This window comes from Caloenas nicobarica, chromosome Z (assembly GCF_036013445.1).
Source record: "Caloenas nicobarica isolate bCalNic1 chromosome Z, bCalNic1.hap1, whole genome shotgun sequence".
Lineage (NCBI taxonomy): Eukaryota > Metazoa > Chordata > Aves > Columbiformes > Columbidae > Caloenas > Caloenas nicobarica.
The window spans coordinates 67,514,886-67,585,745 of record NC_088284.1 but is presented as its reverse complement, the minus strand read 5'-3'; the positions used below and the strand labels follow the sequence as shown (position 1 = coordinate 67,585,745).

The 70,860-nt window shown below is 48.1% G+C and overlaps 2 protein-coding genes across 3 annotated transcripts; both read left to right on the top strand.

Moving 5' to 3' along the window:
- The first annotated feature begins 33,393 nt into the window (after positions 1 to 33,393).
- LOC136002463 (interferon kappa-like) lies at positions 33,394 to 34,019 on the top strand. Its single transcript, XM_065657524.1, has one exon. It carries the CDS (start codon positions 33,465 to 33,467, stop codon positions 34,017 to 34,019), a length of 555 nt encoding a protein of 184 aa, XP_065513596.1. The 5' UTR covers positions 33,394 to 33,464.
- An 11,553-nt stretch (positions 34,020 to 45,572) lies between these two features.
- On the top strand, positions 45,573 to 66,347 carry HACD4 (3-hydroxyacyl-CoA dehydratase 4). 2 transcript variants are annotated; one of them, XM_065656627.1, is made up of 7 exons: positions 45,573 to 45,661; positions 49,852 to 49,955; positions 50,850 to 50,977; positions 58,079 to 58,191; positions 62,330 to 62,436; positions 63,129 to 63,260; positions 63,977 to 66,347. In XM_065656627.1, the coding sequence occupies exons 2-7, from the start codon at positions 49,859 to 49,861 to the stop codon at positions 64,057 to 64,059; spliced, it is 660 nt and encodes a 219-aa protein (XP_065512699.1). In that variant the 5' UTR covers positions 45,573 to 45,661; positions 49,852 to 49,858; the 3' UTR covers positions 64,060 to 66,347. The 2 variants fall into 2 exon arrangements, with proteins under 2 accessions (XP_065512699.1, XP_065512698.1); XM_065656626.1 differs by lacking the exon at positions 63,977 to 66,347 and having other exon boundaries at positions 63,129 to 63,465.
- Positions 66,348 to 70,860: the final 4,513 nt, after the last annotated feature.

Genomic DNA, 70,860 nt, shown 5'->3' with positions numbered 1-70,860 from the left:
GATGGACTGAGTGCTTCTTAGCCTTATACTGAGACTCTACGGCATGGGGAAATAAGTCATATCATACTTTCTCCCTGCTCTTTCCAGCCTTACAGGGGAAAGATCTCAGAATTCCCCTGGCATTGTCAGGAATAATTAGAAATCATACTGCCTGTCTCTCACAACGGGGCAGGGATGATACCAGGTTCCTAGGAAACATGAGTAGGTATGTAGAGACATGTGAAGCTGGTCCTCATGAAAGCAATTCTATCTCTTTAAATGTTCCCCGAGCAGACCTTTGGCGGTGCTTTGGGAAGAGAACGCTTCATTCTACTTTACCCCCGCACTGGGAAGGTACCTGTGACATTGTTCAATTGGCAATTCCTTTTCCTCTGGCATTTGGAAACCACAAGTCATCAGGGCAACAGACAAAGGAGTTCAGGGTTTTTCTTCGATGACAGAGTTTATCTTGATTCAACTAGGGCTCCCAGAGGGGTCCCCAATGAGCACAAAGCAAGAAATCAAGTAGCAGCAGGTTTTGAATCCTTTTTATTCTGGTGGGTAACTCTAAACGAGAATGTAGATTGGATAACTTCCATCTATTATAACCAACAATGATTTATAAATTATACTAGAGAAGCAGTTAAGGGAATTGCTGAACAATTAGATGCTACTCGTAGAATGACGTGGCAAAATAGGATGGTCCTAGATATGATGTTAGCAGAGAAGGTGGTGTATGTGTAGTGTTAGGGGACAGGTGTTGTCCCTTTACCCAAACAACACTATAACAAGAGCTTTGCAAGGACTCATGACTTTAACAGAAGAATTGGCTGAGACTTCAGGAATAGATAGTCTACTCACAGGATGGTTAGAATCTTGGTTTGGAAAATGGAAAGAAATGATAGTATCTATTTTTACTTCTTTAATCATAGTAGCAGGAATGCTAACTGCAATAGGATGCTGCATCTTCCCGTGTGTCCGAGGACTTGTTCAACGCCTTCTTGAGTCAGCTCTAGCAAAGCAAATGCCTTTAGGGCCACTGCCGTACTCTGATAAAATGATGCTGCTAAAAGAACAAGAAGAAAGAAGCAATACTGGCTAAATAACTCCTGAAGAAAAATGTGAACTCATATCATCCAGGCTTGAAGCCACCTACTAGACTGTATCATAAGATAATGCAAAACCAGCAAAAGTAAAAAGAAAGAGAAGAGGAAAATTGTAAGGAACGTCTAACGAAGGAATGTTGTTTTTACAAAACTGGGGACCTGACACCTGACCCCAGCTGGGGGAAGGGACTGAGAGACATCAGACTATGAATCCTTAATGTAAAACAAAGTCTCTTCGAACTAATCCCGGAACACAAACTGATTCCTGTATTTAAAAAGTTAAGTTAGGGCGAAGGGTAACCAAAGAGCCAGGAACCCATGTTTTAAATAAATCAATAAAGGGAGGAAGTTGTTAGGATTAGATGAATGAGACAAGTAAACTGAGGCAGGCATCGGGTAGTCTGTAAACCCTGCAGTACCCAACCAGTGGGGAATAGGGTAGGGAATCTGAGGCCGGGATTTGAGGGAGATATAAGCAGGGGCTTTTTGCCCTATTTTGTGTGCCTACCTTTAGGTAGAACACTCGATCTTGCAAAATCACCATTGAAATATGCTTTGCTGAGAGGTCCTGCCTGGGCCTATTATATTTGCAAGGTAAATTGTTTCCTACGTGCTAGGCGTGCAGAGGACCTGTAGTCCTTTTTCTGTCTTACGGTCCAGCCTTCGGTTCTTCTTACCCCCTCCAGGTCTACCTGTAGGAACCGGCAGCTTTTCAATCCCTTTTCCTCACCCACCTTCTGCCAGGGGCCTCTCTGGAGCCCCCAGCCGTCTGTCTCCTGAACAGTCTTGGGAACTGCTGTGGATGGGCCGTGCCAGGAGAAGAGCGGGGTCTCTCCCCATCTCCAACTCCCTTGTGGCCCCGTCTGTGATGTCACAGCCATGACTTCGTAGCATGAGGGCCGCTGCGTGGTCGGGGCCTTGGGCAGCCCCCTGGCACTCGGGGCCACGCCTGCCTGGCAGGGCGCAGCTCCTGTCCTGGTGGCTGTGTGCCTGTGGCAGCAGCGCTTCTGCAGGGAGCGGTTTGGAGCTTTTGCCTGAGCGCCTGTGCCCTGGGCAGGCAGAACGCCTGGGGCTGAAGGAGGGGCTGTTGCTTTCTCCCCAACATGAGGAGGAGAAAGTCTCCCTCGAACTCACGGGGGGCGTTGAGAGCCCCGCCAGGGAGGGGAGCTGGCAGTGACATGGGGGATAGGTATGTGACTGGGGGGGTTGTTCCTTGCAGGGGCCTCAGCCGGGAGGTAGCACAGGCAGAGACTTAGGCAGGGCTGGCGGGGGATGCAGGGCGAAGCTGACAAGGGCCATATGCAGAGCGGCAGCCGTGGGGCTTGGGAAACTGGCTGAAAGCCCTTCTGACGCTCCGGGGCCCAGCCCTGCGGTGCTGCTGCTGGCGCCGGCTCAGGGTCCTGGCCATGGGGACCTGGGAGATCCTGCTGCTCCCCTGCACAAGCTGTCTCTGGGTGCTGGCACTGTGCAGGTGTGTCTGGGCAACCTCCAGCAGAGCTGTGGGAGAGCTCAGCCTTCTCCTCGCCTGGTCTCTGCTGGGGAGAGCAGCCCCGAGGGCATTTTGGGAGGGCTCTGGCCCTCTGTCATGTGCTGTAGGGGCCTCAGGAAGAAGAGGGGGCTTTGGAGGAGGGCAGCCTGTGCCCCCGTGCTGAATGCCACGGGGCTGCTCTGGTGCCCACTCAAGGGCACGGTGGTGCAGCAGGGCCTGGTGGGCAGAGCAGGATGGGGTGGAGGTGGCTGCGCCGCCTTTCTGCTGCTTCCCTTTCCCGCAACGACGAGGCCACGTCCTGGGAGCCTGGCAGGGGCTGACCTGCTGGAAAGCGGCATTGCGGGGGAGGACCTGGGAGTTCTGGTTGGCAGCAGGTTGACCATGAGTCAGCAATGTGCCTTTGTGGCCAAGAAGGCAAATGGTACAAAGGGCGCATTGGGAAGTGTGACCAGCAGGTCGGGGGAGGTTCTCCTCCCCCCCGCTCTGCCCTGGTGGGGCCACATCTGGAGTACTGCATCCAGTTCTGGGCTCCCCTGTTTAAGAAGGACAAGGAATTACTGGAGGGAGTTCAGCAGTGGGCTACAAAGACTATTAGGGAGAGTCTTTCTTAGGAGGAAAGAGTGAGAGAGCTGGGTCTGTTCAGCCTGGAGAAGAGAAGGCTGAGAGAGGACCTTATCAATGCTTATAAATATCTCAGGGGTGGGTGTCAAGACAACGGCAACAGACTCTTTTCAGTGGTGCTCAACGACAGGATGAGGGGCAAGAGGCACAGACTGAAGGATAGGAGGTTCCACCTAAACATGGGGAGAAACGTCTGTACTTTGAGGGTGACAGAGCACTGTCCAGAGAGGTTATGGAGTCTCCTTCTCTGGAGACATTCAGAACCCTCTGGGACACATTCCTGTGTGATCTGCTCTGGGTGAACCTGCTTTAGCAGGTGGGTTGGACTAGAGGTTCTCCAGAGGTCCCTTCCAACCACAACCATCTGTGATTCCATGATTCACAAGGCCTGTCTTCGGTCCAGACCCTTTGTGCTGGCAACTCCCACCGGCCTCGGATCGCATGGCATGCAGGCAGCACAACAGGGCTCTCCATCTTTCCTCCCCCAGGTTCACCCGTTCTCGAGTGGCCCAGGGCGTGAGCCAGCAAGAACCTGCATGCTGCAGGGCCAGCTCTCAAGAAAGTGAGAGTAAGTTCAACACTGCTGCGTTCTGCATAGTCCCCTGGGATGCAATCACAGAGCTCCCTCTGCACCAGAGGTGGAGGAGATGGTGCTGGCATGAGCCCACTGGAGAGGGGACTGCTGGCTGCCCTGTTCTGGGCATGACTCTGCCCAACAAGTATTTGCCAGGATCTTGAATCAAAAAGTGATGAGGGTGAGCTCTCACAGGCCGCTAGCATCTGACCACGGGCTGGACGGCTTTCTCAGGAAAGATGCCCGAGCATCTCCCATTCCCTCCTGCCTCCCCTGGCTATGCTAGGGCTTGGTGCTGAATGTGCCAGCGAGGGCTGAGAAGAAGAGGCTGCCTGTCACCCCACATTTGGGGCTGGGCCGAACAGCCCTGCAGAGCCAGCGCCATCCTCCTCTGAGGAAGGCCAGGGGCCATCTCAGCTGCATGTCTGTGACAGAGCTGATGGCTGCTTCCATGTCCTTGCGGGATCCTCTGGCTACCATGGGCTACACCCATCTGGTGGGAGCGTGGAAGTCAAAGCCTCATGCCACGTCCTTCCCTGGATAAGCCATCAGTGCCGTGCCTGCGAGGGGATCTTGCCCAGCGCTCAGTCCTTTGCTCCCAGGGGTGCACCCAGCTGCCCCCTCCCCAGGGGAAAACCTTGGCCCTGCCCTTGCCACTGCCCCGGGTAGGGAGCATGTGGGACCAGCGCCCAGCTCCCCGAGGGTCTGACCTGTGTCCCACCAAGGTGTCCTCCAGAAGGGTCCTCAGGCTTTTCTCTGGTTTCTTCGCCAGGCTTGGTCTTGATTGTTTCTGGCAGTCTGGCGCTGGCCCTGGTGTCCCTTCAGCGATACCTCAGCACCTGCATCTCCACTGTGTGAGTACGGCACGTGTCCAGTGTGGACATGGAAGGAGGTGTCACTGAGTGAGGGGGAGGCTGGTGGTTCTCTGCACCAGGTGAGCGTGGCTCCTGCTGGCAGCAGGTCAGGTGCTGCCAGGGCTGGGCAGCTGCTTGGAAAGCAACGAGAGCAAAATCCTTCGGCAGCCCTACTTGGCACGCATGTCAGCGTCTGAAACCTCTGCTGCCAGGGAGGCTGCAGCAGGAGGGTGCAGCGAAGCGCTCAGGGTGAGGGCTGAACCTCTGCAAAAGGCTTTGCCGCGGCCTTGACCAGCCTCTGGCTTGGGGAAGAATGGGCAGATCTGTGCGGGTAGTGGGAGAGGAGCAACGAATGTCTGCTGCACTGTGCGGTGCTGTGGAAACACCCCAAAACATGAGGTTTCATGTCAAGTGCAACCAGGTCTGCCACCTTAATGAAAGGGAAGGTGAGCGCACAGCAAGGACGGGAACAAAGCACCTTTCCCTTGCGAGGTCAGCTTACGTCCCCAGGTCGTTTTACCTCTATGTCTGAAGGTGATCTCAGAGTGCTTTTTTTTTGGCAAGTTCAGCCTGCAGTGTTGAAGGGTGCAGATAGAAACTGCTCCTTTTGAAAGCAAGCTGATCTCCAGAATTGGTGCTTCGCAGCTTGCGAGTGAGAATGTCCCCAGGCAGAGTCTGACCCAGTCCCTGAGCACCAGTATCACCAGGACTCCCTCTTTTTCAGGAAAGAGATGGTCCAGACCAGGAGCGGGCTCTTGATGACCTTCTTCTTCGTCTGTGTAGCTGCTACTGGTGAATATTCACTCGCTGCTGGCGGCAGCACAGATGCATGGGCTGCAAGCCTCAGCGTGAGGGAGAGGCGCTGGAACGCCTGTGGGGACCTTCCAACTTGCTGCTTCTGCAGCTCCAGGAGCCCCGCACACACAGACCCCAGTCGGCCCAAGGCCACTGCAGACACCCCCAGTGCTAGGATGCGCAGCCATCGGGACCCTTTCAGGCAGAGGTGCCTGCTGTTGGGCAGCTTTCCATTGTGGACAGGCTGTGCAGAAGCTGCCTCGGCCCAAGGGCATCACTTGCTTAGCCGGCAAGCATGCAAGAGGAGGCTGTATGGACTTCCAGCCTGGCTGGCATGAGCAGGGTGTGTGTGTGAGAGAGGCAGACCGGCAGAGGCAGCGGGAGGGAACAGCCTGCGCTGCTGTGAGGGGGAGGTTGAAGAAGGTCCTGCTCCTTCACAGAAACCAGTGCCAGGTTGCAAGCCCATGCCGGGACATGGAGCTCAGCTGAAGGGAGGCTCCTCGGTGGTGCTGTGCAAGGGGAGGGACGGAGATGTGTCTGTCTCGCAGGCCATGGAGCCAGGTGTTGGTGCTCACTACAGCAGTGAGAAAACCTCTCGGCAAACCTCTTGCCATCCTGGTGTGGGAGGAGGTGGCGTGACTGGGGGGGTCATTAGAAACACTAGTAAAAACACTCTTGGTGATGTGAATTACAGCTGGTGCCTTCTGCGGGACCTCGCTGCCCATGTGGATGCTGTGGGCAAAGGATGTGCCACAGGTCAGTGACTGTTCCTGTGGGACAAGAAAGTCCCGCAGAGGAGCACTGCTGGTGTTGGTTGGGTAAAGGGCCAAATCCTCCATCTCCAGGCCACAACCCAAAGAGGCAGCAGCAGCTTCTGCGGTGCCTCCCTAGAGCTTCCTTGGGCTCTGGAAAGCCCCAGCAGCTCTGGGATTCAAGCAGAGAGCCTCTCCTTTTCAGGTGCTGCTGGAGAAGCCTGTGGGCGAGCTGAAGTCCCTGCGGTAAGAGCCCTCTCCTGGCCCACTGCTCATCTGGTGGGGTGGCAGGACCTGGCCTCGTGCTGTTTGTGCTCCATGTGTAGCACCGAGGGCTCAGACCTTTCCCTCTCTCTTCGCCTAGTGCATAAGCTGGAGGGGAAGGGGAGCACCTGCAAAGCAGGGCAAGAAAAGGGGCCTGGAGCCCCTGTGTCTCTGCTCTGTGCCTCCGAGCCTGGAGGCTCTGGCAGGGGCTGGGCAGCTCCCTGACAAGATCTGCTCTGCCGGCATTTGCAGGAGCTCACTCGCTCTGCTGAGGGAACAAGCTCAGGAGGTGCAACAGCTGAAGAAGGATCTGATGCGCCTGACTGCTGAGATGAGCCCCTTGAAGACGGTGATGCCACGCTTTGTGAAAGAGGGCAGGGATGAGCAGGGCCCCGCATAGGGTGCTTTGTGGGGATGCTGGCGGGGGTTTCCTGCTCTGCCCACCCAGCCAGCCTTCAGAAAGTGTTGCTGCTTGAACCGCTCTGCTCTAAAGTCCCCTCCTCTGGCCAAGTTTAACTGGGCCACGTCTGGCAGTGGAGGACTGCTGATGTCCTTCTCCTGAGGTGCTGAGGCCTCTGGTGGTTCCGGCTTAAGCCCAGAGAGCAATGAGACACAAGTGTCCTCCTAGGAGCATCCAGCCCTGGCAGGTCTGAGCCCATGTCCAGGCTGAGTTGGGCAGCGTGGAGGTGGAGATGAGGCTGTGGGGCCCAAACCCATATCCCCACAATGGCTGTGGACACAAATGCTCTTCCCGAGCCCTCGCTCTGCTCGACAGGGGCTTTGAGCCTGGTAGCTGCTTGTGCAAGGCTTGTCTTGCGCTTTCTGACACGGGATCCTTCCTTTGCTCTGTGTCAGGACTCCGTGGCCACACTTAATGGCCCGCTGATGTGTTCGTCTCCCATGTTCATTTCTGTCTTTCCCAGGAAATTGAGGACTTGAGAATGGCCATGTCTGCCATGCCCGTGGAAGAGAGCGTCCAAATGTCTGCCTGGGCCCTGAAAAGCACAGGTGTGGATGTGGGCAGACAGGTCTTGTTGCACTGGGCTCCTGCTTAGCCCTCCCCAAAGGAGGCTGTGGTGCAGACAGTGCTCTCCAAGGCAGGGGCAGATGAGATGGAAGCACAGGGCCCAAGAACACGCCTGCGGCAGAGCAGCTCGCTTGGGCAGGCTTGTGTCCTGCCCTTGGGCCCCTCACAGGTGCCCCCCCGTGCCCCTGCCAGCACTTCTGTGCTCTCCGTCTCCGCTGAGCTTTCCTGGGCACTGAGAAGCCAGTAGTCAAGTCATCGTTTGCTGTCCGTGTATCGGATGGCCTCAGCTTGGGCCCCCTGCTCTTCCCATAGGGGCTTGCAGGCTCCCAGCTCCCGCAGACCTTCTCCTTGTGTGGCCATGAGGGAGACGCTCTCACCAGGCACTTCCTTGCCTGCATCTGCTCCGAGAGCGTGGGGCTGGCAGGCAGCCTCAGAAATACCCCCCAGCCACCAGCCTGGGGCCCCTGACAGTCAGCTGCTCTCTTCTCCCTTCAGGGGTCACCATCGACCTGCAGAGATCACACAGGAGCTATGCGTGGCCCTGCAGGCTGTTTTGGTTCCTTTGTGATCTGCGGCCTCTGGAGACTTTTGTGCAGGTATGGGAGCAGAAATCATTGGTGCCTGTTTTGTTCCTCCTGCTAAGGCTGAGGGCAAGCCCCGGGGTGTCCACCCTCAGGCTGGTGGTGTTGCTGAAGCCCGTGGCACTGGTCAGGTGCCAGATACCGGAGATCTCACAGGGGGCTTGGCCTGCTAGAAACCAGCAGCTTCCCCCAGGAAAGGGATGAATGGAGCTGAGCTGAGCTGCTGCATCCTGACCACCGTACCTGGTCACCGCCAGGTGAAGGAACTTCTCAGATCTGGGTGATTTGAATGAGGCATTGAGTGAACCCTCAGTAAGTCTGCAGATGACACCAAATTGGGTGGGAGTGTTGATTCGCTGGAGGGTAGGAAGGCCATACAGAGGGATCTGGACTGGCTGGAATGTTGAGCTGAGACCAGATTATAAGGTTCAACAAGGCCAAGTGCTGGGTCTTGCACTTGGGTCACAACAACCCCAGGCAGTGCTACAGGCTCAGGGAAGAGTGGCTGGAAACTGCCTGGAGGAAAAGGATCTGGGGGTGCCGATTGACAGCAGCTGAACACGAGCCAGCAGTGTGCCCAGGTGGCCAAACAGGCCAACAGCATCCTGGCTTGTACCAGGAACACTGTGGTCAGCAGGACTAGAGAAGTGACTTGGTGCTGGCGAGGCCCCACCTTGAATGCTGTGTTCAGTTTTGGGCCTCTCACTACAAGAAAGACATTGAGGTGCTGGAGAGAGTTCAGAGAAGGGCAATGAAGCTGGTGAGGGGCCTGGAGCACAAGTCTGATGAGGAGCGGCTGAGGGAGCTGGGGCTGTTTGGCCTGGAGAAAAGGAGGCTGGGGGGAGACCTTGTCACTGTCTGCAGCTACCTGAAAGGAGCTTGTAGCGTGGAGGGGGTTGGTCTCTTATCTCAAGTAGCAAGTGAGAGGACAAGAGCAAACGTCCTCAAGTTGCACCAGGGGAGGTCTAGATTGGATATTAGGAAAAATTTCTTCACTGAAAGCGTTATCAAGCATTGGACCGTGCTGCCCAGGAAGTGGTTGAGTGCCTGTCCGTGGAGGTGTTTGAAAGACGTGTAGATGTGGCACTTAGGGACATGGTTTAGCGGTGGACTTGGCAGTGTTATGTTAAAGATTGAACTCGCTGATCCGAGGGGTCTTTTCCAACCTCAGTGATTCTATCATTCTCCTTAGTGACCTCAGTTGGCTCCCCAGTTCTGAACGTCCCTTTTTAGATGTGGCGAGGTGGGGGTAGGGGAAGATGCGGAGCTGCTGCGCAAACAGAGGTTTGTTCATAGGCCTGACTCAGGTGTGATGTATCAGGTGCTTCACAAAGGCTCTTTTCCTCCCCTGGGGAATTCGGCGAGTCCTCTTTCACCAGCTGGGAAGACGGCCGGATGCTTCTGTCCGTTTCCCAACACACCACTGATTTGGAGCACAAATATCGCTCACAGGCTCTGTGCCACCAGCGCTCTGGCTGCACTGGTAGCAGCGCGGGCCATGTCGTGCCCTCACCACTGTACAGAAATGGGCTTTGCTAGCGGTTAATGTTCAAAGAGGAGACAGAGGACTAAGCCAAAAAAACCAAACTATTCAAAGAAAAGGGGAGTCTGTAGGAGTCCCTATGGAGACTCTCAAAACTGTGGGAAGACACAGTCCTCTGTTTACCTAATCCCTGGCCGCAGGTGATCCGTCCTCCTTTCTTTCCCCACTGGCCGAGGTACCTGGGGGCTACAAACTTTCCAAACTGCCTTTCATATTACCCCAGCAACATTCCCTGTTAACTGATTGGTTAAACCTGTCTGTTGCGCTCGATTTTGTAAAGACATGGGATTGCTGTTCCCTTCACCAACTGCTGCCATTGCCCTCTGCTTTCAGCTGGACATTTCCCCAGGCTACTGCTGGCCTTTCCAAGCGTCGCAGAGCCACGTGGTCATTACGTTGCCCGCACAAGTCCAACCAACCGCGATCACTGTGCAGCACCCCTTGAAGAAGTCCTCTGCACTCGGGGACATCAGCAGTGCCCCTCGAGATTTCAGCGTCTCTGTAAGTCTCTGCAAGTCTCTGCTGGGCACCTGGGGCTGAGACCTGGTGCTGGAGAGAAGCCGGAAGGGGGACTTGCAGGTCTCTCTGAATCTCTGCAGAGATTTGTGGTCTCTCCCGAGCACTGCTGTGCTCTGAGGGGACATTTCAGGGGATGTGCAGGGTGGTGTCATCCCATCTGAAGACTTGCTCAGTGGGTTTTGGCCCGACGCCTCGGCCCTACCACATCCTGTGCCAGACTGCGCTGGAGCCGCGGGAGAGGAGGCGGCTCACGGGCCCAGATCGGGCATGTGTGTTGCCTCATGGCCGAGCTGAGCCTGACCTGCTCCCCTGTACTTCATCTCCAAGGGACTGGATGAGGAAGGAAAAGAGGAGACTCTGCTGGGGACATTCAGCTATGACATCAAGAAAGCGCCGGCCCAGACCTTCCCTCTGCAGGTGTGGGATGTGTGTTAGGGCACGAGGCCAGGGCAGAAATGCAGGTTGGCCAGCAAGTCAGTGGCACAAGGAGTGTGGACGGTCCTTACCGGGGCAGGGGCTCAACCCTGGCCGAGAGAGATGTGGCGGGCTTTGGAGGGCTGAGCAGCACTCAGCAAGGGCAGCCAAAGTAGAGTGAGGCTCAGGTCAGCCCCACGGCTGTGCAGGTCCCCAGAGCTCCTGCCTATGCCTACTGCTCCTGGCAGAGCCAGCCAGGGCCGTGCCACCCCACCTGTGCTGCATGCTGCCCTGAAACCCAAGTGTCAGGTGGCAACAGCCAACAGGCAGCACCACGGGGATGGCCTCCGTGCCGGGCAGGGCAACCAGTGTCCCCGGGCCTGGGCTGTGCTGGGGAGGGGGTGGAGGAGCTGCTGGGTGCTGCCAGAGCCCATGTGCGGGAGCGCTCCCCGGCCACTCTGCCAGCACAGAGCCCCCAGCAAAGGAAAGGGGTGGTGGGACAGGCACCGAGCCCCAGCCGGGCAGGCAGTGGCAGCCAGGACACCCAGCACCTTGCCCCAGCAGCAGGACTTTCCCCAGCCTCCATTTCCTCCCACACCCAGCAAACCTCAGGTTTCCAGAGCGGCCCGGCCCGCTCTCTGGGGCTGGGTGTTTGCTCTGCAGAGGCACAGGGCTCCTGGTCGGGAGAAAGGCAGGACAGAGATGCTGTCCCGTCGGCCAGGGCGGGAGCTGCAAGGGCTGGGCTGGCAGAGGACGACGTGTGGGGCGCTGACGCTCTGGCACTGACCTGGCTGTTTGACGTGTTGCCTTTGCAGAATGAGCTTCCCAGAGCCTTTCGGCTTATCAGGCTTCTCGTACAGAGCAACTGGGGGAAGTCACGCTACACCTGCATTTATCGAGTGCAGGTTCATGGGAAGGTAAAGGAAATGAACACCATCAGCCGGGCATGAGGAGACCTTCTATCGTGAAAATAAAAAAGCCCGGAGCAGAGGAACCTGGCTGTGAGTCTGGAGCAGAGCGACGTGGTTTCACAGGCCCCCTCAAAGGCCACATGGGGTCTAGACATGTCGGGGACCCTGGGCAGCCTAAGAGATGCTGGAGACCTGCGGGGGGCTGGCAGTGTCCAACATGTGGCCCAGGAGAAATTTCTTGCACCAGCTCCATGTGCCCAGGTGTGGCAGCCCCATGTAGGACCCTCCCATGAGGAGCAGCCGGAGCCTGAGGGGCTCCTGGCTCAGTTCTGCCCACCCGAATGGCCGTGGTGCCTTCCCAGGCATAGCCCTCCGTTCCGCCAGGGACGCGGCACCCCTGCCCCTCTGGCCCAGCCGTGGGGGCCCCGTGGAAGGGCACAGGCTTGTAGAGGCCCGTGCAATGTGCGATGGGCTGTGAGCGGCCATCATGGGAGCGCACATGCCTGGGAAGGGGGCACTGGTGGCTCGTGGCAGCTGGAAGCAGCCAGGGAAGCCAGGATGGGAGGGCTCTGGAGGTGTCGGGATTCCTCATACAGGGTTCCTCTCCTAGTTTTATATGGAGAAATTGCTTCCAAATAATCCTTCCCTTTATTATCATGATTGAGAGGGGCTGTTTGGCTAAAGCAGGTTCACCCAGAGCAGATGGCACAGGGATGTGTCCAGGCGGGTCTTGAATGTCTCCAAAAAAGGAGACTCCACAACCCCTCTGGGCACCCTGTTCCGGTGCTCTGGCTCCCCCAAAGTAAATAAGTTTTTCCTCATATTCAGATGGAACCTTCTATGCTTTAATCTGTGCCCGTTGCCCTGTGCCCTCCTGGGGACCTGCACATTGTTGACTTATGGTCAACCTGTTATTGACCAGAACTCCCAATTCCTTCTCTGCAGTGCTGCTTTCCAGCAGGTCCTCCCCTGACCTGTACTGGTGCCTGGGGTTGTTTCTCCACAGGTGCAGGACCCTACACTTGCCCTTCTTAAGCTTCTGTTAATGGAGAATGTCCCATCTTTCCTGATTCCTTTCTGTTTCTCCTCCCTACTTTCTTTCTTTGTTATCTAGAATCCCACCTTTTTTGTTATTTCATCCCCTACCAATATCCCTTTTAACCACATCCATCCACATTCTTGTTTAATTATTCCCTTTTCAGTGTTTGTTAAATATAGACAGGAATACTGACATATTGATATATCATCACCTGCTAAAGGAGATCACTTCTATCCTTTAGCTAACTGGTATTCTGGCCATGTGAAATAACCATATTGTACCATAAGTTCATTAGTTATCATCCTCCCTAACAGACTATCTGGAGGTACTGGTGGACCACCCCCTCCCATATTCATCTTTTTCCCTTTACGCTTAACACCTCCCACAATTATGATTATGACTACTGTAATAAATTTCGACTCAAATTAACCTAAATAAATAAGGTTTTATTGCCAAATAGAAGCAGGCTGCAATAAGCAAAGACAGCGCTGGGCGGCCCCCTTAATAGTGGTAGTGGCGTGCAACACGTGGCGGGTTCTTTCAGTTTTTATATCCTCCGGCCGTCCCTCCTGCGCATGTGTCTTCTGTTGCTAGGTGGTCGTCGTTGTGACTTTGCAATAACCTTGACACGCCTCTCCCGCCAAACGACCCACCACCCTTATTTTTAAAACAACTTTCCAAACTGCTCATCAAGTACAACAAATAACAAAACATTTCAACAATGGCACTTTAATGAACAAATTCCTTAATGAACAAATTCCTAATGAACTAAACTCCCTTGCGTTGCAGTTTTAACTTTAGTATCACTGGGGGCTGGGTGGGGCAGGGCTGAGCCTCTGGGTGGTGCCCAAGTTTTTCTTTAGGGAGGCAGAGCCTCCCAGTGCTGCTCCCCTGTTCGCGCTCTGCTGTGTCACTTCAGCCAACGCCACACGCTCATGCTTTCCCGCCGCCGCCTCTACTTTTTCCCGCCACCGCCTCTACCTTTTCCCGCCACGACCGCTTGTGACGCGCGGCTCTTTGTGCGCATGCGCGGGGTGCCGGGGCTGCTGCCCCGCTCCCTGGCCGGTCACAGGTCACTTGTCGCCGCCCAGCGACCCAGACAAAGAGGCGGCAGCGAGAGTTGAGCAGCCCCAGCAGCACAAGAGAGGCGGGGCCCGCACCCCACCCGCTGCCGAGAGGTCCCCCCAAAGCGGCGGGGGTGGTCAGAGTCCACACGCGCTGCTGCGCAGGCGGCACCATAAATCTCACATACACGTGTAAGGAACGTTTCAACGAAGGAATGTTGTTTTTACAAAACTGGGGACCTGGTGTCTGACCCCAGTGTGGGGGAAGGACTGAGAGACATCAGACTATGAATCCTTAATGGAAAACAAAGTCTCTCTGAACTAATCCCGGAACGCAAACTGGTTAATGTATTTGATGTGGGGAAACTTGTTTAAATTGCAAAAGGGCATCTAATTAGTAAAGCAGAAGGTTGTGGTGTCGAGTTCTTAGTATATACAGAAGCTGCCCCATCAGTTTTAAATTTTACCCTAAAAAGATCTTAGATGGAAGATACAGTTGCAATAAAAGGGGTACCAGGAGGAAGGAGAGAGAATTCTGAACAAACTCTTATTCGTGACAACAGGAATTAAAAGTGTGTGGAGAAGGTTGGTGTTAGTGGAAGATTCCCCAGCTTACTTACTAGAGAGAGATCTTTCACAGGCTCTGGGTGTGGAAACACAGTTATTGCCTGCGGGATCAGGCAAAGAGATTGTATTCCCTGGAAGTTTGTGTTGGTTTTGGCTGGGGTGGAGTTAATTTTCTTTACAGTAGCTAGTATGGGACTATGTTGTGGGTTTATACTAAAGCCAGTGTTGATAATACAGAGGTGTTCTGTTGAGCAATGCTTGCACGGAGTGGAGGCGCATTCTGCCTCCTGCACCGTCACACCAGCAGGTGGGCTGGGGGGGAGCGGCAACCAGTGTCACGCTTACCAAAGCTCTTAGACCCAGGGTGTCCAGGTTGGCCAGAGTGTGTGCAAGCTGCAGCAGCAACTAACTGCTCTTCTGGTGGAAGAAAGCAGGGAGTTAACCTTTGGAGGAACTTGAGTCGTGAGCACCCCCCATGAAGCAAAAACAATCCTGACCCAAAAGGCTGGGAGGTGTCTGACTCAAGAATCTTGAAGTATGAAGCTATGTTAATTGAAAAAGATTATTTGATCTTAACAGAATCGTATCTAAGCCCTGCTCCTTTCCTATGGAGAGGTGACAATGAAGATCAAGATTTAGAGCGTATTTGTTTAGACTTGACAGAATACCAAACTAGAGTAAGACTTGATTTGAGAGACATACCCCTACGTGTAGGGCTGCACCCCTTCATAGATGGGTCTTCAAGGGTAATTTAGGGGAAAGACACAACGGGTGTGCCATCATTGAAGGTGCGAGTGGTGAAATAAGGGAAACAAGAAGGTTACCTAATAACTGGTCAGCTCGAACATGTGAGCTGTGTGCTCTCCAATCAGGCACTGTTCATGTTAGGAGGAAAAGAAGGTACATTTATACTGATTCTAGATATGCATTTGGAGTAGTGCACACCTTTGGGAAAAATTGGGGAGAACGGGGTCTAATTAATAGCAAAAGGAAATAATTGTTTCATGAAGAACTAGTTGGACAAGTGTTACGTAACCTGATGTCACCAATAGAGGTGGCTGTAGTACATGTTCATGGACATCAGAGGGGGAACTCCTTTCGTGCCTGGGCCCTGCAAGAAATTCCAGTTTTCAATGGAAAAGGAAAATATGTCCTCCAAGAATTAGGAGCCAGGGAGCAGAATGGGAAATGGATACTCCCAGATAGTAGAGAAATGTTAAATAAGCAAACCATGAGGGAGGTATTAGCAATTTTACATCAGGGGAGTCATTGGGGAACACAAGCAATGTGTGACATTACGAAAATATGGGTGTACTGGAATTTATACTATAGCCAAGCAAATTTGTGAAATATGTGTGGTTTTTAAAAAAGTAAATTAAAAGGGACTTAGAAAGCAGCCTGCAGGAGGGCAGAGTCCAAGTTTACGACCCTTTCAAAATATTCAAATTGACTTCATAGAATGACCTGCAGCTGGTGGAATTAAATATTTCTAGTGTTGGTAGATCACCTTACCGGGTGGGTGGAAGCTTTCCTTCTGAGCACTGCCACGGCGGCAGTGGTAGCAAAAGTGATTCTAGAACAAATTATTCCTAGATAGGCAATAATGGAAAATATAGACTCAGATCAAGGGGGACATTTTACCTCCAGGGTACTGCAAAGACTAATGGACAGTTTGGAGATATCTTGGGATTTTCATTCCCCCTGGCATCCCCGTTCATCTGGAAGAGTAGAAAGGATGAACCAGACCTTAAAGAGGCAATTGTCAAAATTAGTATTAGAAACTAGGTTATCCTGAACTAGATGTCTACCTATAGCCTTGTTGAGAGTCAGACCTGCTTCTCACAAGGATATAGGAATTTTACTTTGTGAAATGCTCTTTGGGCTACCATACCTGGGCAGAAATAACGGATGGACCCCCCCAGTTTGGAACTAAGGATATGTTTCTCAAGCACTGTATACTCAGGTTGTCTTCTGTCTTCTCTCAGGCACCAAGGGCGTCTAGCTCAAACTCTGCCATTAGTTTGTAGCTCACAAGTTTCAGCCAGGGAACTGGGTCCTGGTCAAATCCTGGAAGGAAACTGAGCTTCAGCCACATTGGGAAGGAGCATTTCAAATTCTGCTGACCACCGAGATAGTGGTACAACCACCTGAGAAAGGGTTGACTCATTACACATGGATCGAGGGGCCAATTGAACCTGCAAAGGACAATGACGAGTGGCAAGTACAGACAACTGACAGCCCCTTCGACTAAAGATACAGAGATAAAAATGAAATAGTGTGTCTGGGGATTATTAATCCGGTATTATGTAGAATTTACAAATGGGTTACTCATCATTAACATGACTGAAACTGAAGGTTCCCTATCAATTCGAGTAGAAGCTTGCCAGATCCTTAATTGTGGTGATGTACAGAGCCAAAGAGAATTGAGTTATGAAAACAAATACATGTGTCATGGGGAACTGAGCTGCCCTAAGGATGATTTAAATAAGTGCGTAGTTTTTGTTGCCATCTCTCGTTGCCCCTCCTGGTACAGTGTTTTCTGGAGCACAGAGTTTAGGGGAAGGACAGTGAGCAATGAACAGTTACAGAGTTGAAAAGAAAAATTACGCTATCTAAAGGACAGTCTCTCCCAGGATGTGAGTCCCTGCAGTGCAACCCTTTGCTAATTACAATACAGGGAGCAGATGATTCAGTAAGTGGGGTTTATGAATCATGAACAGACATTAGTGGAAAAGATGCCCTAGGAAGGTTCAAAATACAAGTGTTAAAGAACAATAGTAATGAAGAATTAACAAAATTACCTACTCAAAAACCTCGAAATGGGGCCTTGGGTCCTGCCAAATGACCCTAAAGTGGTCACTGTTGTAGAAATATCAGATTTAAGAGAAACCTTTGAAGTAGAAACAGGATATGGAGATACAAATGCCTGGGTAGAATGGGTCAAGTATACGGTGCAAAGCCTAAACAAGAGCAATTGCTGTGTGTGTGCACCAGAAGAGCCTGTGGCCCAGGTGGTACCCTTCCCTCTGGGATGGAGTGGAGATCGGCAGGGGATGGACTGAGTGCTTCTTAGCCTTATACTGAGACTCTACGGCATGGGGAAATAAGTCATATCATACTTTCTCCCTGCTCTTTCCAGCCTTACAGGGGAAAGATCTCAGAATTCCCCTGGCATTGTCAGGAATAATTAGAAATCATACTGCCTGTCTCTCACAACGGGGCAGGGATGATACCAGGTTCCTAGGAAACATGAGTAGGTATGTAGAGACATGTGAAGCTGGTCCTCATGAAAGCAATTCTATCTCTTTAAATGTTCCCAGAGCAGACCTTTGGCGGTGCTTTGGGAAGAGAATGCTTCATTCCACTTTACCCCCGCACTGGGAAGGTACCTGTGACATTGTTCAATTGGCAATTCCTTTTCCTCTGGCATTTGGAAACCACAAGTCATCAGGGCAACAGACAAAGGAGTTCAGGGTTTTTCTTTGATGACAGAGTTTATCTTGATTCAACTAGGGCTCCCAGAGGGGTCCCCAATGAGCACAAAGCAAGAAATCAAGTAGCAGCAGGTTTTGAATCCTTTTTATTCTGGTGGGTAACTCTAAACGAGAATGTAGATTGGATAAATTACATCTATTATAACCAACAATGATTTATAAATTATACTAGAGAAGCAGTTAAGGGAATTGCTGAACAATTAGATGCTACTCGTAGAATGACGTGGCAAAATAGGATGGTCCTAGATATGATGTTAGCAGAGAAGGTGGTGTATGTGTAGTGTTAGGGGACAGGTGGTGTCCCTTTACCCAAACAACACTATAACAAGAGCTTTGCAAGGACTCACGACTTTAACAGAAGAATTGGCTGAGACTTCAGGAATAGATAGTCTACTCACAGGATGGTTAGAATCTTGGTTTGGAAAATGGAAAGAAATGATAGTATCTATTTTTACTTCTTTAATCATAGTAGCAGGAATGCTAACTGCAATAGGATGCTGCATCTTCCCGTGTGTCCGAGGACTTGTTCAATGCCTTCTTGAGTCAGCTCTAGCAAAGCAAATGCCTTTAGGGCCACCGCCGTACTCTGATAAAATGATGCTGCTAAAAGAACAAGAAGAAAGAAGCAATACTGGAGAAATAACTCCTGAAGAAAAATGTGAACTCATATCATCCAGGCTTGAAGCCACCTACTAGACTGTATCATAAGATAATGCAAAACCAGCAAAAGTAAAAAGAAAGAGAAGAGGAATATTGTAAGGAACGTCTAACGAAGGAATGTTGTTTTTACAAAACTGGGGACCTGACACCTGACCCCAGCTGGGGGAAGGGACTGAGAGACATCAGACTATGAATCCTTAATGTAAAACAAAGTCTCTTCGAACTAATCCCGGAACACAAACTGATTCCTGTATTTAAAAAGTTAAGTTAGGGCGAAGGGTAACCAGAGAGCCAGGAACCCATGTTTTAAATAAATCAATAAAGGGAGGAAGTTGTTAGGATTAGATGAATGAGACAAGTAAACTGAGGCAGGCATCGGGTAGTCTGTAAACCCTGCAGTACCCAACCAGTGGGGAATAGGGTAGGGAATCTGAGGCCGGGATTTGAGGGGGATATAAGCAGGGGCTTTTTGCCCTATTTTGTGTGCCTACCTTTAGGTAGAACACTCGATCTTGCAAAATCACCATTGAAATATGCTTTGCTGAGAGGTCCTGCCTGGGCCTATTATATTTGCAAGGTAAATTGTTTCCTGCGTGCTAGACGTGCAGAGGACCTGTAGTCCTTTTTCTGTCTTACGGTCCAGCCTTCGGTTCTTCTTACCCCCTCCAGGTCTACCTGTAGGAACCGGCAGCTTTTCAATCCCTTTTCCTCACCCGCCTTCTGCCAGGGGCCTCTCTGGAGCCCCCAGCCGTCTGTCTCCTGAACAGTCTTGGGAACTGCTGTGGATGGGCCGTGCCAGGAGAAGAGCGGGGTCTCTCCCCATCTCCAACTCCCTTGTGGCCCCGTCTGTGATGTCACAGCCATGACTTCGTAGCATGAGGGCCGCTGCGTGGTCGGGGCCTTGGGCAGCCCCCTGGCACTCGGGGCCACGCCTGCCTGGCAGGGCGCAGCTCCTGTCCTGGTGGCTGTGTGCCTGTGGCAGCAGCGCTTCTGCAGGGAGCGGTTTGGAGCTTTTGCCTGAGCGCCTGTGCCCTGGGCAGGCAGGACGCCTGGGGCTGAAGGAGGGGCTGTTGCTTTCTCCCCAACATGAGGAGGAGAAAGTCTCCCTCGAACTCACGGGGGGCGTTGAGAGCCCCGCCAGGGAGGGGAGCTGGCAGTGACATGGGGGATAGGTATGTGACTGGGGGGGTTGTTCCTTCCAGGGGCCTCAGCCGGGAGGTAGCACAGGCAGAGACTTAGGCAGGGCTGGCGGGGGATGCAGGGCGAAGCTGACAAGGGCCATATGCAGAGCGGCAGCCGTGGGGCTTGGGAAAGTGGCTGAAAGCCCTTCTGACGCTCCGGGGCCCAGCCCTGCGGTGCTGCTGCTGGCGCCGGCTCAGGGTCCTGGCCATGGGGACCTGGGAGATCCTGCTGCTCCCCTGCACAAGCTGTCTCTGGGTGCTGGCACTGTGCAGGTGTGTCTGGGCAACCTCCAGCAGAGCTGTGGGAGAGCTCAGCCTTCTCCTCGCCTGGTCTCTGCTGGGGAGAGCAGCCCCGAGGGCATTTTGGGAGGGCTCTGGCCCTCTGTCATGTGCTGTAGGGGCCTCAGGAAGAAGAGGGGGCTTTGGAGGAGGGCAGCCTGTGCCCCCGTGCTGAATGCCATGAGGCTGCTCTGGTGCCCACTCAAGGGCACGGTGGTGCAGCAGGGCCTGGTGGGCAGAGCAGGATGGGGTGGAGGTGGCTGCGCCGCCTTTCTGCTGCTTCCCTTTCCCGCAACGACGAGGCCACGTCCTGGGAGCCTGGCAGGGGCTGACCTGCTGGAAAGCGGCATTGCGGGGGAGGACCTGGGAGTTCTGGTTGGCAGCAGGTTGACCATGAGTCAGCAATGTGCCTTTGTGGCCAAGAAGGCAAATGGTACAAAGGGCGCATTGGGAAGTGTGACCAGCAGGTCGGGGGAGGTTCTCCTCCCCCCCGCTCTGCCCTGGTGAGGCCACATCTGGAGTACTGCATCCAGTTCTGGGCTCCCCTGTTTAAGAAGGACAAGGAATTACTGGAGGGAGTTCAGCAGTGGGCTACAAAGACTGTTAGGGAGAGTCTTTCTTAGGAGGAAGGAGTGAGAGAGCTGGGTCTGTTCAGCCTGGAGAAGAGAAGGCTGAGAGAGGACCTTATCAATGCTTATAAATATCTCAGGGGTGGGTGTCAAGACAACGGCAACAGACTCTTTTCAGTGGTGCTCAACGACAGGATGAGGGGCAAGAGGCACAGACTGAAGGATAGGAGGTTCCACCTAAACATGAGGAGAAACATCTGTACTTTGAGGGTGACAGAGCACTGTCCAGAGAGGTTATGGAGTCTCCTTCTCTGGAGACATTCAAAACCCTCTGGGACACATTCCTGTGTGATCTGCTCTGGGTGAACCTGCTTTAGCAGGTGGGTTGGACTAGAGGTTCTCCAGAGGTCCCTTCCAACCACAACCATCTGTGATTCCATGATTCACAAGGCCTGTCTTCGGTCCAGACCCTTTGTGCTGGCAACTCCCACCGGCCTCAGATCGCATGGCATGCAGGCAGCACAACAGGGCTCTCCATCTTTCCTCCCCCAGGTTCACCCGTTCTCGAGTGGCCCAGGGCGTGAGCCAGCAAGAACCTGCATGCTGCAGGGCCAGCTCTCAAGAAAGTGAGAGTAAGTTCAACACTGCTGCGTTCTGCATAGTCCCCTGGGATGCAATCACAGAGCTCCCTCTGCACCAGAGGTGGAGGAGATGGTGCTGGCACGAGCCCACTGGAGAGGGGACTGCTGGCTGCCCTGTTCTGGGCATGACTCTGCCCAACAAGTATTTGCCAGGATCTTGAATCAAAAAGTGAGGGTGAGCTCTCACAGGCCGCTAGCATCTGACCACGGGCTGGACGGCTTTCTCAGGAAAGATGCCCGAGCATCTCCCATTCCCTCCTGCCTCCCCTGGCTATGCTAGGGCCTGGTGCTGAATGTGCCAGCGAGGGCTGAGAAGAAGAGGCTGCCTGTCACCCCACATTTGGGGCTGGGCCGAACAGCCCTGCAGAGCCAGCGCCATCCTCCTCTGATTAAGGCCAGGGGCCATCTCAGCTGCATGTCTGTGACAGAGCTGATGGCTGCTTCCATGTCCTTGCGGGATCCTCTGGCTACCATGGGCTACAGCCATCTGGTGGGAGCGTGGAAGTCAAAGCCTCATGCCACGTCCTTCCCTGGATAAGCCATCAGTGCCGTGCCTGCGAGGGGATCCTGCCCAGCGCTCAGTCCTTTGCTCCCAGGGGTGCACCCAGCTGCCCCCTCCCCAGGGGAAAACCTTGGCCCTGCCCTTGCCACTGCCCCGGGTAGGGAGCATGTGGGACCAGCGCCCAGCTCCCCGAGGGTCTGACCTGTGTCCCACCAAGGTGTCCTCCAGAAGGGTCCTCAGGCTTTTCTCTGGTTTCTTCGCCAGGCTTGGTCTTAATTGTTTCTGGCAGTCTGGCGCTGGCCCTGGTGTCCCTTCAGCGATACCTCAGCACCTGCATCTCCACTGTGTGAGTACGGCACATGTCCAGTGTGGACATGGAAGGAGGTGTCACTGAGTGAGGGGGAGGCTGGTGGTTCTCTACACCAGGTGAGCGTGGCTCCTGCTGGCAGCAGGTCAGGTGCTGCCAGGGCTGGGCAGCTGCTTGGAAAGCAACGAGAGCAAAATCCTTCGGCAGCCCTACTTGGCACGCATGTCAGCGTCTGAAACCTCCGCTGCCAGGGAGGCTGCAGCAGGAGGGTGCAGCGAAGCGCTCAGGGTGAGGGCTGAGCCTCTGCAAAAGGCTTTGCCGCGGCCTTGACCAGCCTGTGGCTTGGGGAAGAATGGGCAGATCTGTGCGGGTAGTGGGAGAGGAGCAACGAATGTCTGCTGCACTGTGCGGTGCTGTGGAAACACCCCAAAACATGAGGTTTCATGTCAAGTGCAACCAGGTCTGCCACCTTAATGAAAGGGAAGGTGAGCGCACAGCAAGGACGGGAACAAAGCACCTTTCCCTTGCGAGGTCAGCTTACGTCCCCAGGTCGTTTTACCTCTATGTCTGAAGGTGATCTCAGAGTGCTTTTTTTTTGGCAAGTTCAGCCTGCAGTGTTGAAGGGTGCAGATAGAAACTGCTCCTTTTGAAAGCAAGCTGATCTCCAGAATTGGTGCTTCGCAGCTTGCCAGTGAGAATGTCCCCAGGCAGAGTCTGACCCAGTCCCTGAGCACCAGTATCACCAGGACTCCCTCTTTTTCAGGAAAGAGATGGTCCAGACCAGGAGCGGGCTCTTGATGACCTTCTTCTTCGTCTGTGTAGCTGCTACTGGTGAATATTCACTCGCTGCTGGCGGCAGCACAGATGCATGGGCTGCAAGCCTCAGCGTGAGGGAGAGGCGCTGGAACGCCTGTGGGGACCTTCCAACTTGCTGCTTCTGAAGCTCCAGGAGCCCCGCACACACAGACCCCAGTCGGCCCAAGGCCACTGTGCAAGGGGAGGGACGGAGATGTGTCTGTCTCGCAGGCCATGGAGCCAGGTGTTGGTGCTCACTACAGCAGTGAGAAAACCTCTCGGCAAACCTCTTGCCATCCTGGTGTGGGAGGAGGTGGCGTGACTGGGGGGGTCATTAGAAACACTAGTAAAAACACTCTTGGTGATGTGAATTACAGCTGGTGCCTTCTGCGGGACCTCGCTGCCCATGTGGATGCTGTGGGCAAAGGATGTGCCACAGGTCAGTGACTGTTCCTGTGGGACAAGAAAGTCCCGCAGAGGAGCACTGCTGGTGTTGGTTGGGTAAAGGGCCAAATCCTCCATCTCCAGGCCACAACCCAAAGAGGCAGCAGCAGCTTCTGCGGTGCCTCCCTAGAGCTTCCTTGGGCTCTGGAAAGCCCCAGCAGCTCTGGGATTCAAGCAGAGAGCCTCTTCTTTTCAGGTGCTGCTGGAGAAGCCTGTGGGCGAGCTGAAGTCCCTGCGGTAAGAGCCCTCTCCTGGCCCACTGCTCATCTGGTGCGGTGGCAGGACCTGGCTTCGTGCTGTTTGTGCTCCATGTGTAGCACCGAGGGCTCAGACCTTTCCCTCTCTCTTCGCCTATTGCATAAGCTGGAGGGGAAGGGGAGCACCTGCAAAGCAGGGCAAGGAAAGGGGCCTGGAGCCCCTCTGTCTCTGCTCTGTGCCTCCGAGCCTGGAGGCTCTGGCAGGGGCTGGGCAGCTCCCTGACAAGATCTGCTCTGCCGGCATTTGCAGGAGCTCACTCGCTCTGCTGAGGGAACAAGCTCAGGAGGTGCAACAGCTGAAGAAGGATCTGACGCGCCTGACTGCTGAGATGAGCCCCTTGAAGACGGTGATGCCACGCTTTGTGAAAGAGGGCAGGGATGAGCAGGGCCCCGCATAGGGTGCTTTGTGGGGATGCTGGCGGGGGTTTCCTGCTCTGCCCACCCAGCCAGCCTTCAGAAAGTGTTGCTGCTTGAACCGCTCTGCTCTAAAGTCCCCTCCTCTGGCCAAGTTTAACTGGGCCACGTCTGGCAGTGGAGGACTGCTGATGTCCTTCTCCTGAGGTGCTGAGGCCTCTGGTGGTTCCGGCTTAAGCCCAGAGAGCAATGAGACACAAGTGTCCTCCTAGGAGCATCCAGCCCTGGCAGGTCTGAGCCCATGTCCAGGCTGAGTTGGGCAGCGTGGAGGTGGAGATGAGGCTGTGGGGCCCAAACCCATATCCCCACAATGGCTGTGGACACAAATGCTCTTCCCGAGCCCTCGCTCTGCTCGACAGGGGCTTTGAGCCTGGTAGCTGCTTGTGCAAGGCTTGTCTTGCGCTTTCTGACACGGGATCCTTCCTTTGCTCTGTGTCAGGACTCCGTGGCCACACTTAATGGCCTGCTGATGTGTTCGTCTCCCATGTTCATTTCTGTCTTTCCCAGGAAATTGAGGACTTGAGAATGGCCATGTCTGCCATGCCCGTGGAAGAGAGCGTCCAGATGTCTGCCTGGGCCCTGAAAAGCACAGGTGTGGATGTGGGCAGACGGGTCTTGTTGCACTGGGCTCCTGCTTAGCCCTCCCCAAAGGAGGCTGTGGTGCAGACAGTGCTCTCCAAGGCAGGGGCAGATGAGATGGAAGCACAGGGCCCAAGAACACGCCTGCGGCAGAGCAGCTCGCTTGGGCAGGCTTGTGTCCTGCCCTTGGGCCCCTCACAGGTGCCCCGCCGTGCCCCTGCCAGCACTTCTGCGCTCTCCCTCTCCGCTGAGCTTTCCTGGGCACTGAGAAGCCAGTAGTCAAGTCATCGTTTGCTGTCCGTGTATCGGATGGCCTCAGCTTGGGCCCCCTGCTCTTCCCATAGGGGCTTGCAGGCTCCCAGCTCCCGCAGACCTTCTCCTTGTGTGGCCATGAGGGAGACGCTCTCACCAGGCACTTCCTTGCCTGCATCTGCTCCGAGAGCGTGGGGCTGGCAGGCAGCCTTAGAAATACCCCCCAGCCACCAGCCTGGGGCCCCTGACAGTCAGCTGCTCTCTTCTCCCTTCAGGGGTCACCATCGACCTGCAGAGATCACACAGGAGCTATGCGTGGCCCTGCAGGCTGTTTTGGTTCCTTTGTGATCTGCGGCCTCTGGAGACTTTTGTGCAGGTATGGGAGCAGAAATCATTGGTGCCTGTTTTGTTCCTCCTGCTAAGGCTGAGGGCAAGCCCTGGGGTGTCCACCCTCAGGCTGGTGGTGTTGCTGAAGCCCGTGGCACTGGTCAGGTGCCAGATACCGGAGATCTCACAGGGGGCTTGGCCTGCTAGAAACCAGCAGCTTCCCCCAGGAAAGGGATGAATGGAGCTGAGCTGAGCTGCTGCCTCCTGACCACCGTACCTGGTCACCGCCAGGTGAAGGAACTTCTCAGATCTGGGTGATTTGAATGAGGCATTGAGTGAACCCTCAGTAAGTCTGCAGATGACACCAAATTGGGTGGGAGTGTTGATTCGCTGGAGGGTAGGAAGGCCATACAGAGGGATCTGGACTGGCTGGAACGTTGAGCTGAGACCAGATTATAAGGTTCAACAAGGCCAAGTGCTGGGTCCTGCACTTGGGTCACAACAACCCCAGGCAGCACTACAGGCTCAGGGAAGAGTGGCTGGAAACTGCCTGGAGGAAAAGGATCTGGGGGTGCTGATTGACAGCAGCTGAACATGAGCCAGCAGTGTGCCCAGGTGGCCAAACAGGCCAACAGCAGCCTGGCTTGTACCAGGAACACTGTGGTCAGCAGGACTAGAGAAGTGACTTGGCGCTGGTGAGGCCCCACCTTGAATGCTGTGTTCAGTTTTGGGCCTCTCACTACAAGAAAGACATTGAGGTGCTGGAGAGAGTTCAGAGAAGGGCAATGAAGCTGGTGAGGGGCCTGGAGCACAAGTCTGATGAGGAGCGGCTGAGGGAGCTGGGGCTGTTTGGCCTGGAGAAAAGGAGGCTGGGGGGATACCTGATCACTGTCTGCAACTACCTGAAAGGAGCTTGTAGCATGGAGGGTGTTGGTCTCTTATCTCAAGTAGCAAGTGACAGGACAAGAGCAAACGTCCTCAAGTTGCACCAGGGGAGGTCTAGATTGGATATTAGGAAAAATTTCTTCACTGAAAGCGTTATCAAGCATTGGACCAGGTTGCCCAGGAAGTGGTTGAGTGCCTGTCCGTGGAGGTGTTTGAAAGACGTGTAGATGTGGCACTTAGGGACATGGTTTAGCGGTGGACTTGGCAGTGTTATGTTAAAGATTGAACTCGCTGATCCGAGGGGTCTTTTCCAACCTCAGTGATTCTATCATTCTCCTTAGTGACCTCAGTTGGCTCCCCAGTTCTGAACGTCCCTTTTTAGATGTGGCGAGGTGGGGGTAGGGGAAGATGCGGAGCTGCTGCGCAAACAGAGGTTTGTTCATAGGCCTGACTCAGGTGTGATGTATCAGGTGCTTCACAAAGGCTCTTTTCCTCCCCTGGGGAATTCGGCGAGTCCTCTTTCACCAGCTGGGAAGACGGCCGGATGCTTCTGTCCGTTTCCCAACACACCACTGATTTGGAGCACAAATATTGCTCACAGGCTCTGTGCCACCAGCGCTCTGGCTGCACTGGTAGCAGCGCGGGCCATGTCATGCCCTCACCACTGTACAGAAATAGGCTTTGCTAGCGGTTAATGTTCAAAGAGGAGACAGAGGACTAAACCAAAAAAAAGAAACTTTATTCAAAGAAAAGGGGAGTCTGTAGGAGTCCCTATGGAGACTCTCAAAACCGTGGGAAGACACAGTCCTCTGTTTACCTAATCCCTGGCCGCAGGTGATCCGTCCTCCTTTCTTTCCCCACTGGCCGAGGTACCTGGGGGCTACAAACTTTCCAAACTGCCTTTCATATTACCCCAGCAACATTCCCTGTTAACTGATTGGTTAAACCTGTCTGTTGCGCTCGATTTTGTAAAGACATGGGATTGCTGTTCCCTTCACCAACTGCTGCCATTGCCCTCTGCTTTCAGCTGGACATTTCCCCCGGCTACTGCTGGCCTTTCCAAGCGTCGCAGAGCCACGTGGTCATTACGTTGCCCGCACAAGTCCAACCAACCGCGATCACTGTGCAGCACCCCTTGAAGAAGTCCTCTGCACTCGGGGACATCAGCAGTGCCCCTCGAGATTTCAGCGTCTCTGTAAGTCTCTGCAAGTCTCTGCTGGGCACCTGGGGCTGAGACCTGGTGCTGGAGAGAAGCTGGAAGGGGGACTTGCAGGTCTCTCTGAATCTCTGCAGAGATTTGTGGTCTCTCCCGAGCACTGCTGTGCTCTGAGGGGACATTTCAGGGGATGTGCAGGGTGGTGTCATCCCATCTGAAGACTTGCTCAGTGGGTTTTGGCCCGACGCCTTGGCCCTACCACATCCTGTGCCAGACTGCGCTGGAGCCGCGGGAGAGGAGGCGGCTCACGGGCCCAGATCGGGCATGTGTGTTGCCTCATGGCCGAGCTGAGCCTGACCTGCTCCCCTGTACTTCATCTCCAAGGGACTGGATGAGGAAGGAAAAGAGGAGACTCTGCTGGGGACATTCAGCTATGACATCAAGAAAGCGCCGGCCCAGACCTTCCCTCTGCAGGTGTGGGATGTGTGTTAGGGCACGAGGCCAGGGCAGAAATGCAGGTTGGCCAGCAAGTCAGTGGCACAAGGAGTGTGGACGGTCCTTACCGGGGCAGGGGCTCAACCCTGGCCGAGAGAGATGTGGCGGGCTTTGGAGGGCTGAGCAGCACTCAGCAAGGGGAGCGAAAGTAGAGTGAGGCTCAGGTCAGCCCCACGGCTGTGCAGGTCCCCAGAGCTCCTGCCTATGCCTACTGCTCCTGGCAGAGCCAGCCAGGGCCGTGCCACCCCACCTGTGCTGCATGCTGCCCTGAAACCCAAGTGTCAGGTGGCAACAGCCAACAGGCAGCACCACGGGGATGGCCTCCGTGCCGGGCAGGGCAACCAGTGTCCCCGGGCCTGGGCTGTGCTGGGGAGGGGGTGGAGGAGCTGCTGGGTGCTGCCAGAGCCCATGTGCGGGAGCGCTCCCCGGCCACTCTGCCAGCACAGAGCCCCCAGCAAAGGAAAGGGGTGGTGGGACAGGCACCGAGCCCCAGCCGGGCAGGCAGTGGCAGCCAGGACACCCAGCACCTTGCCCCAGCAGCAGGACTTTCCCCAGCCTCCATTTCCTCCCACACCCAGCAAACCTCAGGTTTCCAGAGCGGCCCGGCCCGCTCTCTGGGGCTGGGTGTTTGCTCTGCAGAGGCACAGGGCTCCTGGTCGGGAGAAAGGCAGGACAGAGATGCTGTCCCGTCGGCCAGGGCGGGAGCTGCAAGGGCTGGGCTGGCAGAGGACGACGTGTGGGGCGCTGACGCTCTGGCACTGACCTGGCTGTTTGCCGTGTTGCCTTTGCAGAATGAGCTTCCCAGAGCCTTTCGGCTTATCAGGCTTCTCGTACAGAGCAACTGGGGGAAGTCACGCTACACCTGCATTTATCGAGTGCAGGTTCATGGGAAGGTAAAGGAAATGAACACCATCAGCCGGGCATGAGGAGACCTTCTATCGTGAAAATAAAAAAGCCCGGAGCAGAGGAACCTGGCTGTGAGTCTGGAGCAGAGCGACGTGGTTTCACAGGCCCCCTCAAAGGCCACATGGGGTCTAGACATGTCGGGGACCCTGGGCAGCCTAAGAGATGCTGGAGACCTGCGGGGGGCTGGCAGTGTCCAACATGTGGCCCAGGAGAAACTTCTTGCACCAGCTCCATGTGCCCAGGTGTGGCAGCCCCATGTAGGACCCTCCCATGAGGAGCAGCCGGAGCCTGAGGGGCTCCTGGCTCAGTTCTGCCCACCCGAATGGCCGTGGTGCCTTCCCAGGCATAGCCCTCCGTTCCGCCAGGGACGCGGCACCCCTGCCCCTCTGGCCCAGCCGTGGGGGCCCCGTGGAAGGGCACAGGCTTGTAGAGGCCCGTGCAATGTGCGATGGGCTGTGAGCGGCCATCATGGGAGCGCACATGCCTGGGAAGGGGGCACTGGTGGCTCGTGGCAGCTGGAAGCAGCCAGGGAAGCCAGGATGGGAGGGCTCTGGAGGTGTCGGGGTTCCCCAGGGGTCCCCGGGGCAAGGTCATCTGGGATGATCTTGTACTAGCACATGCTGTCCTGCTCGGAGCTCACAGGGAGATATGGAGTATGTTGGACTTGCCTGGGTTCAGTGTGTTTTGTCCTGGTCTTGCAGAAGAATGTAAGAAAAAATGTAGGAATACTGTCTCCTGTGTCAGAGTGTCATGCCTTAATCTGTACGGAGATGGTGAGCCTAGGGCATGCCCTTGCCCTGAAGCAATCTGCCCCTTGCACACAGAAGGCTGTTTGTGGCCTCAGATACTTACTACCTATATTACTTTCACAGGCAGAGAAGATTTATAGAGGGGTTAGGATAGCTGGGGGAGGAATGTGCAGGATTTGTGTGGAAACACCCATAGCCATCCACGGCTCCATACACAGCCCTGGATGCCTGGCTGCAGGCCAACAGGCCCCAAGCAGCCAGGGAAGGTGGATTAATGGGGGAGAAGTCCCAAGGGCTGTGGGGCATTGGGGTTAGGGCTGCTCCAGAGCCCTGGGACAAAACTCCCTGCACACTGCAGATGGTGGGCTCAGTCGTGTGGGGAGCTTCTGGTGCAGGGGTGAGAAACTGGCTGTGAACACTGGGGAGTTTCATTTTGGAGGTGGGACTCCTCTGCAGGGAGTCTAGCATGGCAGCTGATGAGGGTGATGGTGAACACAAGCCTTCCTGAAGCACATGGAGGAGGAAGCAGTCCACATCCTTTAGTATGGATGACCTTGGCTGGCAATCATGGTGACCCTCCTGTGCATGGACTTGCTCCCATGCATCAGTGTCTCTCCTGTGCTAGGAGCCCAATCTAGGAGATGGCATTCCGGGAGGAGGAGGAGGAGGAGAACTTTCTACCAGGGAATAGCAGGAAATTTCAGGAAATGCCACAAAGAGGAAAGAAATCACCTGCAGAGGAACAGCATGAAGACTTTAAAATGGGCCTTTGTTCCTGCACCTGTTTTATTCATTGCATCCCAATGTGAGACTTTACTAAGAAAGGAGGAGGAACCATCACACTCCTGCTTTCATCTTTCCTCACCCATTTGTGCCACGCTACTAGCAGGCAATCTCCTGCTACCCCCGGTAGAAAGTTCTCCTCGTCCTCCTCCTCCTCCATCACCACCTTTCCCATGATGACTGTGCCAAAGGAAGGAGGATACTGGCAAAAGCCAGGGCCAGTCTGCAAAACCGCATCCCTTCTACTCACAGCTGACTGACTTGCACACATCCTGCAAGGCATCAGTCAGGAGGACACAGAAATCAGAAAAGGAGCATGCCCCTGCACTGAGCTTCTGGAGTGGGCAGGAGGAGCACCCTCGGTGCCACAGGTCCCTCCTGGTGCTCTGAGCCTCCCTGCTCAACCCTGCAACTGCACCACAGCTGCCTTGTGGCACCATTCTGCCTTTGCTTCCAGCACAGCAAAGTCAACAAGGACAGCCTGAAGCTTCTCACCCACCTGGGCAAGACCTCCCTGGCCATGTGAGGTGCTGAGGGCCAGCTAGAGAAGGGCTTGGGACAGTGGGGCAGCTGGGGGAGAGAGGGACATGAGTCTCCCAAAGGGATCTAACCTCCCCATCTCCTGCACATGGCCCCTTTAAAATGCCTGTGAGGCTGCAGCTTGTTCCCTTTCCTCTCCCAGATGTTTCTGCTCAGCAGCCTGTCTCTGCACGGGGCTGTTCCTACTCCTCCAGTCCAGGTTTCCACCTCCGGGAGCAGACTTGGACCTTTTTCCTCAGGGGACACTGTCCTCTATTGTTCACTCTTGTGGTGCCAGAGAGGGGGAAAAATCCAGCCCTGGCCTTTGGGTGCATGCTGCCAACCCATGCCTTTCCTGACCTGCCATATGGTCTGAGATGACTCTCTGTAATTGTAAAACTAAAAATGCCTCACATATTTGCCTCGTTATTTTGATTTGAGAAAGCTGATGTAAGGTTATGCAAAGTGATTTAGCATGGGGTAGATATCAGAGGCCAAAAGCACACCATTTTGCAGGAATGTTTCCTTGCACTGCTCTATTTGCCAGCATATACATAGGCTGAACTTAGACTTACACTTGCCTTGTTGGCTGTCATAAGGGATAGCGAATATTCATTAAATTCTTCTATTCCATTATAAAATAAAATAAAATAAAATAAAATAAAATAAAATACAATAAAATGCTTCCATTAGAGAAGCAATCTGTGGCATTTGAAAGGCGTTAGAAAGACAGAACATTGTGCATATGTTTAGCTCTAGTCTTACAGTCCTGTAGTGAATACGTATATAGCTAGATGACCTCTTAAGGGCTGATCTTTCTTGTATGGAATCAAAGATCGGATAATCTTTCTAGAATAATGATATGTTTAGTCTGTTTGGAAATACAGCTGTGATTTGTAAACTTATTTCCCCTTTTCTTTCTAGGTTACAGTGGTCTGTGCTTCAATCACAGGCAGAGAAATAAACAGCAATCTGTGCTATAGCTTCATATCACTCAGTTACCTCTTCCAGCCATTACTCTTAATGAACTGTCTATTTCTGAATTAAGCAATAAAGATAGATAATTAGAGGAGACTGTGTCCGGAACCATTCAATGTTACTATTATGGGTTGCTCAATACAATAATAAAGAAACTGGCTACTGAGTGGGGAAGAACAAGTTGTTATTTAAAACAACAATCAACCAACCAACCTAACAAAGCAAAACCCAACAAAATCCCTGAAAACCTGATGGACTAAGTCAAGTCTAACTGTTCTGTGAGGAACAGTGGATAACTGATCTGGTAACACAGAAAAGAGAATACAACACCTGGACCAGCTGTGTCTTTGTAAGAAATCTGATAGAGACCATCTTCTATTTTTCCCCTCTGTAAAGATTGTGACATCCAGGATGGCATCTCCAGCTCTTCATTGAGTGGGAAACATGTAAAAAACTATTTTGCAAGAGGAAAGAAAGAACTTGTGTGTCTGGGAGATAGAATGAATGTGAAGAAGTTTACCTGTTTAAATCAGTAGGAGAATTAAGCTCATATAATGATTATAGTTTGGAAAAAATACTTGTGTATAATTTACGGAAATAGCTGTAGCAATATTTAATACATTTTTTATTTATTTCATTATGATTGTAATATGTTATGTGTTTACCTTCTACAGAGGTATTTTTGCAAAAATTATACATCTCCATGGCCATTTTGCTTCTAACACAATAATGCGCTTCAGGTCATTTTTTCCATAGTAATTAACATTCCCACTAAGTGAAAAGATTTGGTCCCATGTTATGTATTTTATATTCTGCTCTGATTGTTCTTGTTTTTTGTTACTTAATACTGCCATAGGTGATAGGGGATTCATTTTTTCCTCACGCTGGCCATATATCCAATCCAAGGTTGCTTAAGCAACATCGAGGCATTCAAGGAGTTTGCTCATGTGAATAATTGTGCTCAGCTTAATTTATGACTTTTTAAAGCCTCCCAAATACCTATGTGCTGAACACAAGGGAAGCGCTAAAATAGTTATCACAAATCTGCTCAGAGTGACTACCAGACAGGGAATTAAGCCAACTACATAGAAATGGATGCAACAGGTCTCAGACTCAAAAGAACAGTTTATCTGACCTCTTCATCAAGACATAATCACCTGCAGAGAATTGCCTTTGCAATGACATATGTTTGCACAGGAGGCTGGGGAGACAGGCTAGCTTTCAGCAAAATAACATCAGAGATAGGAGCCAGATTTGACAATGTACTGTGGTAGTCCTAACCTCTTCTGTTACATGGCTAGGGAAAGCAAATGGCTGAAATTTATAGTATTTTTTGTCTTCTCTATTATTTCTCTTTCCATTTAATGTCAGATTTCAGACCTGTGCTCTACTGGCATTGATTTGAATTATTGCTCAGTTACTCATATAGGGGAAGAAAAGAGTATTTTGTCCAAGTATCTAACCTGTTCCCACGTGAGTATTTGTATTTACGTGGCACTTACAGGCTCTGAGATCAAGGCCTCATTTAATTAGCAGTGTGTATGTATTAAAATACACATGGGTGTAGTGCACATACACGTCTTTTAATACACACACACATTTTAATGATATGACATCTGTCCTTTGAGTCTAAATGGTCAGGAGAAGTAAAGGTGAGGAGAAAGAAAACATGTTCACTGAATGAAAATAGGTAGACAAAATTGAATTTTGGAAGTATAGCACATGCTGAGGAGAAAGGATGGCAGTAGTATTCAGCAGGTCCCTGACCCATCATTGGGAGTGTTATTTTATTTCAAGATGTGCTTCCACTGCTAAAATACTAAGAAACTAAGGATATTTCTGTAATTTTTTCTTGTAAATTCTCATTATACTTGCTGTAGAATTTTTGAGGGAGAGGAAATATATAATCTAAGCTATATATAACATTCTAATATCCAGTTGAAATAAAAAGAAAGTGGCAAAAAACAGGCAATGAAGTCATAAAGCAGAAAATGAAAGTGGTAAGTGTCAAAAGCATATACAAGGGGGAAAACCTTAAAAACCAAAAAATGATGAAAGAAAACTTCTCCTACAGAATAATTAAATTTCATTATTTTGAAGAAACAGGAGCCTATGGGTGACCTCTAAAGGATCCCAGCCCGTCTCTTAGTATTTATACAGAGGAAAGGAGGAACATAAGAGCTTGTCTTTATCATGAACACTTTTGGCTTGATACAAATTGGCCTGATAGTGTTGTGCATCACCACCACCTCCAGTCATCAGTGTAATCACCTTCCTTTACAGCAAAGAAAAGTGATAGAGAACGGCCTGAAACTTTTGGACAAAATGGGTGAAAAGTTTCCTCAGCAATGTCTAAGAGAGAAAATGTCCTTCAGATTTCCTAAGCAGGTTCTAAAGCCCACACAGAAAGAAACTGTTGAAGTGGCCATTGAAGAGATCTTCCAACATATCTTCTATATCTTTAGCAAAAATCTGACTCTAACTGCTTGGGATGGGACAGCTTTAGAAAAATTCCAAAATGGACTTTATCAGCAAATTGAGCAATTGGAAGAATGTGTAATCAAGAAGCAGACCCACTACTTTCGGCGTAAAGAAGTCAACAGGCTGAAACTGAAAAAGTACTTCCAAAAAATAGACTGTTTTCTTAAAGACAAACAACACAACCTGTGCTCCTGGGAGATCAGCCGTGCAGAAATGAGGAGATGTCTTCAACTGATTGATAGAGTCATAAGGAAGCTTTACAACTAAGGTACAAAGATTTTGACCTGACATAGCTTGTAGTATATTTGTTTTTTGTTCTGTGATCTATCTTGTGGCAGTGCTTCTAGTTCATTTTGGTTGTATTTACATAATTATGCTGCTGAGATTTACTTTTGTAAATGGAAAGCATTATTCAATGTAAGCAATTTTTTCCCTTGGCAAGCAAGGTCTCTACACTAGCTATAAATTAATCCATATGACTTTTCAGTGAGGGTTACTCCATAGTAAGGGATTGTAATCTTATGGCGAATAGTGTCACCCTGTGGTGTTTTCTGCTGAGAAAACATGCTGCCACTTGCCATCTCTATTTCAGCTACACATATATTTGTGAATGGACTACACATCCCTCACTTTACAGGAATTGCTAAATTTGTACTGATTGAGTTTGTGTCAAAAATAAAGTAGTATATTGTTTATTTAAGTAGTCCTGGCTTAGTTTGAGACCATTCATTATTCTTTCAAAGTTGCTATGCTCTTTTCCAACAATGTATGTTTTTTAACATTTGAGCCATTCTAACATTTGCTTGTTCAAAGAGGTAAAGTAATTCTACTAGGATTTGTCTACACAGGATACTGTTTGCAGTAGCTGTGGCTTCTGCAGTAACTTCTCAGTTGGATGTTGTTATTTTAAGCAAAGTATCTTTGCCTCCCCTAACTATGTAGGGGAAAGGCATTTTTTCCTTCCTGCTGTATTTCCAATTCACTTTAACTTCTTTTACAAGCTTATTTGAAATAACTTCCCCACATAGGAGTACCCTAAAGCCACACCTGCCTGTGGCACATCCTGCTTGGTCATGGACATATTCATCCCAGCTACTGCAATCTCAAACATCACCATTCAGTGCTGTGTTTTATTGCTGCATGAAATACTTGGCCTCTTTCCCTTTCCTCACAAGCTGACCCACAGAAAGATATAGCCCTTGGTATTCCAACGCATTTCGCCTCCAAACCACAAAGCCTTGAGTAGTAATTGCAATACTATAAAATTCTTTAAAGCAACTTGCAACAAACTGGGCAAAAATCCACCCATTTTGGTGAGGTGAAGCCCCCGAGGATTTTACCCTTGGGAAATCATCCTTGGGTAACTCCATTTCAGATGGTTGTGTTTTTGTGGTTACTAGCTGTATGGTAGTAAGGCAGGAAACAGAGTTATACCCAGGCTCTGTTACCGCATGAATAATGATAGAAATTTGGTAAATATACAACAACTTAAAAAAGCAAAGCAAAACAACGACAAAACCCCTGTTTCCTATGGCCAAGGCTGATACACATTTGGCACAGGCTTCTGGGTTTGGGGTGAAGCAGCAGAGGAGAGCGAGCACGGCCGTGGCTCCCAGCTGAGGGCGATGTGTCTGGGGGGGCTGAAATTGCCAGAGGTTGGTTGAAGCATCAGTTGAGGTACCACTTTAAAGCTTTCCCTGATCTCCAGCCATTCGGAGGAGTACAGTTCAAAAGGGTGGAAATAAAAAGGTACATCTAAACAAATAGATCGTCTGGTAAGAACAATAGCAATGGTACACCGGATCTCAGGTACCATAGCTATGACACAGGTCTCTTTTGCAGGGTGCACATATTCTCCTCTCCGCCGCTCATGGACGCAAGCTAGAGAAGTGACGAGAGACCAGAGGTCTGAAGCTGAAATACCAGAAATAAAACCAGCTAACAACTTCACCATGATCCAGAAGAACAGAAAATACCAAAGAAACAGAGCAAAGTATCAGAGCCATTTTTTGCCTGGTAACGCCCTGCCACAAAACGTTACAGCAAAATGTGTATTTCTTGGGCTTTGTAAGTAATAGCACTTCAAATGGCCCCACCATGACACTGTTTCAAATCTTATTCCTGCTGCTTGTTTGCTTTTTGCACTTCTTCAAGCCTGTACAATAAAATGACATTCAGCCTACTTACCAGTTCTGATATCCTAGGTGGTTTCTGCAATGCAGTAAACTGTTACTGAAATAGCCTTGTTTTTACTGAAACTTGGAAACAGGACAAAATATTTTCAGCTGTTCTGTCATGAATGATCCCAGTTTTCATTACCACGCTTACCTGCAGTGGGAATATGTTAATTCGTGGCCTGCTAATTGTTCAGAAATTCTCAAAACATTAAGCTTTCTTTTTAGTTTATAGCTGTCCTTAAAAATCTCATTGCCAAATAAAAATATGTTTTGACATGTTTCAGTCAACGGGGTGCTTTGCAGTACAGGAAAAGAACAGAATGGGCACTAGAGGGCAAAGTGATATTCTAGACAAATGTAAGAACTGTAGTTGAATGTACATGTATTTTGGCAGTACAGTGTTTCAGCTCTTTATGAACATGTTGCTTATCAGTAAACTGCTATTGGGTTCACAGAAGGGAACTGAAAGAAAAATGGGCTATTCTTGAAAGAAAGAACATCAGAGATGATGGACAGGAGCTCATAAACCAACATTTGATTTCAATTACTTTTTGACCAGTTCTGAGGCAATAGAAATCATTTGTACTGTGACAATGTCTAGAAGACCGATTTAAAGATGGAGACTCTGGAACAGACATAGTTGCTCAACAAATAAAAAGGAAAAAGAAAACAGCAAACCAATATATCTTTGTTTTTTTTTTTTTTTAAAGAAAGGTAGTCTTTAGAGTAAAGAGTCTTTAAAACAAAGGAAGAAAGCCGAAGAATAAGAAGATCCTCTTTCTTCTCTTTGCTATTGTAACATTTTGGAGCAATCTGTATTTTATCATCATTGTGTTACCAGGTCAGCTGTATACTATGCCTTTGGCTAACTGAAACCCTCTGGTATTTCTTCCAGTTAGTATTTTTCTAGAAGTTACACAAATGTAGCAAAATATAATTTTTAGCATATATTATTGTCAAACGGAAATGAATGAAATAGTGAATGTGAAGTCTGGAATGTCAATCGGAAATTTAACAAAGATGAAAAAAATCCTTCCAAGATGGAACTACTTGTAGCTCAAGAAGTTTCATAAATTTTCTCGTAAGACTTACGCACCAGTGCTGTGCAACACAGGTCGCAGCCACAGCTGTGGCCGTTCTCATGGCTGGTCTCACAGTGCCTTGCTTACTTGTGCTGTGCTGCACTTTTTGGGAAACGGCACTAAAAGTGATAGGATTTCATCTATGCAGAATCTATTTTCTGGAGCAGATTTGTGGGATTGGGGTCAAATGCCCTGTATCCCACATGAAACCTCAGAATAGCTACAACAGAACTGAAGAATGCTTATTCTGGAAAAAATTATTCACGAGTCACAGTCAACTACAGCTGTCCAAAGCAATTCTTCCATGGGTTTGGCGTGTTCTTCAACTCTGGCTTTACTTGGTTTATAAATTGGGGCGGGGTGGGGGGAGATGGCAAACCCAAAACAGAGAAAAAAACCCAAAGCAAAAGAGGACAAAAGCCTGTGGAAATAACTCTCCAAATAATCACGCGGGATTAGCCCCTGTTGCTAGGAAGGACAGCCGTGAACTCCAGAGCAGCCTTAGGGAAGCTGCAGCAGTGGCTGTGGTGGGGCAGACGGACATCAGGGCTGAGGGCTGTGGGCTGGGGAGGGGACCAGGAGCTGATCATGGGGAGGAGGTGGCACCCACGGACTTCTGCATCCTGCCAGTCCTCACCCCTTGCAACACGGCATGACCCTTGTCAGGGGTAGCCCTAAACTCTTCCCCCTCCCAGTTGTGGAGGAACACTGGCTCCTTCCAGGGGACGACCAGAGGGGAGACCGAGAAATGGGGGTGACAAAGACACAGAATAAATCTTCAAAGAACGTGTCAGTCCTCAATTTTGACTGGCAGAATGAATTTGCTTTAGAAATTGAACACAGCACAAAAAAAAGGTGAACAAAGCAAGTAAGATTGCATTTGACACTTTCCAACTAAGGTCCAAAAATTCCTATTAATCCTCATGTGAGCAAGGATGAGTGATTTATATCAGTGTCTCCCACACCTCTGCTGACATCGAGAAATCCTGTTAAAGTGCAAGGGCTTTATGGGTGCTGAGGGTTCTTAGAGGAGCGAACTCTGGCAGGGACAGTGAGGACAACCTTTCTTCTCAGCCCGTGGACTTGCCAGTGCTGCAGCCCAGTCTGCCAACGGGAGGGCAGCAACGCACCGCCAAGCCCACCTTGTTTCCAAACATGACTTGGGTTCTTTAATACTTGTGTCCTGGCTTAATTCCTTTTCTCTCTCTACAACGTTAAAATTGAAATCCACAGCTCACATGAACTGGCAACCCCCTGTTTTAATTTCAGGGGAGCTGAGGATAAAGCAGTGGTTAAGTGATGAGTAGATGAGCAGAGAGAAAGCAATGTCCTGCCTCAGTTCTCTCCAGAAGCAGCTGCAAGGTTGATTCATTTTCTAAGACCAGCCTTCTTGATTCCAAGTGCTTGCAATTATGATCCTAAAACCACATTGCCTTCTAAGCAAATAAAATAACCTGCTTTTGAAAGTGTGGAAGGAAACACAGTTAAGTCTCCTCTCTACAAAATAACTGTTAAAATATGGTAATGCATTTGTAGAGCCAAAATCCACAATAAGGACATTAAACACTGAGATTTCAAGTAGCGTATCTGCTCCCTGCACGCCAGTTGCCACCATGCCTGCTCACTGTAACTCCTGCTGTCGGCTGCATCCCTCAAGTTTCTTATCTTGGTGGGCCAGAACCTACACAGCTTCCTCTGGACTTAGCTGGAGTACACTGTTTTACAGTTCATTATCCCAGAAAGGAAATATCTTGACAGACATATTTATATAAAACAGAAAGCTTTTCTTCTACAAAAGAAAAAAGCCCTGTTTGACTTAAAATATTTTTTAAAACATTGCTCTCTCTTTAAGCAATTAACGTGCTTTCTCTTCAAGTATGTTTGGGTTCAAGGTGGAATAAGTTCTTGTCTCTTCTTTTTGGAAAAAGCTCACTTTGGCTGTAACATAAATTTTCTTGTGATTATAACTTTTTAATGGTTAAAAATGAGCTCCTGCTGCTTGTAGTAGAACTCATGCTGTTGTCCTTGGGACAAGCATTAAATCCTGTCACAGCTACTCAAATGTATTTAAAAAGGATTTGTGTTGAATGTGATTACTGGTCACTAGAAGTATTTCAAGATACTAAACCCTTCATTTTCTCTTTTTTTCTTTTTTTTTAAAGAAAAGTAGGGCACATCTCCCTCTCTTTCCTGGTTCCCCAAAGCAGGGTAATGGTCACTGTTTGTGCAAACCATTAAACTCCTAGAAAATGTCAGAAGCTATTATCACAATTTCCATTATGAGTGACTTGGTAATGGCAAACAGTTAAAAAAAAGGGAAAACTCCCAGCCCATTAAGCACCAATTCCTCATTATTGTAGTGGCATATTTGATGGGCCTGTGGGTCTCATCCAGCAATGAAACTGAATGCAGTGAACTGGGTGGCACAGAGACTGTAGAAGTGTGACTCAATTCAGAACTGGCTATGTCTTTGATATTTAGTTAATCCTTTCACTGCCTCTCCAGTAAAACCAGTGAATTTTCCACTCTGCTGAAAAGAGGCTAGTTGGGAATGAGAAGGAAGGACAGGAAGCTCTACTAAAGGACAAAGGATATTAAAAAAAAAAAAAGTAAATTTAGTGATGCTATTTACAACACACCCTGTAAGAAAATTAAATTGTAAAAAATTGTTACCCTTAAAAAATAGATTATGTTGTCCCTGAATATGGAGATGCAGATTCTTTAAGAACAGTAGAACAAGGTTATAATAATCAGCATAGAAAGAATCATCCTTTGCATCATAAAAATAAGTTGTTTCCATGTAGAAATAGTTTTATTAAAAACAAGATTAAGGTGTATTACAGAAACGCGATGGTTTGCATTTTTATCCTATGCTGAGAGCATAGTCAGTAGTTTTCTATTGATTACACCCGCCTGGGGATTGTGGTAATACCTTGTCTGGGAGATCAGTGCTTTAAAATAACAAATCCTAAAAATCATATTCCTGTGGAGTTGTAGGGCTGGCTGCGAGTACAAAGGTCAACCTAGAGGCCAGATAAGCTGCTCCCAGGAGGTGACAAGTAAGGAGGGTAAGGCTGTTACATCCCCTCCAAGTGACATTTTGGGAGGTCTGGACAGGAGCTGCCAGGAGGTTCTTGTCCGGTTTCCCTCATCCTTCCTGTCCTCTGCTCCAGCTGCAGGGCAGAGGCAAGGAAATGCCACCAGTCTGCGTTTTCTGAAATACCCCTGCCTGGATGGGAGCTGAACTGTCCTGGAAGATGGTAAATGCAAAATATGACTCATAGATGGCCAAAGCCAAACAGACTGGCTGGGATTTTTTTTTCCTCCAAAAGAATTTCCAGACTTCATCCATTTTTCACGTGGTGAAACTGTAAAGCTAAAACTCCTGGCAGCTCTGTTTCTGTTTGTTGGACCCTTGTGGCACGATGCTTGCTTGTTCAGTGCACCCTACCAATCCTAAAGCAGCCAGGAACTTCGGTGTGACTTACACTGCCAGATGACGCCAGCAAGTCAGCTCCGGTGGGGCAAGACCTGTTTGCAAACCAGGGTCTCTGCTGAATTTACAAAATCTCCAGGGTGTGAGAGTCATGAAGTTGGCACGGCTGCTGCTTCCTCTTTTGCCCAGTTTGAGCGTGTAGACAAAGACATTGACACTTTTCCCCATTACTTGCTTGCAGCGTGGAGATGGCTTCGCATCCTCTGCTGCCTCCGCACAGCCTTCCTTTTCTCACTGGCAGCCTTGGTCACACGACATACGCACCAAGCAGCCCTGTGCAAATGCTCTGCCAGCTGGCGAGAAAGAAGAGTGCCCAGGACTGCACCACAGCAGCCCCATGGCCCCCAGACAACCCAGGATTTACTCTTGAAGTCAATAGTACTGGAGTGTGTGCTTCTAATGAAGCACTTGTCTAAGAGCCGTGATTTACCAGTGCTTAAACTAGTGTAAACCACTGGCCAAAACATAGGCTTGAATTCAGGTAGCCAAAAAATCTAATAATGGAGAACAGGAGACATAAAATTAATAGTTAGGAACATCGAAAATTAATTTTAAGGCACGTGGTTTCTTTTCTTAAAACAAATTTGCATTTTGCTTTTATAGCACGAATTTAGAAACACAAGCTATGCATAAAAGGAGCAGATTTTTTCCTAGCGGTATGTCCAGTTTGAAGAGGATGAGATCCTTTCCATATCACATGAAACATTTCAGGGCTGCTGCTAATTTTATGCATAAAGCACCCCTTTGCCATGGTTCTGGACACAAACCCCATGCCCACACAGAACATGTTTTTCCCACCTCATGACGCAAGGAAAACAAATGCGGTTACAATCTGTTTAGATTTTGAGAAATCCAGGGGGCTCAGGCTTAACATGTGCTGAACACTCATGTAGCTTGTTTTAAGAGATGCCAGCAATTAAACAGAAGTAATTTTTTTAAGCTGGTTAAGTAGTTTCTAGACAGAAGTTTATCTGCAAGAAAAGTAGCTGAAGTGGAGAAGAAAGTTTATCTTAAAAAAAAAAAGCTAGATTTCTTCCAGGGCTTATTATAGTCTTCCCATATCCAGATAACTTGTGTTCTAATACTGTCATTTAGTATTTGCTTTCATCTGAATGTCTTTGTAGCTTATAAAATTGTTAAATCTTTTAAGCATAAAAGTCTTTCTCCAAGCCCTGTGTACTTGGAAGTGTTCCCACTTCTGCTGAGTCCTTTCTCATACCCTTACCACTGCGAACTGCACAGCAAAACAGACCTTACGTGTGTTTTTAACTCCAAGTCACACACAGAAAAAAATCATATTTCAGAGAAGGATTTTTCTTGTGAAAAACAGATGCTAAGTGTCAGGTCTGATTGGCCAGATCTACTACAACCCACTGGCTGAATTGCAGTCTACATGTCCCAAAGAAGAATTTGAATATCCAGGTAATAGTGGATTTATGAGCCCTGTACCTTGGCTCTACTGCTGCACTGCATTACTACTCAAATGGGTGTATTTATAATAGCATTCTAGTTCCCGTCAGAATTACACCTTTGAAGGAAATTTTCTAGTCATTGCCCTTTGCAATGCCTCCTTCCTCATCACAGGGAGGGCCTGGAGTGCACCAACATCATTCCTTTTGGAAGACAACATCACTCCTTTCAGAATCACAGAATAATTTGGGTTGGAAGGGACCTTCAAAGGTCATCCAGTCCAACCTCCCTGCAGTGAGCAGGGACATCTCCAACTAGATCAGGTTGCTCAGAGCCCCGTCCAGCCTGGCCTGGAATGTCTCCAGGGATGGGGCATCTACCACCTCTCTGGGCAACTTGGTCCAGTATTTTACCACCCTCATTGTAAAAAATTTCTTCCTCACCGTGACTTATAGCCAAGTTCTCTGCAATGCCTTCAGGGTGTAATAGATCCTCCAAGGGACAGCCCAGGGTGATGGTCATGTCCTCCACCACTCCTGAGGACCTGCCTCGCTTTTCTACCCTCCCTACCCCACCCTTCATCCTGAAAAGGTGCTGGGGCAGGATGATGCTGGGTCCTGAGCTGGGGGCCATCTCCACGCCCTGTCCCCTCCTTCTCTCCAGGTGGCTGCAGCCCCCTGGTCTCAGTCCCCCTGGTCACCAGTGTTCTGGTCCTCCTGCTGAGCCTGGTCCTCACCGCCTACTGCCTCCACCGTAAGCCTCCCACCAGCCCCGTGGGGCCACGAGGGGTGTCAGGCCCTGGGACAGCCCGAGGCCAGGATGGGGAGCTAGGAGGAGGTCCTGGGGCTGACAGACACTGTCTCTCCCCAGGTGTGTGGCAGACACTGTGGGTTTGCATCCACAGGCAGCAAATCTCCCTGGTTCCCCCTGCCTTGGGCATGCAGGGAGAAGCCACGGACCCTGCATGGTGCTGAGCCCAGCCTGGGTGTGACACAGAAAGGATGTTACAGAGGACAGACAGACATTACTTTCCTGTGATGGACCATGGCTTTAACATTTCTCCTTGACACAACAGCTAGTGACGGGACTGGGCTGGATCCTGCAGCATGCGGAGCATTTCTCAAAGGGCACTGAGCAGGGCGAACACCGTGGCTGGCTCTGCACCAGGGCTGTGTACTGAGGGGAGTCAGTTGGGCTGGAAAGATGCTCTGAGTGTTTCTTGGCTCTCCTCTCTGCCCATGGGACATCACAAAGGTGCTTTTCCTTTGCTCCTGCTAACGCTGGTTGATAAGACTTTGCTAACAAACACTCTGAGAGCAACCAGCAGACAGCAGGGGCAGGTGACTGTACAGCTTGTGAAGGTCCCGCACAGGCACATTCATTAGGAAGAGTGGATATGTCACTTAGCTGTTTTGCGCTGCAGGCTGGTGTCTTGTGGCTCTGCTCGGTGCACAACATGGCTGTGTGGTGAGCAAGGAGCCACAGCCTCTGATCAAACAAGAGTTCAAGCAGAAGAACAGCTCCGGGGGGAGCAGGTCTGGGAGGACATCTTCTCCCACAGGAGACTGCAAACAGCCAGGAGTGGGAGAGGAAAGCCAGACAAAGCCATGTACCCATGGCCAAACACCTGGAGCAGCCCGAAGGCCAACACATGCCACCACACCAGGAGACATTTTTTTCCAGCAAGCGATGGGCACCCAGTCCATGGCGCCAAAGGAAAACCCTCAAAATGCTCCAGTGGTGGGCACCAGCTCCTCAGCATTGGTTGTTTTGCTCCAAAGCCCTGCCTGGGGCAGGGTAGCACTGGCTGGTGCTGGGGCTCTGGCGTGGGGCAGAGCCCCACTGCGCAGGGGGCTGCAGGTGCCAAGGCCACCCCATCTGCCCCCCTGCCAGGCTGTGCCATGGAGCGGGGGGTGGCCAGCACCACGGGAGAGAATTGGTGTCCAGCTCACAAGCTCTTGCAGGTGCCCTTGTCATCTGTGGGAGCTTTAACTTGGCAGCTGCCCACAAGAAGGATTTTGCACATCACAAACCTCGGTGAGCTTTTGTTGCTTTTACGTATTTGCCTGATGTTTGAAAAGAGATGTTCTTCCTACTGCGGGATCTTGTTTCAGCTGTGAGCTCAAGTCTGGGTGGTATTAGTCACACCAGTGTCCTCCCAGAGGCACGCAGTGTGGGAGCTGTTTTGCAAGAGCTATGGGCTGAGCCTTTCAATAGCCATTTGTTTAATTGTTTAACCCTTTATTTAACACTAATTTATTGTTTCATCCTGAGAAAGAAATACATTCTTTAGCCTATAAAAAGATGATGGCTCTTGAGCAGTAAAAGTGAGCTGCCACACCAGCAGGGAAGTCGCGCATTACTGCACAACGGTCCTGCTAAAGTCCCAGATGGATACATAACCAGGGAAAACACGGTGTCCCACTGTTTGCTAGGAAATCACCCACTTGCCAGGGGGGCATTTGTCACCTCGCTAGGACACCCCAGGGAGTGGAGGTGGTCTTGCCAGGAGCTCAACACCACTCGCAGTAGGGATGAGACCAAATAAGGCACATTTTACTCCCCCGACTTTTTGTCCTTACACCTAACATCCTATGCTCATGAACTCCTTGGTGACTTCTTCAATTGTAACATCAAAATTCAAATCTCACCGTAGGATGGGATGTGCTTTCAACATGAGTGCCAGTGGGAAAAAATATTTATTGGCAGAAGGAAGTTTATAAACGTGTTGTGACATTCATAGGATCATAGAATCATAGAATAGTTTGGATTGGAAGGGACCTTCAAAGATCATCTAGTCCAACCCCCCTGCAATGAGCAGGGACATCTCCAACTAGATCAGGTTGCTCAGAGCCCCGTCCAGCCTGGCCTGGGATGTCTCCAGGGATGGGGCATCTACCACCTCTCTGGGCAACCTGGGCCAGTGTTTCCCCACCCTTATACTAAAACATTTCTTCCTCATGTCTAGTCTGAATCTCCCCTCCTTTAGTTTGAAACCATTACCCTTTGTTCTGTCGTAACAGGCCATGCTAAAAATCTGTCCCCATGTTTCTTATCGGCCCCTTTTAAGTACTGAAAGGCCACATCTAATTTATGCTGTGATATCCGAGACAGTTAAGGGCAGAAGTAAACTAGGATGCATACTTAAATTTCCTCTGCCGGTAGGGCCTATATTTCACAAGGGCATGAATAAATAGACACTTCTAGATAAGAAGCGGAAAATTCTTTCCTCTATCTGAAGTAATTTAAAGTGCTCCTTTTATGCTATGCTCCCAGTCTTCGTTATCATTTGATAGTGTTGCTAGCATTGTTTTAGTGCTGATGATTTAAACAGAAGAGAAAAACAAATTTTAAATTTTGCATTCCTTCTCTCCATCCTTCAAAATAATTGCTCTGGGCTAAGAAACAGTGAGATTTACAGACTATCTTGCTGGTACAACAGCAAGAAACCAAGTTTAGGTTAGGTTAGGTTAGGTTAAGTTAGGTTAGGTTAGGTTAGGTAAGGCTAAGCTAGGCTAGGCTAGGCTGGGCGAGGAGCAGGGCAAATGGAGTGGAAATATTTGGGGTTAGAAACTCTTTTCTCGGGAAGTGCAGTGTTGTTCCTGCTTAGCGCTGCACACGGTGACGTCGTGGGGTGGGGGAAGAGGAAAGAGGAGGGGTGATCTAACAAACAGCTGTTGCAGCTGTAGAGAGAAAAAAGGAGAGAGACCAGAAGCAGCAGCAGCAATCCGACCTCTGCGACAGGTAATATCTCTTGACTGCAGGTGACCTAGGCTGCTCAAATGCAAAAAAGGAAGGGAAAAAAATAGTGGGGTGGGGTGTCCCTGTGGGAGAAAAAGTACGTCTTTGGAACTGGTTCTCAGCAGGTTTCTTCTTCCTGAGCTATAGTGGTTGCAGCTCGTCACAAGGGTGGGAGGGGGAAGGGGTAGAAGCTCAGACCAATATAACTTAAAAGGAAACGATGTCAGCAGAGGGGCTTTTCTAGCAGACCTTTCCTGCAGAAAAGCAAAACAAAACAAAAAAAAAAGGAACATGCTCTCTGGTTTCAGCGCGAGGGTTGCTTCCTCCCGCGCGGCCAGCCCGTGTGGGCGCAGGGGAAGGCAGCACAGTGCAATGGCTCTGCGGGCAGGGGCGCGCTCCGTTCACACGGGCCCGGGTGCGACCCCCCCGAGAGGGTCCTCGCACCTTGCAAGGGACACCTAGCTGGGGCACGGGCTGCCCGGGCTGAACGCTGCTGCTGTGCTACCTGTCACCTCAGCTCAAGGGGGACGCGGTCCTCACCGCCCTCCGACACTGAGGGCGCCTACCTCCCTACTTACCTTGGATGACAGCTGCCACAGAGACACACTGAAGACCTCCGTGCTAAAAATAATAGAATGCAATAATTAATATCTATGCGATTTTTCGGCCTGCGGAGATACATCAGGCTTTGTATTTAAAATCTCAGATGATGAATAACAGGGAAAAGGGGATGTTTGGGACCATGCTGCTGCGTGTGCTAGTTCTGAGTGGTCTTATGTTTCATGTAGTTTTCCAGCTTTTGAGCCCAGAGAGAAAGCAGATAGTTTTGTACTAAACAAGGCTGATCCTAAATATGATAAACACACCTCTAGCAATTCAATGTATTTGGTATAAGATCAGCCACAGTAGGTGGAACTGACAACTAGAACAACAGACAGCAAGTCCAGCCTCCTGGGTCCCCCTGCTGCAAGACCCGTGTCTGCTTCTTTCTCCTGTCATCAACGCAGGCAGAGTCCTTAAATGTGCGGTGCTCCCCGCAGCGCCTTCAGATGAAAGCGAAAGTGTTAAAGCACGCAACAAAGAATAAATGCAGCAGCGAACCCATTTTACAAACCAGGCACCAGGGAGGCTAAGTGAGATTTGTAAGGTCATCCAGCAAGTTGTGGGGCAGGATCAGCAACTGAACAAGCTACCTGGTGGGTTGCTGGTCAGTGTTTCGTCTGCAAGGGTGCTGCAGAAGCAGAGTCTGTGAGGTAAAGGTGGAATGATGGCTACTGTGAACCCGGGAGAGGGGGAAATCTAATTACAGCCTCTCTCTTCTACCAGTGACTTTTCAAATAGAAGGAGATGGCTGAATTTTGCATTGTGACACAAAGCTCTTAGGACAGTGAAACAGGATATCCTCAGTCTGCTTCTGTTTCTCTATGTAAGGAAATCAGCCTTTGGATGAGAAGGACCTTAGAGAACAGTTATATTTCCACTGCCTTTGATTACATTTGAAATAACCTTTTATTCTCTGCAGATTTCTTCACTTCTGTCAAAAGCTTCTGTTTGGTCTTAGGTACATTTTGTGCAGGGATTAACACAGTCGTATGAAACTTCATTTTGAGGTCAGGGCTGTTCCTGCACACAGTGGAGAGCATCATCAAGTGAGGGCGCCTTGCTGCTCACAGCTCTGGGCTGGGATCGCCCCTCCAGGAAAGACCAGCACACTGCCCATCAGCGCATCTCTACACGTCACTGGGGATATGGAGCCATCCATAAATGCCAACGCTGTCTATACATTTCAGTAGTCACCAGTACATTTTCAAGACGATGAATTCTAACATGCAAAAATTGCCAAAACACTAGTGTGAAGCTGCGTTTACAAATGGCCTCTCAGTTATGCCCTGCTTAGCCAAGATTAAGTAACTTAACTATTGTAAATACAACAATTTTCTAGCCAGCCAATGGAGGAAGAGTTCGGAAAATAAGCCCAAATCACTGAAAGACAAGTTCTGAGGATGACAGATGTATCAAACTAAACTTCAGAAGAAGAGAGAAACCATAGGCTCAGCTTGCATCCTGTGCAAAGCCCACATGGCAATATCAGACCTAAGAGATTGGTGGAGGTGCTGACTGGAAAGTCTCAAGATTTTTGTAACTGTTCCTGTAACTTTCATAGCCATTACAATAATTTCTATCCATCCAGAAATAAGGCTGTTTCTTGAATCATAAAAATGTTTTTCAGTTTTTGCCCTTTGTAATGTACAGTGTCTCACCTTTCCTTTCCTTTCCTTTCCTTTCCTTTCCTTTCCTTTCCTTTCCTTTCCTTTCCTTTCCTTTCCTTTCCTTTCCTTTCCTTTCCTTTCCTTTCCTTTCCTTTCCTTTCCTTTCTTTGCCTTGCCTTGCCTTGCCTTGCCTTGCCTTGCCTTGCCTTGCCTTGCCTTGCCTTGCCTTGCCTTGCCTTGCCTTGCCTTGCCTTGCCTTGCCTTGCCTTGCCTTGCCTTGCCTTGCCTTGCCTTGCCTTTCCTTTCCTTTCCTTTCCTTTCCTTTCCTTTCCTTTCCTTTCCTTTCCTTTCCTTTCCTTTCCTTTCCTTTCCTTTCCTTTCCTTTCCTTTCCTGTCATTCAGTAATAAAGCAGATGGGATTTTGGATCAATATTTGTAGACGTCACTGGACTTTAGCCCAATTCAATTTTATCATACTTTACCAAAAAGGAATATTTATGTATACATTCCTTTGTCTGGGTCCTCATATGTCTTATTTTCATAGTATCGAAGGGCACTGATGTCTCTTGGGACGTAAAGTATGCCAACAAGTCTTTCTGAGCTTGTAGAAATGATGATACAAATAGCAGCCATCCTGCGTAACAGGAAGAGAGGAAGAAACACATTTTCTATGACCTCTCCAGGATACACTTAGAGTAAAAGTTTAGAAGGTCAGTTTATCTAGATCAATTTAGAGAAGAGTGTGTTTTTATTTATGGTATTGGTCCAATGCTGGGAACGAAGTATATGGATTTATCATATTTAGGTATTTCTGAACAAAGAAATTCACTGTGTTTGCTAATGCGCAGATACGAATGAAATAAAGCTTGATGACAGAGGCTTACCACATGAACACACTGGATCAAGCGGTAACTTAATGCGATCTTACTACTTATTGGGGCAGGAAATTAATTGGTCAAACACAGAAGATAAATTCTAGTACAAAAATAACAAACTCCCTTCCCAAAAAGGTAGACAATCTTTCTCATAGCTGGAGGACAGGCAAGCCCCTCTCTCTGGAATAAGTCAGAAGAAAATATATTTATGGGAAAGGGAAACCGAGTATCTCCAGAGACTATGAAGTTTTGCAAAAAGTCAGATTACCTATGAAAATTAGGTTCAAATAGCTACAAAAGATAGTCTGCTCCAACAGGAGAAGATTCACTTTATTAAATGCAACTTGAAACACCAGCTGTGCAGAAAGACAAAGACCCTAATTTAATGTTTATCTGGGAAACCTGTAAAGCAAGTTGATTACAAAAGGGAAAGACAGGTGTCCTTCAGGCTGCATCAAGTAAAAGCAGATTGAAATGTGACTTTCTTTTCCATTTCTTCACCTACATTTTATAAATATTTACAGCTACGCTGCCTGCTGGAGACGCTACAAATTACTTGCATTGTACTTTAAGCTGCCTTGAGTGCACGCTAGAGGCGAGTTTTCGGGAAGAAGAGGATAAACCTCACTCGGACGCAGAACGAGGCTGGTGTCTGCGGGAGTCCAAGCCCCTCAGCAAGGCTGTGGTGGGTGCAACCCCACCAGTCCCTTGGGTCTGGTCATGCCATCGGGCTCAGGCTCGAATCCAGCACTCAATGGAGTGTCTTTGTTCAGTTACTTTTTCCTCTGGAGGCACGAATTTCACTGTATGGCCACAGATCACTCTAGTCACTGGTGGAAACTCAGAAGAATTTTCTGGGCATGTCCTAGGTAAACCAATGAAGGGAGCCTTTTGCCAGGAAAGGTTGGATCAGATGATCCTCGAGGTCCTTTCCAACCTGGTATTCTATGATTATGGACAGTACTGTTCTGTGACCACTGACAGATACAGTTTTCACTGATTTGTTTACATTTCAGCTGTTTTCCTTTGATTTACTAACATGTCCAAAGAGGGTGCGATTTCTACAGGTCAAAAAGCTTGAACGTTTCCTTTATTTTCACCTCCACAGCTTTACCATGAACACCTACCTCTTTGTGTATGACTTAATGCAATTCTGTGGACATTCCTGGATATTTACAAATATGATCATCAGGTTCATGTCATTTGGAAAAGGTAGGATTCCTTCTGTATTTTCCTTAAACAGTTTAAGCAGCAATGACACATAGAAGCATCGAATTGGGGATAAAGTTAGGATTCTGAATAGGTGTATGTCCAATACCAGGAGCTGTAATTTCCACTAGAAAAACATTGTTTATTCCATTAAAAAGGACGAACAAATTACTGGTACCTACATTCTGCCTGTATCACATCAGGAACGAAGCTCTTGTTTTGCTAACGAGCTTTGATATTCAGCGTCATACTAGTAACATTTGACTTAGACATAAACTTAAATGTGACTAGATCTAGTCATTATGGTGAATATTAATCTTATTGAAGACACTATGAGTGAGTATCTTCGTTGTTACTGCACATGACTCTCTGTCTTCCAAAACATTACAACATATTTTTGTTGCCCAGGGTTAAGGCACAAAAATAGAAAACTGGTGACTGGAAATTTAAAATTATTTATAATGGTGGACAATTGTAGGCACATAAAATACCTACTTTGTGGTCAACTTGTTTTAGGAAGTGCCATGGGTATAGATACAGGCAGGAACTCAACACCTCCTCATGTTTAGACAACCCTCATGCATTTCCTCAGCATTTCCTCATATTTAGAAATATCCTAAAGTAGTATCTCTAAACCAGCATATCCTGCACAGTGTTTGCCAGTGCAACAGGCACAGGGGATCCCATTCTTTTCTCAGCTTCCTGCCTCTGTCAGAGCCGCACACACACACAGAGGACTGCCTCCTCCCCAGTGCCTTGCTCTGCTACCCCAAAGTTTGATACTGCGTGGACTTTATTCCTTGCCATCTCCAGTGGTGACAGGGCAAGCACAAAACCAGTAGTTGGTCCAGACTTTTACTATATAACCATCCTCTAATTTTCCTCTTCACGTTGTAGATTCGTTGGCCGACACATTTTACTCCATAGGACTTGTAATGCGCCTTTGCCAGTTGTTATCTATACTGGAGATCCTACACATCCTGATTGGCATTGATAAAAGCCGTCTCTTCCCCAGGTTTTTGCAGGTAAGTCCACTTCTCAGGACCTTCCTTCCATGATATACACACTTCAGCCATGGCTGCCCCTGGGGACAAGCCCAGGCTGAACCACCCTGAATGGTCCACCAGCAGTGAGAAAACCACCAGCACATCAAGGCTCCTGAAACAGGGTTTGCTGGTGGTCATGGAGTGTGGAAGAAAAAGAATTGATTAAGGAGAAATCAAGGGACTGAAAAAAAAATTAATGCTGGGAGGTGAAAGAAAGAATTGTCATATTCTTGGTGTAAGGGTTTCTGCCCTCTCAAACCCAGACATGGGCAAATTGTGGCAACATCCAGAGGTTCTGATGCTGTTAGGGGGTTTACAGGGCATATGTTCAGCTGTAGGTAGAAAAACAGCCAAAAGATCACATGCTATAGCAGAAAACAAGATGATTCTCTTGACATTTTCCTTACTAGACTGTTGTTTTCTGTTGGGAGTTAACCTCAGGTTTTGGTATTTTTCTTAATGCATTGGAAAAAGTAAAAATGTTCACTTGAGTTTACCTTCAAACCTTTCCAATCCTTAGTATTTGAATAATGGTGAAACTGGTCTTGCTCTCAGCAGTCAGAAGGTAGAAGATTAAGAGTAGTTAGTTATGTTTTTAGTTTTCTGGGTAGCCCGTTTTTGTCAAATGACATATTGCATGGGTGAAGATGTTCCTCTTTTTAAATCTCCATTAGAAATCGATTGACTAATATATATCTCTGTTCTTGATGCTGCACACTAAGTATGGTAGTGAATTTGTCAAAATGCAATTAACTGTTTTTCCCTGCCAAAATCTACATGCTTTTAAAACAAATGTCACGTCATCTCTTGGAGAGAAGAGCAGCCTGCTAATGCTCATAGCCATTAAAGCAAGGCTTGTCCTGGCAGAGTTTACGCATTCCCCAGCCCTGACATAGGCTGTTCCTTGTTCCTTTCCTACCCTGCCTACAGAAGCAGAGATCAGGGAAACCTACACAAACACTGCTCTGTGTCGGCACAAGAAACATGAGATATGAAATGGATGTTCTGAGCAAGAAGACTGTGACCTTCCTTGGGCAGTGCAATTTCTGCAGTGCTCCCCAGGCAGCATGGAGAAGGTGGGTCAGGGAACAACACAACAAAGATAGCTTTGGATCCTGACTTGGTTCTTCCCCAAGTGTTCTCTCACAGCAAACACAACTCTCTTGCCTTGATCTTAGAAGTAGTCTCCTGCTGTCCAAGCAAAGTGTACAAGATCTTGGGTGTAGACTCTGCTTTCACTTGGGTTGCTTTTGCTGTGAGAGTGGAGGCTAAGCAGTTGTGTGCCAGCAGTACTCCCATGTGCCTTGCCACGCTTTCCTCCCTGCCTCTTAGGAGAAGAAAAAAAAAAAGATGTATTTTCCCACAACGACCTGGGGAAGGACAGTTAGAGATGCTTACCTTACTGCAGCCTACTGGACTACTGCACATAGTCAGGGCACTGGTAATGCTGCAAGAATTTGATAGTGGCTGCTCTGCTCTGCATTCCCACCACCTGTTCTGACTCCAAGCTTAAAACATATTCCTAGATGCACACCTAAGGCCACGCATACACATGCACATCCACAGTGAAGTTCATCTCAGGTGATCTCTAGGATGAGAGAACAGGTGGTTCTGGCAATGCCAGGGAAGCACATGGTGGGACGTAATGCCACCTCGAATAAAACAAGCTGTGAAAGCACCTCTGTGGTGGGTGGTTGCTTTGTAGGCATTATACCATGGACAAGATTTAAGCAGAGTTTGCGTGAAGGGTTTCTGCCTAATATTCCATTTCACAGAATCACAGAGTCACAGAATGTGAGGGATTGGAAGGGACCTCAAAAGATCATCTAGTCCAATCCCCCCACCGGAGCAGGAACACCCAGATGAGGTTACACAGGAAGGCGTCCAGGCGGGTTTTGAATGTCTCCAGAGAAGGAGAGTCCACAACCTCCCTGGGCAGCCTGTTCCAGTGTTCTGGCACCCTCACCATGAGGAAGTTTCTTCTCAAATTTAAATGGAACCTCCTGTGTTCCAGTTTATACCCATTGCCCCTTGTTCTATCATTGTTTGTCACTGAGAAGAGCCTGGCTCCATCCTCGTGACACTCACCCTTTACAAACATTGATGAGGTCACCCCTCAGTCTCCTCTTCTCCAAGCTAAAGAGACCCAGCTCCCCCAGCCTTTCTTCATACGGGAGATGCTCCACTCCCTGAATCATCTTTGTTGCCCTGCGCTGGACTGTCTCCAGCAGGTCCCTGTCCTTCTTGAACTGAGGGGCCCAGAACTGGACACAATATTCCAGATGAGGTCTCACCAGGGCAGAGTAGAGGGGAAGGAGAACCTCTCTCGACCTACTAACCACCCCCCTTCTAATCCACCCCAGGATGCCATTGGCCGTCTTGGCCACAAGGGCACAGTGCTGGCTCATGGTCATCCTGCTGTCCACCAGGACCCCCAGGTCCCTTTCCCCTACACTGCGCACTAACAGGTCATTTATCATGGTTTAGTGGCATTTACACAGAACACTTTGAGATACACATTACAGAGAATGGAAAAGTGAACTCAGAGGTGTTTTCTGGAAAAACCCATTCAGCATGGCCTCATTGGGGGACAAGTCTCAGGCCACCAGGCACCTGAGAAGGGTTAGGTAGGTCAAAGCCAAGTCACACCATGAAAGGAGGATGAGTCCTGTGTGACTGATGCTCTGGAGGAAGGGAAGCCAAAGGAGTGTCACAAAGTTGGTGCAAAGGCATGTCTCTCAGGGCATTTGCAGCTCGAGTGATTGAGAGGACAGGAGAAAGTGTCACATGTCTTCATAGTTGCCAAAACAGAGTATACTGAAATTTAGTAGTCTGGTGAGGGAGTAAACGCTAATGGGACTGGTACTTTAGCAAGGGAGAGAGTAGGAAAGATGTGAGAAAAGACTGGTAGACTGGTGTTTTTGTGAGCAAAACATCAGTTCTTTATCCTGTGCAAACAGGACTGGATTTACCAGACCAACAGCAATGTACTATGGTTCTGTGATAAAAACATTAGTTTTTAACTTGCTCTAAATATTTAGGACCACTTTTTTTTTTTTTTTTTTTTTTTTTTAAAAAAAAAACCACATTCACCAAATTTAACTGCTATGTAAGGGTTTCAGGTACCACGTATGATACTGCACAATCACGATCATTAAAAAATGGAAGTGAATCTGCTGCCTGCTCCTGCCCTAACCTCAGTGCCTCAGCTAGTCTAATTTGCTCTGTTTCACTTACTTGTTTCAAATGCCCAGGCTGCCTTGCGGAAATTTATGCCATTCTGCAGAATGTGCTCTATCCTGTGAAAGACCAGTGGCTGGGAGAGGAAGGAAATTCCAGTTTGATTTTAACACAAAGAAGAAATGAAAAATGAAACCATTGTGTTTATGCTTTGTGAGGTGTAATCACATAGCTCCTTCTAATGAACATGAAAACATAGGACTTCTAGTTTTGCACTTTTTTTTTTTTTTTAAGCAGGAGGGTAGCAGCAGAGAATACCATCTTTTAATTGATGAAAGGACAGATGATCCACAGAAGAAATGACCTGTGGCTGAGTAGCAGCACATGCTTTTTATATATATGTGTATATATGTGTATATGTACACACACGTATACATATTTATATGTGTATGTGTGTACACTTGTACGTGATTCCATGCATATATGTATACAGATGTGTGTGTTTAGGGGCATAATATCAACAGACATTTACTGGAATCTCCTTGTCTTCAAGTAGCACCCTGACTTGTCACTTGCTGAAAAGGTACCCAGACTCTGAGTAAACCCTGCCTCTTACTTCAATTCGTGTGGGTTACCTAAAGGCATGAGTGCTATGAAAGAAAAGAGCACAATATCTTGAGGGGGAATACAAGCAAGCAGGCAGGCAACCTCCTGATTTACACAGAAAGTCCGCAGAATGCCACTGTCCATCCTCATGAGGACATCGGAATTGCCCTGAGCAGCCAGGCCTGTGTCCTGCCCTGCAGATGTGCTCCTGAGCAAGGTCACGGGCTGTTTTCAGTTTTGGCCTCTGATGGCTGCTTCGTGCACCCCACTGTTTGCTGGCTGAGACTGCGGTCCAAGGAAACGGAAGACCTACAGGGGACCTGCTTTGTGTCAGGCTCCGTTCCCTGCTCTTGCAGGTGCTTAACCTGCTTTACACAGTCTGATAACTGACTTCATCATCTGTGACTAGTAAGGCTGGGTCTCTCCACTGCTCCCCTTCCCAAACATGAGTCCTCTGATGGAGGAAATCTGCGGAGCCCCAGTAAGGTGATACTCGCTGCCTCTTGCTTGTGCCTCTTCCACTCCCGGACCATGAGGCTGAATTGTCGGTCTCCACAGCCACTGTGTCTCATTGCCCAGTGCTCATCCTTTTGAAACTGGGTATGGCATTGTCTACTGCTTATCCTTTTATCTCACTGAAATGGGATCAGCTCCTGACCACTTGACCTGTGCTGTTTTCTAGCACTTTTCCACCCAGCCACCTCTTGAAGAACAAGTGACCATTTGGAAAACCTGCCATCTGAAAACATGTCCACCTTTTCATTATAATGATAAAGCTTTGGTCTCTGGGTGAGACAATTCCCTGAAATATCTCACATATTAACAGTATTGCAGAACTCTGTCTCCACATCCCAGTCTGATTTTAGGGTCGGTAACAAAATGTCAACACCACCAATGCTGCACTCCTTTACCACCCTTCACCAGAATAATTTTAACTCAGGTTCCATTTTATTTATTCTCTCCAGCACACAATCCTGTTCAATGCTCACACTTTTACCTTGGTTTCAATTTCCCTCTTGTGATAGTTGTCCCACCGTGCTTCTCCTGTCTCTCTTGTATCTGGTTTCAGATCCTGCACCAATACTTCCAGTTCCCCCAGTTTCTTGCCAGGTTCCTTAGCATCAGTGTACAAACACAGGACTTACTACCTCCCACTTTCTGTTTCCTGGCTCATCTGTACAGAAGTCTGTCAACATGTGATCTTCTTAGAAATCAGTTTCTTAGTTAGGGACCAATGGGATCAGCAGCAAAAGACCACAGTCAGGGCAGAGTGAGAGGCACGAAAAACGTCTTTATTTGTTGTGGTCCCTCAGTGCTTTTCACGATAAGGAACCAGATCCCTCGGGGATGGACATGCTCTCTGCATTAAAAATTGCTCCCATGTAATTTTGCTGAATAGTGAAGTGATGCCTGCTTTATCTCACAGATGTGGCTTGCAAAACAAAGTCTATAGCCAAAATGTTCCACGCAGGAACTGGTAAACATTATGTAGCAAAACTACCACACAAACTTGCTGAGAGGCCAAGTTCTTATTTTGTTTAAGGTAGGAGGTAAGTGGAAGGGGGAAACCAGTGAAGAATGACTGCGTCTATAAAAGCCACCTTCTTAATCTGTTTTCATTTCATGATTTTTTACTAACTGTCATGAAGGCACACCAAAATTTGGGCAGAAGGCAACCTCAAAGGGGATTTTTTTTTTCCCAACCAAAATTATTTAACTGGTGATGAATGAAGAAAAGAAAAAAAATGTATTCTTAATCAAAATCACTTTAAGCTCTGACAAGCACTGAGTAAAACATTTAGTTCAGGATACCAAGTGGAATTTAATTACTACATGGCCAACTCAGGGGATCCCCAAACTTTGGAATGATGACTCAAAATGTGCAATCACTCATCTATAAGATGAGGGCTGTCAACCTTGAGGACTTTCCTTAGGTGGCATCCCAACATAATGGGAGAGTCCCCAACTGCAGACCCACTGCTCCAAGGAGGACCAACTCGAATAGAGTCTCTGGCAGGGCTCAATTTATACCCTAGTCAAACCTGATCTGTGGTCATATACAGTCAGTGGTCTAAAAACTTCTCTTGACCAAGGTATTGCATTGGCCAAGGGCCCTGTCTGTTGACCGAGGTGTGCATGTGACCGTAGTCACCGAACCAGGATGGGTATGTGATGGTCACCACCTGACCAAGGTGGGTACGTGACCACAGACACCACTGGTCAAAAAGCTTCTGGTGCTATCAAAGGGGCGGGGGAAGTGCACCTGCTGCACTGACTTGACATCTTAACCCATAAAATCCTTAAACTTAAGGCACCTTATGGAAGAGATGGTATTGGGTATAAAAAACCTCAGTGAAGTTCTACTGATTCATACCAACTGAATAGATGCATGTTTTCTCCTTCAACACTCAAAGAGAATGTAAATCAGAGTGAGCTGGTACCCTTCTGGGAGACTTTCCTAAGCGACTGTTGGCACTACTGAATACTACGGATACATTTATTTTACAGGACAGGGCATAGATACTGATAGGAAATTTGTCCAAGAAATCTGCAAAAAGACATACTTCTTTTTAATTTCTTGAGCTTTAATACTGCAAAAGTATTTTTTTTAAGCTGGAGACACTACCTGTTTAATGCACCGTTATATCATTTCATTTGTAAAGGCATACTTTGTTGGTCGGATAAGGTTCAACCACTAGAAAAATGTTATGCCATAGATATTATGGCAATAATTCACATAAATAACAAGTTTAAACACATTTCTCTTAGACAGGAATAAGAAGGAAAGAATAATACGGAGTTCTACTTTACTGACTCCTTTCTGTAAATCTTATGTGAGAGAGAGCCCTTGGGACACAGATCTCCAAGCTATGGAGAGCAGAGCAGGGACTGTGAGATTAGCACTGCCTGGCATACGACCCAGCCAGGGGCCTCTGTATCCCACAGCCCCCCAGCAAAGACGCCTGGACCCTGCCAGCCCTCTGGCTCCGGGATGCAGGGGGAGACCTCAGCCAGCTCATTCACAGCTTCCCTGGGCTACAAACCCAAGTCATCCCCACAGGGAAGCAAACCTCCACCCTACCATAGCGGATCTATGACGCTACAGCCAATAGTTTCCAGTTCCCCAAGCTGGAGGCCAACGGGGTCTTCAACAAAAGCAGTAACCAAAACGTTCACAGGAGCATTTGTGTAAAGCAAGCTGGATTCACCTGTGGCCTCCTATTTTGCCAAATGGCACAAAAATGACAGCTACAAAAGATGCTACCTGAATTCACAATTCTTTTTTCTTTTCAGATCACTGAGAGAATAATTGTTTTATTTGTCGTGATCAACAGTCAGGAAGAAGTTCAAGGAAAATACATCGTGTGTGTTTTATTTTTCCTTTGGAATTTATTAGATGTGGTCAGGTAAGGAGTCACCAGTGAAACCATGAGGAGAAAATGGGTCATTCTTGCAAGCAGAACCCCAGCCCCACTCTGCTACAGGCTCATTTCATTATTTTGAAAGCGGTAGAAATAATATTATCCGTTTTAAACAAAAGTTTGAACCTTATGAGCTACTTACTGATTTTTGCAAAAATCCACGTAGTTGAGGGGCAGAGTGACTCCCAGAAGTAAATTGTTGCATTAACATGTGTAGTTCAAATGCTTTGACCTTTTTTAACAATAAATTAGAAGGAAATCACAACTACCTCCTAGGGAACAACAATTTCTAAAACTAATAATCCAAGGGGAAAAGGCTAGTGACCTGCTACACCACTTAGACACACATAAGTCTATGGGGCCAGATGGGATCCACCCAAGGGTACTGAGGGAGCTGGTGGAGGTGATCACCAAGCCACTTTCCATTATCTATCAGCAGTCTTGGCTAACTGGGGAGGTCCCAGCTGACTGGATGTTGGCAAATGTGATGCCCATCTACAAGAAGGGCTGGAAGGAGGATCCGGGGCCTGTCAGTCTGAAATAAGTACCAGGGAAGGTCATGGAGCAGATCATGCTGAGTGCCATCATGCGGCACATACATGGCAACTAAGCAATCAGGCCCAGTCAGTATAGGTTAATGAAAAGCAGGTCCTGCTTGACCAACCCGATCTCCTTCTATGACAAGGTGACCCATTTGGTGGATGAGGGAAAGGCTGTGGTTGTTGTGTAACTAGACTTCGGTAAAGTCTTTGACACCATTTCCCACAGCATGCTCCTGGAGAAGCTGGCAGCTCATGGCCTGGAAGGGTGTACTCTGCGAGGGATAAAGAACTGGCTGGATGGCCGGGCCCAAGGAGTTGTGGTGAATGGAGCCAAATCCAGTTGGTGGCCAGTCATGAATGGTGTTCCCCAGGGCTCAGTGTTGGGGCCAGTTCTGTTTAATCTCTTTATCAAGGATCTGGATGAGGGGATTGAGTGCACCCTTAGTAAGTTTGCAGATGACACAAGCTGGGTGGGAGTGTTGATCTGCTGGAGGGTAGGAAGGCCATACAGAGGGATCTGGACCGGCTGGATCATTGGGCTGAGGCCAGTTTTATGAGGTTCAACAAGGCCAAGTTTGGGGTCTTGCACTTGGGTCACAACAACCCCAGGCAGCGCTACAGGCTCAGGGAAGAGTGGCTGGAAACTGCCTGGAGGAAAAGGATCTGGGGGTGCTGGTTGACAGCAGCTGAACATGAGCCAGCAGTGTGCCCAGGTGGCCAAAAAGCCAACAGCATCCTGGCTTGTATCAGGAATAGTGTGGCCAGCAGGACTAGAGAAGTGATCATCCCCCTGTACCTGGCACTGGTGAGGCCCCACCTTGAGTCCTGTGTTCAGTTTTGGGCCCCTCATCATAAGAAAGACATTGAGGTGCTGGAGAGAGTTCAGAGAAGGGCAATGAAGCTGGTGAGGGGTCTGGAGCACAAGTCTGATGAGGAGCGGCTGAGGGAGCTGGGGCTGTTTGGCCTGGAGAAAAGGAGGCTGAGGGGAGAACTTACTGCTGTCTACGACTACCTGAAAGGAGGTTGTAGCATGGAGGGTGTTGGTCTCTTCTTCCAAGTCGCAAGTGACAGGACAAGAGGAAATGGCCTCAAGTTGTGCCAGGGGAGGTTCAGTTTGGATATCAGGAACAATTTCTTCATGGAAAGGGTTTTCAGGCATTGGACCAGGCTGCCCAGGGAAATGGTTGAGTCACCATCCCTGGAAGTGTTTTAAAGATGTATAGATGAGGTTCTTAGGGACATGGTTTAGTGCTAGAGTTAGGTTATGGTGGGACTTGGTGATCGTAGATGGCCTTTTCCAACCAAAATGATTCTATGATTTACAATCTTATTGCTTTATTTATTTGGTTTTTAACATCTAACTTCAATCCAAGATTGACAGCACACTAAGGCAGTACTGGCAGAACTTTTTACTAAGATGGAAAGACTATTCTAGGTTCATTGTACTGTACTTTTCGAAAAGCCAAGAGCTCGCACTGCAGAGACAGAATTTTGGTGTAGCATGGCATATATCATACTGCAGAGACAACGTGCATGAGGCAAAATAGATAGGAATACAGTTCTGGATTTTTACCTCAAAAATTTGTTATGGTGGAAGTTTACTACTACCTCCCTGTGGTAAAAGTAGAATGGTGAAACTTTCACATTACAGAGTTTTACTGAAGTCAGTAACATTACTCAAATGTAACTTAAGCCTCTACGGGCCTCAGTTTGTAGACTTACGGCAGGGATGACATATGGAATTAAGCAGCATTCTAACAAGCCACAGTCCTCATGGCAACCTCTGTATGGGAGCAAAGGTTTTTTCTATATCTTTTTTCTTTCTGCTAAAATAGCTTTCTGCTATTTTAAATACATTGCTTTGGGGACTGATTGGGGAATATGGATTTAGGCAGTAAAGGAAAAGTATGTTATAAAAGAGATCTGAAAAACGAAAGTATCAGGTAGGATTGATGAGAAAGATTTTAAGTCAGCTTCAGATTATTTGTACTACATGAGTCAATAAACTAGTACTTGTACTAGTTATTTGGGTTATTGTTCCATCTCATTTCTTTTTGAAGTTTGTAAAGCTAAAATAGTAGAACCCAACCTCAAATGAAGGGGCGCTGTGCAGCTAGAGAGAGGCCACAAGTGTAACATATTGGCTGTAAAGTCTTGTAAGTGTGTAACAGTCCTACCAATGCATCATTATTTTCTGTCATTGCTAAAGAACACAGTCCAGCATTATGGGAATAACATCAGCTGTTTAACAGGCACTACACTGTGTCTATAGCAGCAAATACTAACATGTAGTGCAACCCACATAGATTTAGAACTTCACATGATCTATTTTACAGCATCTGGGCCCTGTCCTAGCATATCAAAGAAGTGGTCATGTCTAAAAGTGTACCAGAATCTACTCCATCTCTAGTCAACTAGTCCTGAAGTATTACAAGTTATTTCACATAGATCTTCGGGGACATAAATGCCCTGTGCATTATGGCTAATGACATACTGCGAGCAAATTCTAAAAGATTAAAAAAAAAAAAAGATCTAAAAGATCTGATCTCTCCTGCTTATGCCATAAACAGCCCAGGAAGGTGTGTAGAGAGGGAGCGGCTGTTTCCTTTTTGTATTGGGTTGAGATTATGCCTTAACAACAATAATAATAAAAAACTGAGACAATCCTGAGGTTGCAGAGGGCAAACTTGAGAGAGGATGGTACATCGATAGCCTGTCAGACCTTCTACAGTCCAGGAATGATGCAAAATTAGTCAAATGGATTAATAAGAAGGGAATACATAAAGTTTGTTTAATGCTGGTTCCATCTATCAGAAACAGTCTTGGCTAACAGTGGCTTTAAAAAAATCCTTATTTTCATATTTCTAGCAAGGCCACAGGGCAAAAATCCTTTTAGCTGACTGAAAATGCAATTAGGTGTGTTCTTCCAGTGTTTGGAAAGCTGCTGTACCACTATTAGATCAAACTAGCATTAACTCACCTTTAGAGACTGAAGTCCAAGGCATCCTGCTCTCCCAGCAAGCAACAGTAACAGACATAGCAAGAATAAAACGTTGCAACACACTGGACCACAACTGTGTTTTTCGCACCTACGACCCCTTCTGAGGTCCAGGAAGGGGCAGCTGTACTACAGAGATTAATTACTTGTGATTACCTCACTGTTCAGCCACCTCTAGCAGTGGTTTAGCTAGTTCAGCAGTCTTAAATCAGCATTTTCTCAGCCCCAATAAACAGTTACATTCTGCCTGCCTCTCTCATTTGTCATATTCCTATGGGAAATCCCTTTTCTGATGGACCAACATAGAATCATGCTGGTTTCTGATAGAGCCTTCGGGCTGGAGGGCTGTATTGCTGTCTGCCTGTCCCACAGTAGCACGACAGATGAACCTGCTGAAACCATGAACCATCTGCCTCCAGACATCAATTAGAGCCTGAACAAAACTGTTGCAGCATTGTTCTGAAATTTTCTTAGATAGGCAGCTCCAAGCTCTTCTGAAATTCCCTGGGATTTTTCAATAATATATCTTTATTATAAAGACATGGTAATTCCCTCAGCTCATTTGCTGTTCCTCTTGCTGCAGGTACACCTACAACATGTTAGCACGGATGGGAATACACTACCTACCACTGACATGGCTCAACTTCTCACTGTGCATCCCGCTCTATCCCCTGTCAGTTCTGGCTAAAGGTAAGGAGATGGGAAAGGTACCAAAGACTTGCTTCCTTCATCTTCTTCAGTAAAATTTGATCAGTTCAATTGTCATTTGTGTTTAAGGTATTTCTTTTTGTGTTGCCAAAGTTGTCATAAATGTTTATGTACTCTCATATTAACCTGTATGGCACCAATCTCTCTTTTGTACTTTTTTTCCTTAATAGGCATTCTCTGGGATTTGTGTGTCTTTTTTTTGTTTGTTTGTTTTGGTTTGGTTTTTTAACAGTATGAGAAAACATTATTTTTGCTGGGTAAAGCAGGAAAATATCAGTCCGGATTCCTTCATTCCAGACTGACCACATTAGACAGCAAGTCCCAAAGCTGCCTTAACCCCCAGTGAGGCTGACTTTACTGGCTCAGACCATACTTACTTAAACCAGGAAATGTGTCCACTGAGATCATATTGAAAGCAATATAACTACAGGAGTGACAGAACTTGTTATTGAATAGGAAATACTTGCGAATTCTAGTATCAAGAAGAATTAGCACCTCAGACCTACAAAACTGAACTCGAGGAGAAAACCACCCCTGTGTATGCATAGGAATGACATAGCTGTATTATATGCTGAATTTACTATCTGTGCCTTGAAGGTAGCTAACTCTTACATGAAGCTTTCTGATGATCTTCCACCTACTTTTAACTGAAGATTTACCATGTTATCTTACAGCATTTGCCATCTGTGTATCACTGCCCTATTTTGAATCCTTTGGCACATACTCCATCAAGCTCCCATTTCCATTTGCCTTCTCAATCTACTTCCCCTATGTTCTGAAAATGTACCTCCTGGTGCTCTTTATAGGTAAGTATCTCATCTTCCAGAAAGCTGGATCTCAACACAAATGGGATGTCTATGGCAACAAAAAAATCACATCAGTACAGCTCCTTTCACAAACTTTAAACTCTCTCAGCCACATCTGCAGACCACTGCAGAGAAGTTAATCACCAGATGTTTTGATTTCTAATGTATTTCAAACACAAATAATTGAATTTGAAGAGACTGTGTGTGTGAGAGGCATAAAAGTAGAAAACAAAAATACAAAAATTACTTCAACGATCCTGGCCTTACAGCTACTTACTGAAGTTTGCCTTATTTTTTTTTAATTCACATTTGATCATACTCTCATTCTATGCAACCTCTCCTCACTCATTCCTCCGACCTGGTATGAGATGTCATATCTAAATTAAGACTTTTACAGCTTGATTATCCAAAGGGGTGAAAAAAGAGCTCACCCCCAAGCCTGCATGTAAATAGACCCCTTCTCCTTCTCAACGAAATACTTTTGAAAAATTTGAACTGGATTTGGTTGCATTACAGCCAAATCTTTATCATCGGCTTTATAATTTGAAGGATTCAGTGATGCACTGCATCTTTGTGATGCAGTGTTCTATTCCTAAGTTCATGGAAGGAACTGTGCAAGGTTGCTAGATGAAGTCTCACACAGTTCTTTCTAAATAAATTGAAGGCATGTTGGACTCCAGTCCTTTCTTCTTACACCATTTTGTGTTTTGATTCAGGTATGTGCTTTATCATCCAGAACCTCTTCTCTGAAAGGAAGGCACACCTAGGGACAGGCAACGTCAAAAAGAAAAGAAGCTAAATTGATATTTTGTTTGGAAATAACAAATATATTCCTAGTGGGCTACTGCATATTACAGGTTAAGAATAAATTAGACAAAGATTTTCAATGCAAAAGTCCTGTCTGCATGTACATTATCTGGCTGTGTAGAATTTTCAGAAAAGGCAGGTCTCTTTAATGCACCTCAAAAATGGAGCAGCTCAAAATAACTTTGAAATAACCTTTGAAAGTTTTGACTTCAAATGGCAGGAGTTTTAAAAATATTTTTTTTTCTAACATACATTACAGAGCTCTGAAAAAAAATCTCACAGCCAAACTAACAACTCTTATTTTGGTGTTAATTCTTGCCTCACTGGTGACAGATATTCTGTAATGACAACACCATCTAATCTATAAGATTATTTAATATTAGGCCAACACGTATGTGCCTCATATACATAAATGCTAAAGTGGCTAGAACTGGAATCTCTCCAGGAGCAGAAGCTGGAAACTTTGCAACCCATGAGATCCACATGCTGATTAGCCCCAGGCATTCACAAAGGATACCTCACATTCTGGCCCAATCTTCACTTCTCCAAACAAGATTCCAGAAAATGCAGCTAAACTGCAAAGGCAAGTGACCAGGTACTCATCTACTCTACGTTCAAGGGGATATTTAAGGGTCAGAAGTAAAAACTTATAATCATGTCTCTGGCAGACATTAAGAATCTCTCCCCACAATGAGCTTGTTCCCTGCTGAGTAGCAGACAGATACGCAAAAGTGGGATGCAGCTAGGCCAAATGTGTGTTGTTCTCGAAAGAGAAGTGAATGACTATCAAAAGCCATGTACAAAATTCTAGGCATTTTACTCAAGTGTCTTGGTGCTCATGCTTCTGTAGGACTATCTGTGAAAATGCAACTAGAACATAGTCTCTTCAAAGCTTGGGAATGAAGAATACGGACAGCAATCCAGTGGACTGTGCAGGCGAAAAATGGACAAATAAGTGCTTAGAGGCTGGCAGAGGCTTTTCTGATGTTTCATCCATATTATCACCTACATTTGAATTCAAGCAGGCAGGGGAGAAAAGTGAGGCTATTTTCTTGAGCTTGGCTGAAAACTGTGGGGAGGGAGGAAAGATAACAGCTGGAAGATAATATTTAAAGGGCAAATAAACACTATCACAATATGAAGAGGCTTTTGCTTGTATGACTTTCTAAACCATGGAGCCTAAGAGGGTATACAAGAAAAGAGTGAAGTTGGTCTCAATGAACTCATTTGTTAAGAAAGGTCACCTACTATCATTTTTATTTATTCAACATATGTGGCAGACAACACCTGCAGGCCATTGTGACTACTGGAGTATATGCAAACCATAAGCAATAGGGTCATGCATGCAATACTATAGGGTCAACCCTGTTTTTTTTTTTTTTTTTAAAAAGCACTGCAAACAGAGGTAGGCATTTGGAACTTATTAGAGAAATGGAAGTTTCCATTTTGGGCTTCTGCCTAACCCAAACTGGTTCAAGTGTTGACAATGCGAAGAAATGTAGACAGCATCTGAACAGGATAAGAGCTTTGAAGACGACAGCCAGAAGAAGAACACTTCACATCAAACCACTATAACACATGCTAAAGGTGGAACATGGACATTTTTCCCCTTGGAAATTCAATCCAATGTGTTTGTCATCAAACTGCCTGGAGTTAAGATACCCTGTAGGAGGAAACATGACATACGATATTGTATTGGGTCAAGGTGGCAAGGCTTTGGCCATGGGGAGGCTGCAGGGATGGCCTCTGTGAGAAGCCAGAGGCTTCCCCTATGGCAGATGCAGCTGGACCCCACACTGCAGCAGATGGGTGTGCCCCGAAGGAAGCTGCAGCCCACAGAGAGCCTGCACAGGAGCAAGTTCCTGGCAGAAGCTGTGGCCCATGAGGGACCCTCACTGGAGCCGCCTTTTCCAGGATGGACTGTACCCCATGGAAAGGACCAATGCTAGAACAGTTCTTGAAGAGCTGCAGCCTGTGAGAAAGAACTGTGTTGGAGCAGTTCATGAAGGAATGTATCCCATGGGATGGACCCTGTGCTGGAGCAGGGGAACAGTGTGAAGGGGAACAAGCAGCCGGGTTGAAGGTTTATGAACTACTGCAACCCCCATTCCCTACCCACCCTGCAGTGCCTGGGAAGGATGGAGGTAGAAGAGTCAGGAATGAAGAAGTGAAGTTAAGCGTAGGAAGAAGGGAGGGGTGCGGGGAAGGTGTTTTCAGTTTTGTCTTTGTTTCTTACCATCCTACTCTATTTTTAATTGGCAATAAATTACTTTTCCTGAACTCGAGTCTGGTTTTGTGACAATAAATGGTAAATGATCTCCCTGTCTTCACTTGACCCATGAGCTTTCTCATCCTATTTTTTCCCTGTCCTGTTGAGAAGGTGGAGTGAGAGGACCAGCTGAAAGGGCATCTGGCAGCCAGCGAAGGCCAAACCTACCATGGATTTTCATATTAAGCCATGTTTATTGTTTTACATTAAAAAAAAGCAAGAAAAGAGGATGTGATGCTCTCCTTTTGCATTGATTCTTATAGATGGCTAAAAGGCTGGAAAAGGAGAACAATTATTTAACATTCCTTACGGGGAGGACCCCCAAACCTAAACTGCAGGAAAAAGGCATGATGTTAATGAAAGAAGACTTCTCCACTCCCTCTGGTGCAGAGGTAACTTAGGGCACGCAACTGGGACATCCAGGCAATCAGCCTTCCATGTGCAACCACAGCAGGCCACTGTAACTTCAGCTCCAATGCCTTACCTTACTTTGTAGGAAAGCTCAGACCTGCACAGCTAAAAAATTGCCTGAGTCTTTCCATCTCTGAGAACTCAAATCTTTGTTCAAAATGTATATCAGTTTTGAGATCCCAGCTCATCTTTACCTCCATTTAGATTATGTGATATTGGAATCAAAGTAAGCATTGTTCTTACATATAAATAGAGGCAAAATAAGGTACTGTATAGACAAGGGTGAAGAAATATCAGTAGAGAAGTGATGGATCATTGAGAGTGGTCAAACAATTTCTTTAGGAACAGAATGGTATCTGACTACTACATTTGTCTGACATTTAAAAAAAATCACTAGTTTTAGTACAGCTTATGTACTGCAAGATTGAATTCATAAACATGCATATGAAACCCACAGTGTGGAAAATAAATTATATCTAAGTGCTAAAGATAGGAAAGAAAATTATGCCTTCTGTTTGCCCACAGAACAGCTATGCTGGAGTCACAAGAACTTGTCTTATCTATACCACTAGCTTCCTTTCCTGTACTCCCACACAGCTAAAATGCAGTAGCAACTTATTTGCCCACCTCAGTCCTTGAAAGTCATTGTTCCCAGAGCAGCATATTATTTTGAAAAGAACACCTGGAAATCCAAACCATATTTCTCTCTCCAGTGCTAGCACAAAATAGGAAGAATAGTCTCTCCGTCACAGGTTACGTGTATATAAGCAGGTACAGCAGCCCAACAGAAATGGACCTATAGAGTGAACGGATTCACGAGGACCAAACAGGCAACTTCAACTGCCTTTCAGAAGGTTGTACTTCAAACTAACTCTAGTTTAGTTCTGTGGGCTGAACACACAGAGTTGCAGAGCACACTGGAGTATTTAGAACAGTTCTCGTTGGAAAGGACCTACAACAATCATCTAGTTCAACTGCCTGACCCCTTCAGGGCTGACCAAGTTAAAGCATGTTATTAAGGGCACTGTCCAAATGCTTCAAACACTGACAGACTTGGGGGACTGACAACCTGTCTAGGAAGCCTGTTCCAGTGTTGATGACTCTCAAAGAAATGTTTCTTAATTTTAAATCTGAACTTCATCTAACCCCTTCCCACATGTCCCATCACTGGATCCCAGGGAGATCAGCACCTCACCAGCTTTGTGGGCCTCCTCTGCATCCATTCAAGGCCCTTCACATCCTTCTCAAATTGTGGGGCCCAGAACTTCACACAGCACTCGAGGTGTGTCCACACCAATCCTAAACAGAGCTGGATAATCCCCTCTTTTCGCTGGCCGGTTGTGCTGTGTTTGATGCACCCCAGGATGGGGTTTGCCCTCCCAGCTGCCCGGGCACACACTGATGACTCACACTCAGCTTAATGCCAACCAGGACCCCCAGGTGCCTTTCTGCAGGGCTGCTCTCCAGCCACTCCTCTCCCAGTCTGTACTTGTGCATGGCGTCCCTCCATCCCAGGTGCAGATTGGCCAGTGTTCCAATCTGTTTAAATCTCTCTGCAAAGATTCTTGTCCCTTGAGAGAGTCAGCAGCACCTCCCAGTTTCGTATCATCAGCAAGCTTACTAATGGTGCACCCAACTCCGGCATCCAGATCATTGATAAAAATACTAGAATTGAGCCCTGAGGAAAAGCGCTGATGACCAGTCACCAGCCAGATGTAGGCCCTTTCACTACAACCCTTCGAGCCCTGCCGTTCTGACAGTTCTTCACCCAGTGCACCATGAACCTGCTCAGCTCACATTTGGATGACTTCTCCAGAAGGATGCTGTGAAGGACAGTATCAAAAACCTTACTAAAATCCAGAAAAACATCCACTGCCTGCCCTTCATCCACTAGGGAGGTAATCTTGTCTTGAAGGCTATCAGCTTAGTTAGGATTTTCCCTTTGTGAATGCGTGTTGACTGTGCCTGATGATTGTACTGTCCTTTAGAAATTTTTCCCACGTAATAAGGTTAGACTAACTGTTCTGTAGTTCTTTGGGTCTACAGAGAACATGTTCAACAAGTATTGTTTGAATGTTTTCTTTAGACCTCCTCTTGCTCTTAACATAATCAAAAGAGTAATGTTTTTGTTATCTGACAACACTGACCATTCTCAACTCTCCTTTGGCCTTTTGTGTTTTCTTTCTACACATGTGAACCACAGCTCTGTACTCTTCCTGCAAGGTGTGACCTCGATTGCAGAGATCATACAATCTCTTCTCCGACCGAGCTCCACAAGTAGTTCCCTGTTCAGCCAAGCTTGCTCGGCTTATAACAGCGGCATTGCCTGCTCCTGTGCTTCTAGAAGGTGGTTCTTAAAAACTGGCCAGCATGTGTGGACTTCCACACCCTCAAAAACAGATTCCCAAGGGACACTGCTAACTAGCTCCCTGAGCAGCTTAATGTTTGCTTTCTTGAAATCCAGGGTAGCAACTCTGCTGAACTTTTCCCTCATTACACTAAAAAAATCAAAAGTTAGCCATGTCATGATCACTGTGGCCAAGACAGCCACTTACCATCACATCTCCCATGAGTCCGTCTCTATTTACAAAAAGTCTGGAAGGGCATCTTTCCTGGCTGGCTCACTGAGTTACCTGTGACAAGAAATTATCATCAATATACTTCTGGAATTTCCCAGACTTGCTTGTCACAGCAGTCTGGTATTCCCAGCGGATGTTTGGGAAGCTGAAATCTCCCATAAGGACACAGGCTACTAGTCCAGAGATTTCTCCAGGTCACCTGAATAATAAATCATCAGTGCTATCATCCTGGCTGAGTGAACAGTAGACACCTGCAACAACACCTGCTTTGCTTTTGATGCCCCTAATCCTCACCCAGAGGCTCTCAACCACACCATCTCCAAATGTAAGGGCTGTACAGTCACACCTCTCTCTTACAGTGAAACTCCTCCATGTCGTCTGCCCTGCCTGTTCCTCTTGAACTGCCCGTAGCCCCACATCCCTGCACTCCAGTCATGGGGCTCATGCTCCAAGTCCCACTGATACAAATAGCTCTGGGACCTGACCATTGAAATGTGATGTATTTAGCTTTGTTAGAGGTCACTTAGAACTGCACACAAATTGAAATGTCATGAGATCCTGACTCAGTGACAACCCGAGTCCTTCTGTACTTTCACCTTTAGACTGTTTTCTCAGCATACAGCTGCATACAGAGCAGGCAATTAATGTTATTATACACTATTTTGGAAATACAAATGAGTACTGTGTTAATTCTCCACACAACTAATCACTGAAGAAATGTCTAATCACTGTGGGAAGCTCACTGCCATCCCACAGTAACCTTGTTAGGTGAATAAAGCCCACAAAGAACTCAGAGGATAATTTCTTCCACAGAGGAAATGTTACCAGTCCTGAAATTAAGAGAATTCCTGCAATGAGGTGTGGCTTCTAGGTGTAGGGCGATAACATTTCATGCAACCTGGTCAAAATCAACAATGCTCTCGCTAGTACTGCTTTGGAAGACATTAGGGACCAGTACACAAGCAATTATATTCAGTTAATTTTTTACTATTCTAGTGAGAAGGATTGATAAATACAAAAGCCCTTTTAAGGTCTGTCTTAGCAAGACTGCAAAGTGGAAAAGTTCTCTATTCCTTCAGAAAGAGAAAAGTGTTAAAAATAAGCAAAATGGCACAGGCTAATCTATTTAAAATGGCAGAAGTGGAAAACAGTTGCTGCATTGTCTGTTTTGCCTAGAGGCAAAGAAAAACTCTCCTTATGTGGAAAGGAGGGTAAAGGAGACAAGAACAGTTGTAAGTGGGAAGAAAACTGAAGCTGTCCTGGAGCTGGGGACATAGCAGCCATTAGGATCATTGACTTATTTCAACTATCTTGATAAAGCCATTGCAAAATTGACAAGCATAACATGCCTTTCAGAAACCTTGTTTACATTATATACCTTCAATATGTTGTCACCACTGCACAAACGCATTGTGTTATTACTAAAAAAGGGTTATCAGTTAAAAAATACTGCTCATTCTGAAGTCTGTTACACTAGACCATACTTCAGTTAATAGGCTACATCCGAACAAATTTTACGAGTTTGTTTTTCCAC

Coding starts and splice junctions, on each gene's coding strand:
- LOC136002463 (XM_065657524.1), top strand. CDS start 33,465: ATGAACACTTTTGGCTTGATACAAATTGGCCTGATAGTGTTGTGCATC.
- HACD4 (XM_065656626.1), top strand. CDS start 49,859: ATGAACACCTACCTCTTTGTGTATGACTTAATGCAATTCTGTGGACAT. Junction 49,956..50,849: donor GTTCATGTCATTTGGAAAAG/GTAGGATTCCTT, acceptor TTCACGTTGTAG/ATTCGTTGGCCGACACATTT. Junction 58,192..62,329: donor AATTTATTAGATGTGGTCAG/GTAAGGAGTCAC, acceptor CTCTTGCTGCAG/GTACACCTACAACATGTTAG.